The 72089-nt window shown below is 43.0% G+C and overlaps 2 long non-coding RNA genes across 3 annotated transcripts; one reads left to right on the plus strand and one right to left on the minus strand.

Moving 5' to 3' along the window:
* Positions 1-20415: 20415 nt before the first annotated feature.
* Positions 20416-26439, minus strand: LOC144320982 (uncharacterized). Of its 2 annotated transcripts, XR_013386605.1 has the most exons (4): positions 26161-26439; positions 25913-25955; positions 24658-24859; positions 20416-20579 (listed from the first exon to the last, which is right to left on the minus strand). It is a non-coding gene; the product is annotated as an uncharacterized LOC144320982 (long non-coding RNA). The 2 variants fall into 2 exon arrangements; XR_013386604.1 differs by lacking the exon at positions 24658-24859 and having other exon boundaries at positions 26161-26430.
* A 76-nt stretch (positions 26440-26515) lies between these two features.
* Positions 26516-34851, plus strand: LOC144320979 (uncharacterized). The gene is made up of 3 exons (XR_013386595.1): positions 26516-26691; positions 26820-26967; positions 32472-34851. It is a non-coding gene; the product is annotated as an uncharacterized LOC144320979 (long non-coding RNA).
* The last annotated feature ends 37238 nt before the right edge of the window (positions 34852-72089 follow it).

Consider the following 72089-nt stretch of genomic DNA (forward strand, 5'->3'; position numbering starts at 1 on the left):
GGGATCCAGTCCCACATTAGGCTCCCTGCAGGGATCCTGCTTCCCCCTCTGCCTATCTCTCTGCCTCTCTCTGTGTGTCTCTCACAAATAAATAAATAAAATCTTTAAAAAAAGGAGAGAAGAGAACATTTGTAGAAAAATAACACTAACATGAATTATAGACCTAATTTAAAGAAAGAGTCCAAATCATATATCTAAAAGTCTAGGCAAAAATACTTGGCAAACTAGTAAAAAAAATAACTGAACACTTAGGAAATTTTTGGCAGATTTTTTTCAGGAATAAATATAAATACATAAATAAGACAAAAATTCTCTATAAAAAATAGAAATCAGGTTTGTTTTAGATTATTAGTCTATACATGTACAGTATTCAAAAACTGGAACAGAGTACACAGAGATAGGATTTTTTAAAAAAAAAGATAGGTGTACAAGTTGACACCTAAGGCATGTAATGGCCATTAACTATACCACTGATTAATTTAGTTAGTACTTTGCTGGCCAACTAATAAAGCTCATAGAGAAACTAAGAGTGGAGAGATGTACTATAAAAAAACAGATGATAAACAAGAATAATAGTCAATAGATTGTTTTATTTTTTTAGGTTTATAATAGTATACATTATAAAAAGGTTCAAATTAGAAAAAGCCACTAAAAAGAGACTCAAATTTTTTTTAAAAAAATTCCAAAATAAAATAGCTTCATGTTCATAAGAATGAACCAAGAGTCACCATCACCAGAATTTAAGGAAAGAAAGATGATGAATTACAGAGCAAAACAAAACACAACTTTTCCTGCAGGAAATAAGGAATCCAAGAGAAAAGGGAAGAACATTGAACCAATTTGAACATCTTCAGAGACATTTGAAATGTCTCCCTACTGATATCTATAGGGATCAACCAACAGAATTCCTACAAACAAGATTAGAGACCAATTGAGATGTGTCTCCATGTGTGGTGAGAAGAGGGAAATAGGCCTTCCTCCCATGCAGAGGGACAATAGGAATATAGTAAAGTATTTTTTGGAAATATTGCTGGACTGAAAATGTCAGTGAAAGGGTGAATGATTGATTACAAGGAGGCAACCAAAGATAGAATCAATAATCTGGAAGATGCTGAGGAACCACCATGGCTGTGGAATGGAAGGAAGAAACAGGACATAAGACAGAAGAGCTTAGCAGCATGGGTACCAGCTTCTAGAGACGCCAGTGATCATTGTATAGTAATTCTAGGAGAGCCCTCCATCCCCTGCTACCCAAAAAGAAGAAAGTAAGAAAAGTCAGAGAAGAGCAGTTAAGGATGACAACTTTAAATATAATAAAGTATTCACATTGAAATGACCCAGTGGATGTGGAAAAAAATTTAATCACCATAGAAAAGACACCTGCTGGATATTCCTGGAGCAATTTTGTACCTCAAAGCATAAAGAGAGAATCCTAAAAGCTGCCATAGGCAGGGAAAAAAATCAGCAAACAATCATTTGGATTCATGAGCTTTCTAATCAGTAAAAATAGATTTAAAAAATAGCATAAGGATTGCACAAAGTTGAAAGAAAAAATGATTTTCACTTGATATTTATGCCAAACTATTCACAAAACCAGTGGAAAACAAAGACACTTTCTGATGTGTAAAAAGTAGCATCGGTCCACTCGTGAACCTCGTATGAATTAAAAATCATTGAGGCAGTGTTGAAGGAAAAGATTAAGAGACTTTAAACCATAGGCCTGTATAAGACATGAGAGCCAGTGAGGGAAAAAGTAAGAAATTAGAAAGAAATTTTTTAAGAAAAAGAGACAAAGGATTATGTTTTTTTCCATATCCCTCTAAACAGAGGGTTTAGCTCTCCATCAATATTTCCACCAAAATAATACTGTGGTTGCTATGCCTTAATTTTTCACTCTTAGAGCCAATTTATAGACACATCTTTAAGAAAGAAGTATAGTTTAAAAGTAGAATATATGTGTCATAAACCTTAAAACAGAGTAAAAAATAGAACCAACAACAAAAAAAAAGATGGCAAGAAAGAGAAGGGAAAAATCAAGTAGGCTAGATGGGACTGATTTCAGTGCATTATAAAGGTAATGAATCATACCTATACTGATATATATGTGCACACTTTGTGCATATACATATAAATAATTTTTTAAAGTAGGCTCCACATCCAGCATGGAGCTCTACTTGTGGGTATTTATTTTATACTTTGGGATATAATCCAACATCACTTTACTTATTTTTGCTCCAGCTTTGGCTGGAGCTCTTTCCGTTGACTCTGGCACCTCTTTGACATATTCCCATCATTTTGATTTGTTTTTGAGCACTTTATTTTTTGGCTCTACAAGGTACTCCAGGTTCATCTTAAATGTACATCCTGTCCCAGCCCTATCATCAGCCATGTCTCTGAAGAGCCCTGGTTTCTTGTATTGAGAACTCTCTTCAGTTTTCAAAATAATGGCTTGATCTCTTTATATGCCAAAGGTCTTATCCTTCATACTAAAGAGTTTTTAGGTACTTTCCAAAGTGGTTTAATAAAGAAATGGTGGGATATGTGCATTTTATTTTAGGTTGCCACCTATGAAAGTAAAAATTTGTTATTTTACATAAATATAAATAATGGAAAACATGAAATGTTGCCTCTGGGGAATGAGGCTATAGATGGTGGAAAAGAGCTGTTATTCTTCACACACTGGGTCTTTTCTATTGGGTTTTAAAAAATCTTAAAAATCATTTAAAAAATCTTTAAAATATAAAGAAAAACCTTATTCAGATTTCACTTTAATACATTTATCTGGAGTTTTTTAATTATGTGGGGGAAATGTTCACATTATAGCATTTAAGTGAAAAAAGTAAAGGTACGTCAATAAACACACCTACTAGTATTAAAGCTGACAGTGAATTCAGCTCAATGGAGAAAAAAGGCATCTAGAAGGTCATGATAAGGGGCACCTGGGTGGCTCCGTGGTGGAACGTCTGCCTTTGGCCCAGGGCTTGATCTCAGGATCCTGGGATTGAGTCCCGCATTGGGCTTCCAGCAGGGAGCCTGCTTCTCCCTCTGCCCGTGTCTCTCATGAATAAATAAATGAAATCTAAAAAAAAAAACAGGTAATGATAATAAAAATATGGCCATGTGCTATAAGCATAGGATGGAATTCCTATCTTATAAAATCAGTGTGGCTCAGTATCATTAAAATCTTCTCAAGATTTTAAGAATTTCCCCAGTATAACCTAGTCTGGCTCAACCTTTAACCTCTATACACTTGTTGCTTATGTTCAGTGTGGGCCATCAACCTGTGGCATCAGCATCACCATGGGCCATGCCTTAGATTACTGACTCAGATTATTATTCTTAACAGGACCTCCCCTCCCCCTCACTGATTTATAAGCTAACTTGAATTTGAAAACCTGCTTTATACTTTACTTATTGATCCATAGGGGTGAAGCCTGGGAGGAGGTGGGACCCTAATTATCTATTATCTATCTGTCTATCTATCTATCTATCTATCTATCTATCTATCTATCATCTCTCTCTATCATCTATGTATATCCACCTATCTATCCATCCATCATCATATACCCATCCTTTTATTCATCTATTCATCCATACATCCTTCTATCCATCATCTATCCATCCATCCATTCAGTTTTTAATTGTGGGTTATCTCATAAATATAATTCTTTTACAGTTTGTAACTTTGAAATGAGATCCAAATAATGTCTATCTCATCTTCCTCTTCTAGCTTTTTCTTTTAGCTCTTGAAACTTATTGGTGGAAGAAATTTTTTGTTTATCATGCAGGATCTCCCCCAGTGTCTATTTTACTGATTGGTTTAGGTGTCATTTAACGTGTTCCTCTGCCCTGCAGCTAGGTGGTTGAGTATGGGGGCTAGGTAAGATGCAGGTTTGACTTTCTTTGGAAGACTGTTCCCAAGTCAGTCATGTGTCTTCTCTCCTCTCTTTCTCCTTCTGAATGTGGGCATGTATCTTGTTCCAATCTCTACCTATTGAGACACCAGTGCCTAAAATTTCAAAAGATAAATATATAAAAGAAACATTTTCAAATTGTATTTCTAAAACTGAGTGAAATTTGAAAAGTGTTGGTTTACCGCAAGCTGATACAGTAAAGAATCACTTTCAAAGTGGTTACATAAACAACAGAACAGGGCCATATCATGAGAAACTGAAGAAATACAGCCACGAATGGCTCTCCAAGGAAAGCCTCAGCTCACTCCTGACAGCTTCTCCTCCTTTTTCTAGAGGGCAAGAAAGGAAATGGGATACCAGGTAAACCAAAGACCAGCAGAAACCATGACATAAACAAGCAAGAGTCCAGGCTGAGAAACAATGACCCACATCTCAGGGGCCTGAGACCATCTCCCAGAGAAACAAAGACTGGAGCATGAGGGAGGGGAGGTCTGAAACCCAAGGACCCCACAGAACAGTGGGGTTTGCTCAGTGCATGGGGACCCATGTGGGGCTCTGTGAAGACAGGGGACTTCCCACAGGTTGCCTCCCAAGTCCTTTTATGTGTATTTGTGACTGTGTGTGTGTATGTTTCTGGGTTTCAGAGAAGCCAGGGCAAAGTTTAAAAAGCTTTCTAGATTTTAACCAGGGAAAAAATTTCCCTTTAACCTGTCAGGGAGACTCATAAAGTTTCATGTAGCATGACCTCTCTGTTATGAGGCCAAATTCAAATCACAGGCCTCCCTGGGAAGGTGAAGGGTTCCCGTGAAATCCTTTGTAAGCTCAAGTGGCACGAAGGGCAGAGTATCTATCCCCTACTTTCCAAACGTTTGTGGCAAGCCACTCTACTTTTGTGAAAGACTCACAGGAGCACAGTGATGGCTGCTTTCTAAAAGCAGAAATTCTCTCCAGATCTCTCACTTAGAACAGGTCCTGATGTACTAATGTGCTAATGTAGGGCAGTACACCTGTTCCACAGGCCGCACGCGTGGATCCTCTTGGATTCTGTGTTCATTTCCTGTGGCTGCTGAAACAAATCACCCCATGCTTAGCCACTTCAACCAACACAAATGTATTCTCATGTCACTCTGGATGTCAGAAGCCCGAGATGTGTTTCCCTGAGTGAAATTCACAGGGCTCATTCCTTCTGGAGCCTGAGTGGAGAACCAAGTTCTGTGTCTCTTCAAGCTGCAAGAGGTGTCCTGAATCCTTGGCCTGAGACCCCTCCCCTCCTCTCTACCACCTTCTGCTTCCGTTGCCACACTGCCTATTAATTAATCTCCAGCCTCCCTCTCATTTTGTGATTATGCTGGGCTCACCCAGATAATCCAAAATGATCCCCTCATTTTAAGATCTTTAACTTAATTGCATCTGCAAAGTCCCTTCTGCCATCTAAGGTAACATATGCATATTCCAGAAATTAGAATGTGGAAATATTTGGGGATGGGGCATTATTCGGCCTGTCACATTTTATTTGGGAGAGATCTGAGGGGGAGACCAAATCCCTGTGGAGCATAGTCCTGGGCATTCCATCAGCCCGGCCCCTGCTCTCTCTGTTTCAATGGCTGGTCCTGCTACCTATTACCTGTGACTACGAGGAGACAGGCAGGCGTGTCTTCACGGTAAGATTCTTTTACAGCGGTGTGTTTAAAGGTAACTGGAATTTGTTTTAGTCAGTTATGGTGAGACACACAAGCGTGGAAATGACTGCTCTGCAGGAAAAACCTCTTATATTCACAGTTCCCTTGGAGCAGGAGCCAGGCGTGCCACTAAGAGCCATGTGAGGAAGCACTAGGGCCTGTCAGGAAGCAGAGGCTGTGATGTGGGCAAGCCTTACTGTGGTTTCTGCAGGAAAGGCAGGGCCAAGTGGGATGAGCAAGCTGCGGGCTGGCTAGTCTGAATAATTTTAGTGGTTCTGGTGCATAAGGGCTGTCTCTAGTGGTCTGGCACTGGGCTCTGGGGTGATGAGGGCACAGGGACAGTGGCTAAGGGTGAGAGCCCCTGGAGAGCCTCAGAGAGAGAGTGGTTGGGCTTTGATTAGTTGGTTTGCATCTGAAGGGCACCATCCCGGGTGAGATGTTGGCTGTCTCTAGGAATTAGCCAACCCTGGGAGGCATAGTCTCCTAACACAACTGGTCTTGTGATGGTTTGAGATGCTATTAAGGGGTGATGATAGTAGGGACTTTCAGTGAATAAGACACAAATTGCCTTAAACCACATAGAAACTATTTTGTTATGAGAGTAGAAGGAACACAAAAAATATAAGGAATTCTTATTTCCCACTTATGTGGCATTAGCGAGAAAATAGATCTGCAATTTCCAGGTCTCTTACAATATCTTGGCGAAACTATAAAGTATGCTAAAAATATCTTATATATAAAGTAGATGTAAAGGTGATTGCAACCAAGGGGATGGGGTAGTGGTGGTCCTGGTTGGACATGCAGATGGGAGGTTGTGGGGGAAAGCCAGGGCTGGTAGGAGAAAACACTGGGGAGTGGGGGCTCCTCTCTCCAGGAGGCCCAAGAGTTGATTGGGAGGAGGCATGTGTCTCCAGGGGAAGCAATAACGTCCACAAATTTTTAGAATGGTCAGATAGTAGTGACCTCTCCCCAAGTTTTCGTTAAGTGTGGGCACGTAGGTATGTGTTTCAGTGAAAGAAGTAATGCATCAAGATCATGGGCTAAGTGGATAATGAGCTCAGTCAGCAAACGTAATGAAAGACTTCTCAATATGGAAGAGGAATCTTCATTTTCTATGAAGAAAAGCAATACAAGTCCTTTATCCAATTTGTGTTTTAGCAGAGGAAAGCCATGGGTGTCACTGGGGCAGAGGTTTAGTGTAGAGGTGAAGTTGTGTCTGGGACAGAGGTCTTGGGCTGGAGGGATGTTATCTGGGATGCGGGTGCGGGATGACAGTTTCCTTTCCTTTTTTTTTTTTTTGACATTTTCCTTTCCAATGAGACCTCCTTGAGTTGACATGGTCTTGTTCTCTGTGGCATAATGAGCCTGGGGAGGGGCCCCATCATACCCTAGAGGCAGGCCCTCTGATTTGGCCAGTTACCACAAACCTTCATATTCATTGTTGGTTTGGTTGATGGTGGGCAAGCAGGTGAGGTCTTTGAGTTCTAGGGCTTACCTGAGCAAGCTAGATGGCACATGAGCCTCAGTGCTGGTCTTGTCTGGTTGAAACGATGGTTTATCTGGAGGCTTTCTGGCCAGCGAGACCACAGATGGTGGAGGCTCCGCGTGCAGAGAGCACCTGGGAAGTTTGCTGCAAGTGGCCCAGAGGGTGGGCTGAGGAAACAAGAACTAAGAGATTTTTTCCCTCCCTAGTTATTTGTTTACTAAAAATTAGAAAAGATTCTTTCTTTAAAAGCTATTTTGAAGTTCTGCGAAGAACATGTTACAGATGCCAGAGAGAGGAATAATGCTAGTTGACCCCAAGGCAGAAGGTGTCTGGAGAAGATGTGCCTCAGGGGAAGGGTGGCTGAGGCAGGAGCACAGGAGGAGGGGAGGGGTTAATGGGGAGGAGGGTGGGGTTTTGGGGACGGTGCTCTCCCAGGCACTGCCGGCCCCTCATTACCTGTGGTACCACCACTTGGTCCTCAGGGAAAGCACTGGGTTCTCCAAAGGTGGCCTCAAGGCATGGTCGCCAGGATCCCTCCTCCCTGGAAGCCCATCAACCAGGTGGGGTGTCGCCTCATTCTTGGAGATATTTGTCAGCAGAGGGTGATTCACCTGGCAAATGTAGTCTGAGCAGGAATGAGCTTTGATAAAGAATGACAAAAAAAGAATGCTTTGACCAGATATGGCCGGTCTCTGAGAGGTGCTGCAGAGAGAGTTAGGGATGCCGGGTCCCCATGCTCAACAGGGGAGACTTTTAGATCTTTATTCGGAAAGTCATGCCCTGGAGATAGCATTTTGCAAACACTGTCAAAGACTGAGGGGCTGGCTGTGCGTTCCTAAATGTGAAGACAATAAAGAAACAAAGACTCATATGAAAGGGAAGGTCGAGGCCCTAAAATTTGGAAGTGGGAATACTATTAAGGGAAAGTTTTATATATATATATATGGGTGGTGAGTGCAAGGGGACATTCTGGGATGAGCCCACTGACCAGGCTCAGTGACCAGGTGTAGCGCTCATGAAAGTGGGGAACATGGGAAATGTGGCAGGTTTTGCAGAGCTGGGGAAGGTGAAAAGGGCTCATATTTTAGACACGTTGAGAGTGAGGTCTGGGGTCATCCAGAGTAGACACGGCAGTTTGCTGTGTGGACCTGGGCCTCAGAAGGAAGGTCTGGGCCCTGGTTAAGGACTTGGGGTTGGTATAAGGGAAATTGGATGGGTTCGGTTCCCGTTGCTGCTGTCACAAGTCATAGCAAACTTACAGGCTTCACACAATACACATTTATTCTCTTACAATTTTAGAGAATTGCACGTCCCAAATGGGTTTCCCTGGGCTAACATCAACATGTTTACGAGACGGCATTTCTTCTGGACGTTCTGGGGCAGAATCCATTTCCCAGTCCTTTTCAGTTTCTACAGGGCACACACATTCCTTGGCGCATGACCCCACTACTAGGGATCCCCTGGGATCCCTACTTCTATCGGCACATCTCCTTCTCCAGCGACTGTGTCCTTCCAGCCTTCGCGACCACACTGGATTTGCTTGATAACCCAGGAAAAATCAAAAATCGCCTCACAATATCCTTTTTTTTCAACCACATCTGCAGGGTCCCTTTTATCATGTAAACTAATATACTCTCAGGTTTCAGGGATTAGGGCATCTTTGGGGTGAGTCATCTGCCTAACACTTGGGGATCTTTGGGATTCAGCTTAGACAGAGTTTGGTGCCTGGTTTCTCCACTTACTACGTCCTTACCTCGGGTGACACTCCATTTCAGCTAAGCTTCTGATTTCTCCTTTGTCAAATGGAAATGGTATTCATACTTGCTCCGGCTCTCTCTCAACAGGTTGAAAGAACCTAATGAAATGTTTGCAAAGCCGGTGCAGAAAACGCTACACAAAAATGTACATAAATACAGGAAACCCCTGGCGTCCTGACAGGAGTGCGTGAGGAGGTTGATCAATGGTTCTCGTCTCGAGCACCAGCTGTCAAGGCAAACCTGACATTCAAGCAAAACAAAGCACCTGATATAAACATTTTCCTAAAGCCAGCACTTGGTGTGGAGACAGAGCAACGGGTGCCAGGACTCAGGGCCTCTGAGATGCGCAGCTGGTTCGCTGGTTGGTCAGCAGAGGAGCGTGGGCAGCAGAGGAACAAGGGGGACATTGGTCCTGCCCAGGCAGCTACCCCTGGGACAACCGGCACCCTCTTTTTCCTGTTTCCCCACCATCTGAGGGCACATGGCCTCCTGTCCCTAATGAGAAGTGAGGTCAGTGCTGGGCAGGGCCATAGGGAAGAAGTGCTGACCTCGAGGGGCCCCAAGTCTGGACGCATGCAGCCCTACTTCCTTTCTGGGGACACCTGAAGTGTCCCTCTCCTGGCCCTTCTGCAAGGAGTGACTTTTGGTGCAGCCTTTTTTAGATTCTGACCAAAGTCACAATCCTAATAACTAAAGTGTGGTAGGGAGAATAATGGTCCCCAAAGGTATCCATATCCTAGTCCCTGGAAGCTTCCATGGTGCAAGGGACTTCGCAGATGTGATCAAGTTAAAAGCCTTGGGTGGTTGGGGGGAGATGATTCTGGATTATCTGTGGGCCCTAAATGTCACCACAAGGCCCTCAGAGGTGAAAAGCACTGGCTTCCTGGCCATGCAGGGAGACAGGATTGGGGACCAGTGGCGGGGCACTGCGCCATCGGTGGATTTGAAGACCAAGGAAGGACCATTGACTGAGGCATGTGGATGGCCTCTGGCAGGGGGAACTGGGGAACCGGCGGAGAAATGGACTCTTCCCTGGAGCCCCCCACCGTAACCTCAAAAACCATAGGATAATAGGGGTGTGTGGTTTTCACCACCAAGTTTGTGGTAATTTGTTAGAGCACCACGGAACCTAGGTGGAGGAAAGACCTCTGGGCACGCCTCAGCACACAATCCTGACCCTCTTTCCTCTGGGTGGGGCTCTGATGTCCTCCCCTGGACTCTTGTCCCTGGACTCTTGTGTACACCAGGCCTAGCACCGACCTGGAGGAGGTGGAGAAGCGGGGAAGGCCCTGAGGACAGGGTTGTGGAGACCCCTGTGCTGCCAACAGCACCCGGGCATCCCATCCTGAGATGGTGCACAACACCACTCACCCCATGCCAGGGATGATGAGCACTGGCTGGTGTTTTACATCAATGCTCTCCCTCAACAGACCAGTATTTCCAGCCCCGGGCAGTCTTTCTGGAGCAGGTGCCTGGCTCTGAGGCGACTCTGGCAGCCACCCTCCTCATTGTTCCTGGTTACAGACAGCCACCTTCTTGCTGTGTCCTCACATGGCCGAAGGGGAGAGAGGGCTCTCTGACATCTCATGATGGCAGGGATCCCGACCTGGAGGCTCCACCCTCATGACCCATCAGCTCCCAACGGCCCTGCCTCCCGACACCTTCCCCCTTCACGTTGCAGGACAGGACTTCAACACATGAACTTGGGGTGATACTGACATTCAGTCCACCGTAGTCATCTTTTCTAAAGTCCCCCGAATGCCACCAATGTGGTTCTGAGTCTGCAATTTCATCTTTGCCGCCCTGATCTATCTCTTCTGTTGCTGATCTAGGCTGTTCCTGAATCGTCCAAAATTAGTTGGGAAGAAATAGGAATTTTAATGACAGTAAAACAAACTTGGCTAAAATCTTAAACTGAGAAGCTTGGCGCATTGAGCGTATCAGGAAGGAAGAAGCTAAGTTACTCTGGCATCTTGCCAGTTTCTCTCTTCTCTGTCAAAACACTGAAATTATTACCAGGGTGAAATGAAATAAAGCTGAAATTGCACAAGAAAACCCCACAACATACAAAAAAAATACACTTGTGGTGTATATTATTTATGTTACCACTAAAATAAACTCTAACTTATATAAAAAAATGGAATATTGTCTACAACGTATGACAACCCTTTGCCAGAGCCAAATAGCTGTCCGGAATCCACGTAGGGACTGCATTCTGCTCTGGAAAATGAATTGATGTGACAATGTACAGAGTTTATTTCTTTTCCATCTAGTTGTATTGCCAGAAAGTAGTTATATACATCTACATGTATATACACTCACAAAATTGTGGTCTTGTAATAAAGCCAAAGGACACATTATCATTGATAGACGTTGGACTTCCAACCCATAGACCTTTTCCTATAAAAATGGGAGGACATTCTAAGTCGTTGGGAAAAGATGAGACCCAGTTACTGTAAGGGCTTGGGAAGAGTGAATTGGCACAGATGGCCACGGTGATGAGGTCATCTGTGTGTGTATGTCAGCCCTCCTCTGGAAAACACGGATTCTCTCTTCCGTGTAACCAACAGTGGGGAAGGTGTGGACGGATTCCAAAAGTAGCCTTTACTGGACTGTGCCTTGCCCAGTTTCGTTTACTGCGATCAGCCGAGCAAGCTGTTGCTAATGAATAGTCTCGTGACCTGGGGAAAGTTTCACTGACTTCTCTGAACTTAGAATCATCCCTGGTACCTCGCAGACTTTCAGTAAATTCACCAGAGCTGCGTTTCCGCATCCTCGTCATGGGGATGGTGGTTTTCACCACCCTTCAGGGGCCATGGTGGCCTGAGAGGATTTTCCACTCTCATGAACAGAGTGTGAGAGCGCCTCTAGATGGAGGATGGCAAACAGTCCTCATCTCGCGTGTCAGCTTTGCCAAACTGTGAGCCACGGTGGTGGCGATGACTCGCCAGAAACACCTTTTTACCTGCCATCTGTGTCTGTTAGAGGACAGACAGATCGCCAGTTTGAACTCGGTTGTGGTCTACTTAGGTTTAATGGTGCATTTCTTTCCTGTCCCTTTGATGGAGCGCCTGCGATGACAGGGACTCTTCCATATTATATCTAGCATAACTCTCACTGTTATACATAAATTATTTCCATTATTACATAAGAAAAGGACTTTAGGGAAGAGATGCAGAGTAATCCAGGAAGCTTAAACAATTTAACAGTGTTTTTCTTCTACAAAATCTTTTTTTTCTGATTCTATGGTGACTTGCACCCCCTTTTAACCAATACAGATGAAAAGAGGTTTCCCCAATTACTTTGGGCTTTATATTAGTGATGTCCTATGTGTTCATGGTGAAAGTATACTCATTTTTTAATTGAAATATAACTGACATAGAACATGGTATAAGTTTAAGGTATATAATATGTCGATCTGATACATTTACATATTGCGAGATGATTCCCACATTAGCATTAGCTAACACCTCTATTACTTCACAGATAGACTCCTGTTTTAAAATGCTACAAGAGGGGCAGCCCTGGTGCACCAGCGGTTTAGCACCGCCTTCAGCCCAGGGCCTGATCCTGGAGACCTGGGATCGAGTCCCATGTCAGGCTCCCTGCATGGAGCCTGCTTCTCCCTCTGCCTGTGTCTCTGCATCTGTCTCTCTGTGTGTCTCTGTCTCTCTCATGAATAAATAAATAGAATCTTTAAAAAAAATAAAATGCTACAAGAAGGAAAAGCAGAAAGAAGGGTTCAGTCAAAAAGTCCTTATTCGTTACCCAGAATGTGCTGATTAAGGTACTGAGCCCCGGGGCCATGATTCCTGTGCTTTCGTGCCCTTTAAGTCCTGTTAGAAACTCCATGAAGAGGCCAGTGGAGGAATGGCCCCTCTGCCAGGTCGAGGGAGTTTGTCAGCCAAGCACCAGGGTCTTGGAGTACGAAGGAAAACGTCTGAGCTCTCGTAAAGACTAGGCCAAAAGTAGCCAGCTGTCAGAGGGGATTTGGGGCAGGAACTTCAGAAAGAAGGGATTACATCACTCATCACACAGAGATGGGAAACACCATGATTGTTCACAGACCCATGCGTCTATTTTGAACATGCGTCAGTGTGAGGGAGTGAGGACATGGGACAAAACTCTTTCAGGGGCCATGGTGGCAGGTTTTATGCCAGGGTTAAGAGTTGGATTTTGGAGTGGTTATTCCTTAGGCAAACAGGAGAGGCTCTTCATCTGGACGCGACTGGACTCAGAGGCCCAGGTGGGAGCTAGACGAGCGCAGCTGTGGATGGGAAGACCACTTCTAGAAGCCTTTGGAAGAGCAGTTCACAGGGTTTGGTGACTGACGGGTGGGCAGAAAGGAAGAGGCAGGTCCAGGGTTTGGGAGACCACACGCTGCGTTCACTTTGGGACAAGGAGATGGCGAGGTGCCTGGGGTGCAGCCTGGAGCCGGGAACGGGCGGTCTCAGTCGTTCACCTGTGTCGATGCTGTTTCAACTAGGAAGTACACACAGCCGCATATGTGTCAGCAGGTTCACGTTCTCCCGTCCGATCTTAGTTCCCGGTGCTGATGGTTGCTGCTGTGTCAGCTGCCCTGCCCAGATACTTGTCTTGGGTCAAACATGATCCTGGTTGTTTCTGTGGATGCTTTGGGTCAGATTCACATTTAAATCCATAGATGTTGAGCAAAGCAGATTACTCTCCCTAATGTGGTGGGCCTTGTCCAATCACTTGAAGGCCTTAACTGGATGGACTACTATTCTACTATTCACCCCCCAAGCAAGCAGCAATCTGCAGTGGGCAGCCTTTAGACGGGAGCTTTGCCCCTTCCCCGTCTTACAGCCTGCCTCTTCCGATTCTGGACTCACCAAACATCTACCAATGCGTGAACCAATGCCGTATGACAAGTCTCTCTTTCTCTCTCTGTCCCTCCATGTGTGTGTCTCTCTGTCTCCATTTTTCTGTGCCTATCTCTCTCGCTTTGTCTCTGTCTTCATCTCTCTCTGTCTCTCTGTCCCTTTGTGTGTCTCTCTATGTCTGTCTCTGTCTATCTCTTTCTCTGTTTATCTTTGTCTCTGTCTGTCTCTCTCTCTGTCTATCCCTGTCTGTCTGTCTCTCTCTCCTCCCTGCTCAGGATGAGCACACACTCGGTTGCTTCTGTTTTCTCTGGAGAAGTCTGACTTCTCTGTGGCTGGTGTGTGGGTTATAGATTTCCCCTACACACTTGCAATCACACACTCGCTTTCACAAGAGGCCGCAATAGAAGTAAAATCATGGCCCCTCGCAGTGGAGACCACCGGGGGCAGAGAGCGACGTTCCATCGTTTCCCTCACGCTCGCTGCCACTTGTGTTTTTCTGTTTTGGGAGTTGTGTTTCCGGTCTCTGGGATTGTTTTTGTTCGAGGAATATGAACTAAGTATATAAACTTTCCGGTGTATATACTTCAAATCCTTGCCTTTGAACTGCTTTGACTGCCTTTCCTCGTGTGTCTAGGCGCACACAAATTCCACGTCTTCTACTTCATTAATCGTCATTTCCTTCATGGCCTTGTGCTTAGGATGGCTAGCTACCTTTTCCCAAGATTTTTAAAGAAATTTCATCCTTTTATAGTTTGACTTTCATATTTTAATCTTTGAGATACGGTTTAGGTATGAGAAAAGGCAGGAACCCATTTTTTCAAACACGATTGTAGCCGGCACTCTCACCAGAACTTTCCATGGCTCACTAGTTTCTTTTTAAATCTCTGAAGTTGAGTTTATTAAGATAACACCAGCTGAAGCTATTCCTTTCTCTTCTAAACACCAGCTCATCTTTCCCTGGCCTCACCGTTTCCTTTGTTTACATTGTCCTGTTCTTGGAAGGTCAGAGTCATAAAGCTCTTTCTGGCTGGTTTCACAGACAAGCCGGATTAAAGAAGTTTATTTTGCTGAATAAAGAACCATGTACGATTCTCCATAAGAAACAATGATGCTGAGACCTTTGCTGTCAGCCCCTCTGATGAGTGCACCCCAAAGCTGTGGCTGGATGGCCCCATGAGAGAGACCTCTCAGTGCTGACACCCCCACCTGCTTCTCTGCAGCCAAGGACAGCGTGGGGTGCTTGTGAAGAGCTTCCCAGAGCGCTGAGCCACTGTGAACCCCAACGCAGGCACCCCCGTGCCAGCAGCCCTGCATCCGTGGGGCCACTGCCAGGCCTAAGAAAGCCTCCCCCACCCCGACTCTTCAGCGGTGGCTCACTGGTGTAGCAGTGGGCAGCTCACAAAGTAGGTTGGCAAATCTTACGGTAACCCCTAAACCCCCATGAGCCAGAGGAGAGAAACCATCATGTTTCGTGGTGCAGTTGGAGGATGAAGGCACAGAGGGAATGGAGTCAGGCCTGGTCTCCAACTGAGCTCACTAATGATAGGGGTTCCATTCTCAACACTCCTGGAAAAATGAAAGAAAATACTCAAGGTGTGTTTTCTCCCACCATAGCTTGCACATAATGGGCTCACTGGGGACAGTAGGCAGCCTTGCCAGACATGACAGAGGGTCACTTCCTTTAGCACTCATCAATCCCCACTATCAGTGGTTATGATGGAAACAAAGGCCCTGACCTTTCCCGTGTGCTCATCCCAGCAGATCCAACACCCGTGTCCATCAGCATGGCTGTCCCTTGGCCCCAGAGCTCCTCCATGTCCTGCCTCTGGTCGGCTGCCATGGCCTACACCTGATTCCACCCGGACTCCAGCCGCACCCTTCCCCTCGCCAGCAGATAGTCTCTGCACCCCAAACCTAGAGTGCATGTCTTAACGCATCTAGTGTTAAGGACCCAGTATGGAAGGAGACAAAGCCATGGGTGATAACCCTCTATGTGGTTCCAGCCCAATGGGGCTCAGACAGCCAAGGCTGGGCCAGCGTGCACATGTCCAGAATCTAGGAATTGGGATGTTTTCAGACACAAAGACAGCGGTCAGGGAAATCCCAGGTCTGACACAGAAAAGATATAATTTGCATTTCCCTAAGGACTAATGAGTTTGAATATTTTTTGGATATCTTCTTAAAACCTTTTTTTTTTTAATTTTTATTTATTTATGATAGTCACACAGAGAGAAAGTGAGAGGCAGAGACATAGGCAGAGGGAGAAGCAGGCTCCATGCACCGGGAGGCCGACGTGGGACTCGATCCTGGGTCTCCAGGATCGCGTCCTGGGCCAAAGGCAGGCGCTAAACCGCTGCGCCACCCGGGGATCCCCTTAAAACCTTTTTTAACTTTGCAACTGACACATGAAAAATTGACTTTTCTGGTGTTCCGTTGCATGCATTTTAATACACGTACTGCTCTGTGCAACCACCACCACAACCAAGATACAGAAGGTTTCCCAGTGTGCTCAAGTCTCAACCATATTCTCCTTTGTGGTCACACCTGTCCCTCACTGCTAACCCCTGGCCACCCCCCTATCTACCTTCTGTTGATAAAGTTTGCTCTTTTCCTCATGCCATGTGTCTTACTAACGGGTAACATGTTGTTTTTCTCTGACTGCATTCAAGATCTTTCTTGAACATGATCTGAGATACATTTTGTAGAGTGTACCCTCTGACACATTTCCTGAGCTTCTGGATTCCCTAAGTGTATGTCTTTTGACCAAGTTCCCGCAATTGCTTATTTCCTACCCTCTGCTTTGTCTTGACCAAGTTTAGTGAACTTGCTCCCCACCCCCTGCCCGACAGATCCTGACCTCGGCAGGCCCTCATGTCTGAGCAAGAGCACTGTGGTGGAAGTGCTCCTTGTGAGGTTGTCCTGGGAGGCGGTGGACCATGGGCAGACGTCCTCCCTCTAGGCCCACTGCTCACTTCTGCTTTGTCCAGCTGCCCCTCCAAAGACTTTGCTTATTTCTGCCTGCCGCCTCTGTACCCTATAAAAGAAAACCCTTTTTCTGTATGATTTTGAGACATCCCAGATTTCTGAGATCAGAGCATTCTCCCCAGTGCAATAATCTTGCTTTCTAATTAAAGTCTCTCCTTATGTAAGTCCAGACTTATTTTAATTTGACTCTTTTGATAAATCTGGGAATTTTCGGTTACTATTTCTTCAAATATCCCCCCCTCCCCGTGTACTGCACTCTTACTTTTCTGCAACTGGAGCTTGGGGGGTGGCCTGTGCACTGGGTTTCTTGGTGCTGCATGGAGGGCCCTTGAGGCTCTGTTCAGCGCTCCTTTTTAGTCATGTTTCTCTCTTTTGCACAAACTGGCTAATTTCCATCTTGGCACTTCCTGACGTCCCTCTGTCCTTACCAGTCGGCTGCCATTCAGCCCGTCCCATGGATTTTTTTATTTTGGCAGCTGCATTTTTCAACTGTGAACTTTCCATTTGTTTTTTTATATTTGTTTTTCACCCCCTTTGGTTTTCTAGCTTTCTTTTCCCTTCAAAATTGTCTGCACTTTCATCTGGGACTGTGGCTAGCACAGCGGTCTTGAGGTCTTTGGTCTGAAACTACTGGCTGTGCTGTCTGGAGAAGTCTCAGTCTGCACTGTTGCATGCCTCCTCCTCAAGCTCAGAGGTGACAGGATTTTTCTCTGGGCTGGGCTTTGGGGCCACACTCTTGATCCTCCTCCCCTGGTCCTGGGCCACCTTCTGTCCCTGGGCCCTAGGGGCTAGGGCCCTAGTCTCCTCACCTCTATGTGAATGCTGTGGCCTTCTGCACCCTGGTCCAAGCAGTGAGAGGACACGGGGTGGCAGTGGCAGCAGAGACATTGCCCTGCCCTACTCGGGTCTCCCCTCTTCCAGCCACAGAAACAATTTTCCTGGCTCTGAGTTGCTCCCAAGGTGGTACTCTGCATGGAGGCCATCGGGAAGGGACCACAAAGGAACCTGGGGACATCCCTGCTCTCTCGGCCCCATAAGAAGGTACTTTCCACTCCTCTTCCCATGGTGTTCGAGAGGCAGGACCACACACACCTACTGCAGACCTTTTCTTGGATGAAATAAATGCACTGTTGATTCCTATAATCTCTACATTTTCAGGACTCCTGCAACTGTTGACCCTTTTATGTTTTAAACCCTGTTAAATAGCATAAAAGGCACTCATGATCATGACTGGCATTGCTTGAACTCTGATCCAAATGTTCAAAGACAGAAAATTAGTTTTTGCCACTTTAGTGTGGTTTTTAAGCTCCAGATATTCCATCGTGTTATGTATATGGGAACCCCTGCAGCCAGGTGCCTCTTGCTATTTTAGCAGGGTGAGGTGAGCACGGGGAGGGCACAGGGTGTGCATGTGCAGATGCTTAAAAATATATAGAGGTAAAACTGTCCTCTCCACATCACTAAGTGACACTGCATATCTGTGATTATACCACTAATGACAGGCCATGTGAGTCTTTGGCCATTCATGAATAGTAATAAATATACATACACACACACATATAAACTGCTGGCATGGCTAAACATATATATATATATATATATATATATATATATATATACACATTTATATAATATAAATATATATATAATAAATCACTATACACAGACATATATAAACACATATATATGAGAAAGCAGAAAGAGAGGGGTCTCAGGACTCCTCTGTCCCCATCCACTATGGGTTCTAGGCTATTTTTGAACTCCGTCAAGTGGTGCTGGAAGGAACGGAAATTGATAACCGCACTCGTGGTCTGATGGAGCTTGGAGCCTTGCTGTCCTTCCCCAATCGACCCGCAACCATTCACCTTTCCAGATTTCCAGATGGCTGCTTTGTGCTCTCTGCCCAGGATTTATGGTGGAGTTCTGTGGGAGAGACCCAGGGGAGGGGGCCTACTCCATCTTTCTTGGAATCAGCACCAGATTTTATTCCTTGAGGTATCTGCTCAAGTCCTCACTCAATCTCTCCTTTTTACTTAAAAATAAACCGGATGGTTCACTCGAACTGCTAATGGTTCTTTGAACCCCACGCGTCTCGCATCAGATTTACATATGCAGGATTTTCTCAGACTTCTGTCCTTCTGTTCTTGAACATGTTCTACCTTTAGAGGGATTATTTTTAACATCCATCCCATTTTCAAAAAAGAAAGTCAGATGTCCTCTAATATGAAAGCAGACAAGTGAGAGTCCCTTTGGAAGGATACGGAAGACAGTGGTCGCAGGATGCTGGCACTGGCTTCTTATACCTGAGCCTGATTTCTGGGTTCCCCATTGGCTCCATCCAGAGAGCCTGGAACTGCGGACTTCCCTGTCTGCGGCTGTTTACACAACTGTACCCACATACCTAGTATCAAAAAGATTATGAAATTAAAACATGAACTCCCTTATGCACTTTTCTAAACATATATGGATATGTAGGTAGGCAGAAGAAACAAATAGTACGGTTTGAAAAAAATTCACTTAAAATAGCTCAGAGCTCCTACAGGAAGACGTCATAAATTCTAGTGCCCGTTATTGCTATTGATAGAAAAGATGGACCTAGATTTACTTCTTTGATATTTATTTCTGAGTTTCTTGTTTCTTCTTTGCAGATGTTAGACATATTAACAAATGGACATGCTCCTTATCCAATATCTTCTCCAGTAGCTTCCATGATATCTTTTCCATATTATTGTTCCAGGGAAGCTATCTGTAAGCATCCCCCTCTTGCAAAAGATGAAAATTGCTGCAGTTTCTCCTCTTAATGAAGGATATTAGAATTTTAAAAGGATCATTGTTTTTTTTTTAATGTGTGCAACATTCATCACGAAGGGAGGTATAGATAGGAAGTAAGATAGTGAGTATATCTAGTGAGGGGTTTTATTGGTAAGATCCAGAAGTATTATGTCCAAATACCCATGGTTTTTACGGCAATCAGTGTCATGTAATGAGACCTTATTATTGGCTATGATGTCAATAGTCTATGTTATTACTTTAGAGCATTTTAATTCAGGCCAAATTTGTGGATGTTTTCCTTTCTAATCTGCTGACAGTGGACATAGCAATTATGATGTGTGAGAGAATTCTCCACCTGGCAACCGCAGTTGCCATGGTGATGACCGTGTGGGCAAGGAGGGCCCTGACTCACTGTGCTTTCTCTGCTCGGCTTCCCCACCTCCAAAAGGGAGGAATGTGCATCGGGCTGAGGATTGCTGCTCATCTCAGGCTCCTTTGTTATTTCTGAGCTCAGGCGGGTAGGGGAAGTCAGTGTGGACCTGCCTTGTTGAAAACTGCTTCTCCACCAAAGGGGATGGGTGATCTGTTTTGCTAAACTACCATCTGCCATAAAACAAAGAAACACTGATCTTATATCATAAAAACACCAGGATGGCTGTGGTATGGACACTGAGGCACGATTAATACTGTGTTCTCCATGATGGGGTTTATTTATTTATTTTTTAAGATTTTATTTATTTATTCATGAGAGACACACAGAGAGAGGCAGAGACAGGGGAAGCAGTCTCCATGTAAGAAGCCTGATATGGGACTCGATCCTGGGACTCTGGGATCATGCCCTGAGCCGAAGGCAGACGCCCACCCACTGAGCCACCCAGGTGTCCCCGTGATGGGGTTTAAACAAATGTTTATGCTCAGCGTTCTTCACCATATTTCAGCTACCACAGTGGTCTTGAATCAAAGAAAACATACTATTGATAAATTTCAAAACTACTTTTATTCCCCGGCTGTGAGTTCAGTATTTTTAAAAATCCTGTCAGTTCGGAGATGTCCAGGCGATTTGAAGTTGGGACTCCATGCCCCAATCTAGGAGCTCTGAGACCTCAGGAGATGACTTAAGTTCTCTGTGGCTTCATTCTCTCCTATATAAAGAGAAAAAAATAGTAAGGTTGAGATGAGGATTGAATATGAATGTATGTTAATGTATTTAAAACCACTCCCGTAGAGTAATCAGTAAATGAGTGTTTGCTATCATCCTCATTAGCTGTCCCAGTCCTGTGGAAGAGTGCCAGTGTTTTCCTAGGCTCTGTGGGGAGTGACGTCCCTTGGACACCTTGGTCTTCTGTCTCATCTTCTCTTTGGAGTCTGAGATGCAGGCGACAGCCACTGGAAGCCTTGTTCCAAGTTTCTCACTTAGATGGAGCTAATCCTGTCAAAAATACTGAGTTGAGGGCTTTTCTTTTAACGACGGGAGAGAGTAACATGAGTAAGTGTGTCTCTCCTGGTGACTGGGACTTTCTTCCTGGGGGACCATCCCAAGGTCTACCTTGGAGAGTGAATTGACAGGCTCATTGGTCTTCAGCTGAACGGTCCTCCCCAAATTAATCAGAACTAATGTGGAGATCATTTGGTGCTCCATCTAGCTCTCACGAGATGTCGAGCTCAGGTGAGAGGAAATTATTTACTGGGTCTCTCAAAAATCTACCCTTGTTGTTAACAGTTTATATTTAATTCATTTGTCTTATTGACTCCATATATACATTTATCAGAACAAGCCATAGAGATCCAGAGATCTCCATACATAATCGTGCAAAAATTTTTGTGGTGATGGTATGTTGTCTTGTTTTATTTCCTGGACTTATTTTAGAATTTTAGCCATTGGATTTTACTTTTCCTCTCGGAATACAGTTCAAGATTGTCAAGGACTTTCTGAGTCATGGCAGTGTAGTTAGTCATTGAATTGTGTTTTAATGACTCCAGTGAATTCATTATTATGTTGTGATAAAGCTCAGAGAAGATAAAACATCTAGATTGCCTACTGAAAGGACACAGGTATGGGGATGCATCTAGAAAAGGGGACGAAGCAGCTGCCACAAAGTGCTGGAGAAATTTAGGGAGGCACTTCTATAAAGCTGGCAAGGCAGGTCTAAACCCATGATGCTGACTCCCACTGATCCCAGAAAAAGTTGAATTTATCAAAGGTTGACCACTCAAACAGGAAAACAAAAGCTCTGTATTTCCTTATTCCTCATGTTTCTTCATTAGGCTGATGATATACTTGTAGATCTGTGTGTAGCCACCCCAGTAGGACCACAAGTGTTCCATGCTCTTAATTCCTTTTTAATCCCCTTCCCCTGCTCCGGGCTCCAGTGATTTTAATAGCATCCAGTTTCCTAGGCTTGACCTGCCCCACTGAATAAGCATACTCTCTACAAACTAAATTATTTTGATTACCAATGTATTTTAAATTTTGTTCTGTTTGGTGGGTGGCTTCTGTTTTTTTTTCTGCTTTAAATACATAGCCTGTTACTACATATATCTCTAGTTCAAGGAGTCTCAAAGGGTTTGCTCTCCAGACATCTTTACACTCTTAAAAATGAAGATTCCATAGAGCTTCTTTTTACCGTATTACGTCCATATTAGAAACTAAAAGTGAGAGCCTTAAAAGCTATTAATTTATTTGAAATGACAATAAAAACCATTACACATTAACGTATATATTTTGTCATATTTTTATAAAAGATAACTATATTTACAAAAATTAGTGTCAAGAGTGAGTGGAATTATTTTCCACTGTTTTGGTTTTGTTTTTCATTTTTCCTGCTATCTTTAATGTTAAGCTCTAAAGATATTTGGATTCTTGCATATGTTTCTGCAACCAATTTGTTGTAATATGTTGTTTTATTTGAGGTATATGAAGACATTTTGGTCTCAGCTACGAATATGATTGGAAAAGGGAGGAATATTCAAATAGCCTCATCAGCTTGTTGTGGATATTCTTTGTTGGTACTCTAACAAAACTTGACAAGTAGTGGTTTCTTTCTTTCTTTCTTTCTTTCTTTTTTTTTTTTTTTTAAGATTTTATTTGTTCATTCATGAGAGACACACAGAGAGAGGCAGAGACACAGGCCGAGGAAGAAGAAGGCTCCTCGCAGGGAACCCGATTCAGGACTCGATCCCAGGATCCTAGGATCATGCCCTGAGCAGAAGGCAGATGCTCAACCAATGAGCCACCCAGGCATCCCGACAAGTAGTAGTTTCTTAAAGGTGAGTTGCACTGTGGAATCTGAAACCATGCCAATTAACTGTTCATATTCATTTACATAAAATCCACTGGTCTGTCTTACACTGAAAATGAATTGTTTGCCCATGTGTGACAGCGGAACATCATATATCGGTTGCCTCAAAACTCTTGATTCCCTGACTAATGCAGATCTTCCAAATGTTGACACGTTTGATTCTGCACCATCAAAACACACCCATTAGGATCTCACCACACACATCATCAGAGAAGTCTGTTAAGTATTGGGAAGCTGTCAAAAATCCGAGATTCTAATTTTCATTTGAAAGTTCAAAGCTTACTATTGGACACAGATAATGTCGGTTATGTTCCCCAAATTGACAGGTCCATTTTGTTCATTTTGCAGAAAATGTCTCCCAAAATCCAAGTCCAATGACTGTGGCTAATCTCTCAGTGGTTCTATCAAGCAGAAATGGTGCTCCACGAAAAATGTGCTGTTACCGCACAAGTGATTTCCTTGAGACTCTATCCCCAGTGGGCCCTAGTGAGTTCCACGGATGCTTCCCATTTCCCCACACACAATATTACAGAAGCACACCTACAGATTGAGCTTTCATAACATTAATGCCTTTTACTGTTACATTCTTAAGTAGAACTGCACTTACTTCAACGTGCATGATAGTAGTGGGGAATGTAATGTCTGCAATAGAGCTTGAAGCCATTGCTTGGTTTCCACGGAGGCTTTGGCTACTTTATCCCCACATGGCTTTGGAATATCATTGCAATTACCAATACAGTGAAAAAAAAAAAACCCAATGATCACCTTCATTTTCTTATGACAATAGCTTTGGCCTCATGAATTCTCTGTAAGAGGTGGGATCCTTTAGGGTCCTCAGATCACACTGGAGAACTGATGATTTAGCAGATGCCTTTACCTGCTTAGTCTTACAAATGCTTTGACTACTTGGTAAAACCTATCTACTTCTAGAGCAGTGACATTATAAGATAAAAGCACTGAGACTTGAAAGAGGAAATCATCGTAGTGCTGGGATACAGATGAAAAATTTGATTCAATATTTAATGCTTATTTTTTTAAAAAAATAAATTTATTTTTATGTATTTATTTTAATTTTTTAATAAATGAAAATTTTAAATTTCAATAAACAGATACACAAATTAAACCATATGAGTTAACAATAAAACCTTTAGTTTTATTGTTATTTTTATTTTTATTTAAAAAAAAAAAAAACTAGGATGTCACAGAATGACTAGAAAAAATTCCAAGCGTTCTATCTCATTGTAACACAGAATAATTATAAATATGACAAGAAAGGACTTCCACTCACATTTATCTACTAGTGTGTTCTTACTGTAGTTAAGGTAAAGGGCTCTTAAGAATGCTTTAGGGCTCTCTGTTACCTGTGTAACACAGTATAACGTCATGTTTGGTAGATTATATTTTTGAAACATCCATGTCATAAGTCTTCCCATTATTGAAAGATTTTCCATTAAATTCCTAAAGAGAACATATAGCTTTTGATGGCAGCTATAACTTTCATCAAAGTCCAATAGGCAGAATCAGAGAAGTAAGGCTGACTGTCATTATTTGCCCAATGACCTTATCTAGTCACATTGGTAATAAAATTCCTGGGGCAACTGACCCTCCTTTCTCATTCCTGAAACAACTTGTACAAAGAAGAGGAGTCATCCGATTTTTCTTGCTGGGCTTTTGTCTGATCTGTAGGTATTTTCAAAGAAACAGTTGTAGGTTTTGATAATTGTTTCTATCATGTAATTCTTTAACCCTCTGCTCTCTAACTTTTCCTGTTTTCTTATTTTATGGTATTTATACAAATTTACCAAAATATATGTATGTGTCCATCTTTTTGGTTGTTATTAAATTTTTGGTCCTTAAGAATTAAAAAAAAAAAAATATATATATATATATATATATTGTTTAATTCAGGTTGTCTTCTGACCTGACAACCGTGCATTTCTTTCTGCAGATTGCTTCAGCTCTCCCAGTCTTCTTGATCCATCATGCTTTGTTTCATTGAGTCGTTGGCATTTCGTAAAGTTCTTTTTAAATTTCCACCCACGGGGTATGTGATCACATGCTTTAGTTTTTCACATGCACCAGCACGCACACGGAGATTCAGTGCCAGGGGGTTTTGAGCCTTACTGAAGAAAGACATACCTGCCTTGAGGTCATGAAGATAAGCCCTATTCTAAAAGTTCCACAGTGTTAGCTATTTTTTTCGTTCCCTTAATCCACCTGCAATCAATTTTCTATGTACTCGTTCTTTTAAGGTCTGAGTCACTGCATTTTTCCCCCAACAGAGTTGTCCCAGCACCATTTATCAGAAGGGCTATTGCAGTCCCCATTTTATCAATAAGAATAGTGGAAAATAACATTATAGAGGAGCCTCTATTTCTGTGAAGCTTACGTGGTTGGTCTATTGGACTCTCCAGGTGCAAGGACTGCACCCCCCCCCCAATTACTCTAGCATTATGATAAACTTCAGTATCTGTTAGAACATGCCTCCCAGCATGTTTTCATTAAGCATAGCTTGACTGTTCTTGGCCATTTGTATTTCCATTTATAAATTTTAAAATTAGCTCACCAAATTCTGAACAAGAATCAGGGATTTTCATTGTTGATACGCTTTGGTGGAAAGTGATTTATTTAAAATAACGAGTATTCCAGTCTTTGAACTAATGATATCAAGTGTTTAATCTCTTACTATTTTTCTTAGTATGGGTTTGAATATTCTCCATGAAGTTTTGTCTATGCTTTCCTTAGATAAATTCCTGGATACTTGTCTTTGTCACACTATTATGCAATATATAGTCTCTTTAATACCACTATTTTTTAGTTCTGTATGGTTGGCATATAAAAATACAGTTGAGTTTTGTACATTGAGTTTGTATCTAGTAACATTAAGAAGCTTCTTTTTTTCCTGTTACTTGCCATGGTTTGCCTATAGATTACTTTAGAGTAACAGCATGTAAAATGATGTCATCTGGTAATAAACATTGGTTGTTCCTTCCACACCCATCTTTGCATCTTTTGTTTATTTATTTGTGACTGAACAGGCCAGTATCTTCACTATAATACAATTTAATAATCAAAAGCTATACTTTTTTTTTCAAGTTCTGGATCTCAAAGGAAAGTTTAGCTGAATTTTTTTAAATTTAGCCCATCTTCTTGAATTCCAAACCAGAAATTTTTACCTTTCAATGTCTTCTGTTGATGAATTTTCTAAGATATAATGCCCTGTAAAATAAGATCAAGTACAGATGTTACCCTAGCAGTCTGCCGTGGGCAATTCTCTTGGCATTGCACCACTCAAGCGAAGGTATGGGCAGCTGTGAGATGCCCACTCCCAGAAAGTGTGGAACTCAAGCCCTCCTAGAACCAATTATTTTCTACCACATTGTTTGTTTCACAAAATCAACCAGTGGGAAACCCCATCAGTAACCATTGGAAAGAAGCATTCTCCGTAGTTCAAGTTTTCAGCATACTCAGCTGCTGTAGGCCTGGAGCTCTCAATCAAAAAAGCCAACATCCCTGAGCCGAGTGTTGTTCATTGCTCCAATGAAACATTTTCTACAGATGAGCACAGTTCATAAATTGGCCAAGAAATCCTGATGATTATGGCATGACTCACAGAGTTCCACTGCTGCCATCCTGGTGATGCTTTGACTGTTTACAAAAATGCCATTCACTCAGAATGATGCCTCTATATATGCCCTGCTTGAGACTTTTGACTTGTTTATGATGTAAGCTCAGAGGAACAATTGGACCCTTTGGCTCTGAGCTATAAATCCCAGAAGAGGGGGTACTCGAGTACATAATGTGGTACTGGCAGTCAGCTGAGACATGGCTTGAAACCTTCAAACTCTTCTCAAGCTCCTCGTATGAGGTATCAACTGGTAAAGGGTACCTTTGATTGCAACAAAAGCCCATATTATTGTTGTGGATCACTGTCGTGATACACAGAATATTCAAGGTGAGTTCATCTGAGAGATGGTTAGAATTAGGAGATTGAGTTCTCTATTTAGAACAAAATATAGAGGACAATTATATTTATCAGGGTCTAACTGGACTTTGGGATTTCTTACATGCAAAATGTTGAAGGCAAGTGGACTGAGGTGGTATCATCACATTGGTCAACGTTTTCCCCCAGAGTGACTCAGCCATGAGAAATATATTTTTTAATGCCATCAGATGATGAACGTTTTGGCAACATTTTCCTGAACATTCATTCAACAAGGTCACTGTGAAGGTGAGCAACATTCCTTGGTTTCCAGTCACATTGTTGAAAACCTGCTATTTACAAGTTCTGGTGTTCCTACTTCCACTTTTCTTTAATCAATGGGTTTTTAAAAGGGAACTTGCTCTCTGTTTAAATGTTTTGGCTCAGGGGTCATGTGAAAAGTTATACTGGCAGGCTACTGTTTTGTGAGATAGCTTCTGGGATTTAATGATTTGATTTCATTTTTTCATGCGTTAAATTTTCCACCATGATGAAGACCTGAGAGTTTGAAGACATGTGTATTCTTTGAAGAGATAATATTATTATTTATTTTTTCTGTTATCCAGGACAACAAAAGCTATACTTGGAGCATAAATTATTTTAAAAAAAGCATAGTCCCATTGCTGGGAAAGATGGTAGAAAGGGAACGGATGACAAAGAAAAAGAAGAGACTCTTAAACTCATTTTTCTTTCACAGAAGAGCAAATGCACATTTTCTTTGGATGTTGTAAACACACCTTTTTTTTTTGATGTTATAAGCAAGAAATATTTCCCTAATATATGCATAGACTTTGTACATGACAGATATATTTAAATGAGCCAGAGCCTCAGGTCAAGATCACTTTACTTTGGAAAAGCCATAGACATTCAAAGCTCTTGAAATCAACAGGAGATTCAGCAAGATCACACTGCAGAGCAAAAATAAATTTTCCTGGCTGAGCTGACATTTACAGAAGATTTCCCTCACGGCTGCAACAGAAATTGGCTGAGCCCAGTGCCAGAATCCAGAGCTAGTGCCTCGGGCCCTTTCCTGTTTTCTAGTCTGAAATTCTCTCTAAAAACTCCACTCGTTTTCACCCCTCAGTTACGCAGGTGTCTGTAAAAGAAAAATCAGGAATAAAAATAATAGGGTAATGGTAGAGACTTCCTGAACATTTAATATATGTATTTGAGGATGAAATCAGATCATTCATGTGAACGTCTTAACATAGTGTGTAGCATATAGCTAATGATGACTAAGCCCTCATTCTTTCCCTGCTTCTTATCTCTTGTTAAAAAACATTGAGTAGGTTGTGGGTGTTTTTTTTTTTTTTAAGATTTTATTTATTTATTCATGAGAGACACAGAAGAGAGAGAGAGAGGCAGAGACACAGGCAGAGGGAGAAGCAGATTCCATGCAGGGAGCCCGATGTGGGACTCGATCCCAGGACCCCAGGATGGTAGGAGGCTCAGTCATGGTCCACATGTGACACATCTGGCTCTCTGTCTAGCTTTATGGGTGACACAGATCCACTCGCTGAACTGGACTTATTCTGGATCCTTCTCTGAATTCGTTTGCATCAGCAGCTTGACCTGGTGATTCCTGTCGTCACTGCTCCGTCTCCCAGCCTTGCTGACCCCTGGCCCCCGTGCCTTTGGTGAGGGGCCTGCCTTTCCCAAGCACGTTTCTCATGCACACACTCACCAGGATGGGGTCCCTTGAGGAGACACCGTTTGTGCTCCTTGAGTGCACGTCTCTCTAGAAGCCCAGCACATAATTTATAAGCAAAATGGCAGAGTCATCTATTGAGGCTAATTTTTTTAAGGGCTTCTCTCGTAGATCATGATTATGTACTTGACAAGTGTTCGTAGGCCGATGGCCGTACGATGCTGGTATCTTACTGCACAGAATCTTTTGGTGCAGAAACCTCTGCTGTCCTCTACGGACTACGTGTTCTTTCTTTTGTTCATGTGGCCAGCTGTCCCGAACTTCACAGTCTAATCGCTGTGAAGTATACAATTTACATTTTGGAGATAAAGATAAACAGGCCAGAGATTCATCTTGGAGCCTTCAACTAAGAGTACAGACCCATCCAGCTCATCGTGTGCTCCGAGTCTTCTGTTGGGAAGAACCAGGTAGATTCATGAGAAACTGAGCACCGCTGGCTGTGTTCTCAGGTAATTTGTCAGACGCTTCATATTTTAATTATTATCTGCTTCATTTGCCAATACAGCAAGCAACTATCACGGGCTAGACCCCAAAAAGATGCCAGCACATCCAGGAAGATGCTATTTGTCACTGGATTCAATATGATAGCTACATTCACAGTTCCTAGAGCGACTAGAATCTTACTGCAATATCCTGAAACCTCCAGTTTCTCAGTAAAGCCTGGAGAGCTGCTGACCAGGCAGCTTCTGGGATGGTCTTCATCTCTGGAATTTCTTACTCTCCCTGCATTAAATTCCTGCGAATTCTGGAGCCAGCTGGAAGTTGCATGAATGTCAGAGCTACATGGAAGAGAGAATTTGTAGAGTAATAGTTTGATAACTAGGCAGATGTCAGATGTTCCATCTAATTTTTGTGGGGTCCTGTACAGCTTCAGATCTTCATGTATAAGCAGGAAATGAAAATCATGATTTATAAGATACTTGAATACTTGGGGCTTTTAAAAAACCTGCCAAAGAGGATGAGACAGGCAGACTGAAATCTTTCCCAAGGCCAAGAGAATATAAAAGTATAGATTCATAGCTGCTTCTTTCTATTATACCTTAACATTCAGCACTGAAAATACGCCTTTTTCTGCTGCTTATACGTGAAGGCAGGAATCTGGAAAGCCACATTGTAGTATGTGCAAATTGTACTAAACAGCTGTTTTTGTCACCCTCTATAAATTGAAAACAGAAACACAAAAAGGGTGTAAAAAATCGGCATTATAAAAAAAATAACTAACATTTACAGAGAACAAGTATATGTCAGGCACCCTGCATATGCTCAGAGTGAGCTCAGGAGGTAAGTGTACCTTTCATTCCCATTTTTGTAGGAGCAAAATCACTGCTCACTGGGGCTAGGTAAAGGCCTCCAAGTCATGAAGCTGAAAGTAGCTGAGCTAGAGAGACTATTCTCTCACCTCTAGAATAGTGACAAAATGGCGAAGCAAGAGTCACATCTTTTGACCCTTCTCTCGGCCTCTCTATCTTTCCTGGTGCCCCTCAGACCTCAAGATGAGTTTAGCCAACAGAGCTCAACAAAGGATGAGGGCAGGGGGAAGAGTAAGCTTGGGGTATTTACTTCTTCCCTGCAGGGACACTGAGTCAATTAGCATCTTGAGGGAGGTAACACCTCCTGCCAAGCCAGCCTCCCACCAGGCTTCCTCTTTATTTATTTATTTTTATTTTTATTTATTTATTTATTTTTATAATAAATTTATTTTTTATTGGTGTTCAATTTGTCAACATACAGAATAACACCCAGTGCTCATCCCGTCAAGTGCCCCCCTCAGTGCCCGTCACCCATTCACCCCGACCCCCCCCTGCCCTCCTCCCCTTCCACCACCCCTAGTTCATTTCCCAGAGTTAGGAGTCTTCATGTTCTGTCTCCCTTTCTGATATTTCCCACACATTTCTTCTCCTTTCCCTTATATTCCCTTTCACTATTATTTATATTCCCCAAATGAATGAGAACATACAATGTTTGTCCTTCTCCGATTGGCTTACTTCACTCAGCATAATACCCTCCAGTTCCATCCACGTTGAAGCAAATGGTGGGTATTTGTCGTTTCTAATGGCTGAGTAATATTCCTCTTTAGGTGCTACTACAGGGCTCCCCACCTGACCCCTTCAGGCTTGGCTGTGGCGACAACACCTGGCAGTTGCTAGCAATGGGGTACAGCCCTGCCCACTCAATTTAAGTGTCATTTCTTTCTTGCCAGCAGATCCACAGAGTTTCTCAGAATCATTTTAACAAAATTGAGAGGCAGGTACAGAGACTTCCCATGCACCCACTACCTCACACCTATCTGGCGGCCCCATTATCAACACACTGAACCAAAATGGTACAATATTTTTTTTTAACCAAGGATGAATCTATACTAACATGTCATCAGCTCCCCAAGCCCTACTTTGCACTAGGATTCTTTTGATGTTGCACATTCTGGGGGTTTGGACATGTGTATGACAAGTATCCATCATGATAATGTATGCCATATTTTCACTGCTTTAAAAATCATCCATGCCTGACCACTTGCCTTTCCCACTTTCACTGCTACTTACTGTCATTGTCTCCTGGGTTTTGTCATTTGCAGAATGTAATGGAGTTGGAATCACACAGTAGGACTGGCTTCTTTCACTGCATGATATGCATTGAGTTTTCTCCTCATCTTCCTAGAACTCAGTAGCACATTAATAATATTTTAGTGCTAAATAATACTCCATTGTCTGAAGGTACTGCAGCTTATCTATCTACTGAAATACTATTTATTTATGTACTGAAGGACATCTCGTTTGTTTCCAAATGTTGGCAATTATGAATAAAACCATTGGAAAAAAAAAAAAACCATTGGAGACATCCAAGTTAGGTTTGTGTGGACATAAAAATTTTCAACTCCTTTGGGTGAATCCCAAGGAGTGTGATGGTTGGACCCTCTAGTAAGGATACATTTAATTTTATAAAAAACCACCAAACAGTTTTCTGGGGTGGTTGTAACCACAAGCAATGTATGACACTCCTTCTTTCTCCATTTCCTCACCAGCATTTGGTGTTGTCACTGTTCTGGATGTTGGCCTTTCTGATGAGTGTGTAGTAATATCTCATTGCTGTTTTAATTTGCATTCCCTGCTGACATAAAATGTGGAGCATCTTTTCCTATGCTTATTTGTCACCTGCATATCTTCTTTGGTGAGGAGTCTGTTGAGGTCTTTGGCCCATGATAAAATGAGGTTGTCTGTTTTCTTACTGTTGAGTTTTAAGACTTCTTTTATATTGTGGATAACAGTTCTTTGTTGATGTCTTTTGCAAATATTTATTCCCAGACTTTAGACAAGTTATCTGAATATTTTTAAGGTTAAAAAAAACGAAGCAAATAAAATGACAATTGACTTCTCAGTAGTAGTTTAGATGACTCAGTCCATGACGGCCTGTTAGTACTAAAAATAAACAAATTCATCTGGGGAAATGTGCTTTTCACTCATCTCCTGATACATTTCCTAAGCTGTTGACAAATGCTAAACAGGCATCTTAAAATTCACATCTATACACCTCATAGAATTAGGAACCTAATAGCATATTCTACCAAATCACAGTGTTTGAGACAGTGTTCTATCCTGCTTCCCAATTAAATGTTGTCACAATGGGAATAGAACCTGGGGGAGAGGGAGGTGTGGGGTGGCACTGGGAAGCCATGCATTTAAAAAAAATGGCAGGAGAGAAAGGACATCTGCTTTCAGTCAAGAAGGGGTAAACATGAAACTAGGCCAAATGCTTTTCAAGCATGCTCCACTTCACATGGAAGATATACTACTGGTACTTAGACAATGTGTGAGTTTGGCCTGGAATATGCACAGAAAGTTAGGTTCTACTCTCCATTTCTTGGTCCATCTCACAGAATCTTAAGGACCCTCGATTCACCACTGGTTAAGGGTAATTCAACATTTATAACATAGTGCATTAGTCAAGGTCACAATCACAAAAGATTCAAAACATATAGTGGCTTAGCTGTTTAGCTGTTATAAAAACCTACTTAGTCAATTTCTAAGTCAGTGCTCTTGATCCCCTCTAGGTGGTCCTGCAGGGACCCGGGCTCTGTCCACCAACGGTGCTGCCATTTTCAGGGGGATGTGGCTCTCAAGCTCATACACCATGCTGTGTCCATGCCAGCCAGCTGGAAGGAAAAACAGCTTGGAAAATCATGCCTGGCTAGCATTAGGGTGCTGGACCTGCAAGGAGAAAGCACCACGCTACTTCCATTCTCTAGAATAGCCACATGGCCACATCTAATTCCCAAAGAAAAATGAAACTGCGATGTGGCTATGTGCTTGGTGAGAAAGGAGTCTTCTGAATGGCCAGCCCATCTCTCACATGTCTAAAGTGCATTAGCACCTTACAAGGAGCTCAGGTGCAAGAAGAGATTTCTGTTTCTTTTTATCTCATTTTCTCCTTTCCTTGTCAGCTTCCATCGAGGAAAACATGTAAATTGTACAAAAATGGAATGCCCAATACTTATCATTTATTCTTAAATATGCTGCAAGCCAAATTGCTAGGTATATGCATGAAACCACCATATTTGATTTTATCTGCTGAGAAAACCTACCCAAAAGACTCCCTGTGTGTGATCCAGAGATCCCTGGGAGTCCTCAGAAAAATTATCAAAATGTCCATTAACTCACATGAAATCTAAGCATTGTCTGATGATTATATAAATAACATTTTCACATATTCATGTCTTATTTTTTCCCAGAAACGGTAGCACAATCTAGTTAATGTCTTACTGAATTTATAGAGTTTTTTTTTTTTTGTCACCATACAATTACTTTTTTCTTTCAATTTAAAATGAAGTCTTATAATGCTTGGGAATCACATTATTCTGGATGATTACCAGCTGTCACCATTACTGAGGCTAAAACGACAGACTGTTTTAAGACATGAGTTAATTCAGATTTTTAAAAAGTCAATCAAATTCTTTCTTAGCCTTAAAAATCTCACAAATTCTTAAGTTCTCAAGACAATGTTTTTTTTTTTTTTTTTTTTCTCCAATATTTTTTCATCCTAAGTACTGAAAGGCATCAAAGCAAATTTCCTGTTAGGAGACATTCATTTATCTGAGCAAGAAATATCAAGACCATCGATTCCAACACAGATTTGCCCTCAGGTCAGGTCTCTTCAAGGAATACTCCCCTCTGTTCATCACTTACCACTCCTGTTAGTACTTTGATAAGTTTTGAGATGTATAATACTGTGTCGTGCACCCAGCTGCTGAAGACCCTCTCCACGGACTTCAAACCAACAAAATCACATTGTTAGCTGATACCCAAGAGTCCACCTGCTATTTACATGGCACCAAGTCCACCAACTGGTGGGTCTTCATGATGTGCGTGTAGCAGTATATCCTCCATGTCATTAAATGAGTATAAAAATACAACTTCACTGAAGTCACAGTTATACCAGTACCAGGAGCAAACATCTCTGAGGGTGAGTAGTGTGCAGAGCCAGGAGTCCAGAAAGTTACAGGGCCTTTGACTTTCCGTCTGGCATCTGGTTTCCATGAAGCTGAGAAATCAGAATCTGGCCATGAAGAGAGCAGACATGGAAGAGATTCCCTAAATGCTAGGATTTTTCAAAAATGTCTTTTTGCCATCATCCCCAAGGCAGATAAAGACAACTTACTGTGTCCCATCAATGAGCATTAGCACTTTACATCTTTATCAGTCAATGACCAGGCAATGAAGGCAGATTGCAAGAAATTATGATGCAGTGAAGGGAATTACGAAGGAACACTCCAAAGATGCTCCACGTCAGGGACTGGCCCCTGATTCTCTCTGGAAGCATAGACCCCTCTTGCCACAAAGGTACAATGCTCAGAGCAGGTGACAGCTTTCAAACAAGAAAGAGAATTGTAAGTAACCAATGAACTATGAGCTTGTCTTCTTGAACATTCCATCATTGTGTGGCAACCTCGATTCCTCCTGCAGAACCTAACCCAAACAGATATTTGTGAACAACTCCTGTCTAACATTAGACAGTACGATGAGCATTATAAAGCCACTCTTTAAATAAAATTCAGAGAACAGTATATTCCAAAAATCACAAAACATGTTTCATGATCATGGGACATGAGCTTCCTTAAGGGGGTTTAAGATCTTAAAAGCCTTCCAAATCTACTCATTGGGCAGTCAACAGCTATTGATACTATGGAATTATCTGCCTGAGTCTAAGTGAATGACTCCAACCTGAGAACTGTTCTCTTCCCCAAGTGGGAATGGGAAATACAAAATCATCAAGGATAATTTTTAACAACCAAATGCGAAGAAGCAATATCTCATAACACTCTCATTGAATTGCCTCTTAAAAGGCATTATGATATTTTTCTCTACTGAGTCCTGGGTTCCTTTTTGTGTCTGCAAATAGATTTTGAAAAAAAAAAAAAAAAAGGCCACCCTCATGGTTGTCACTGTTAATTAGCATCTCCCAAGTGCTGCTTCCTGCCTGGGGCGCTTGCCATTCCCTGCCAGGCCCTATGGGGACCTGCGGAGGAGCCTCGTTTACCCAGCGTGGCTCTTGTGCTTGTGCTATTTCATGGCATTCTGGAGAGGGACTCATCAGCGTCTCTCCGTAGGAGCGAAAGTCAATTTTATATGCAGTGAGCGCTTTAGTTAGTCTGACCTTGGAGTGATGAATCCTCAGCTGGACATAGCATCTTACCAAAAATAAAACAAAACAAAACAAAACAAAAACCCAAAACAAACAAACAAACAAAAAAAACCCAACTGTGAGGTGAGCTATTGAGCAGCTTCTAAACTACAAGCCGTGGAAACACTTCTATTGAGTTATGTTTAAGAATCTGTTTTTATTTAATGTCATTGTAGGCATTCCTCATTATTATTTCTTTTCCCTTTCTCAAATATTGTGTTGTATGTCATGAGAAAATGACTTTCTGAGGAACTGACATGCAAGTCTTTTCCAGACCCGGCAGAGAGTTTTTTCAAATTTATGGTTATAATTATTGGAATTCTTTCTGAGGGTTTGTAGACTCAGACGCATGCTGATGTGCCAAATGGAGCTATATTTTTTTTGTGAGAGGGATCTACTGTTTTGTTCCCCTCTATTCCATTTTTCCTTCTCCTGGTAAATAGGATTCACCCCAGAGGTGGGTGTGGGCTGTGTGAGGCCAGCTGTGACCTTCCTGGGACTTTACCAGCTTTCCTGGGGAGGGAGGAGACTGGTTTCTCTCTGGGTTCAAGTCTAAGATGAGGGAGCAGGGGGCCGCGGTCCTTCCTGAGGGTGAAATCCTTCTGGAAACAGTGGATTTGGGGAGATACAGAGGCTTCAGTGAAAGCCTGGGACTCTGGACCTTTCCACTTGCTGGCATGCACGAGTCGTCCTTGCTTATGGTACTACTGGGTGATAATACCCTCCTTTAATTTCAGAACATTTGCATTGGATGTCTGTCCTCCAGATGCCCTCATCAGCTTGGAAACCCAGTGACTGTCGGGGAAGACCCCACCCAGATCTTTGGGGTGCATATTCCTTCTAGTTTCCCTATTCCCACCCAATGAGGGATTATTATTAGGAACAGATCATGGGTCCCAGACACAGGGTACCTGCTGAATGCTGGGTGCTGGGTGCATGCTCACACCAATATCCCAAGGCCATCCTATGGGAAAACGTCATCATTCCCCACTTTCTGGAGGTACAGGTGTAGGCAAGCAGCACTTCTAGGAGGTTCCCTGCCTCCAACCCAGGTGGCGGAGTGCCACAGCCTGCACTCTCATTCTCCTCTCTGGCCCAGCCATACTTGGGCTGGCACAACCTCCTGGGGGGCTGCACAGGAGAGGGGTACAGCACAGAGATCATGAGCAATCCTCACTCGTCTTCACTGGACGTGTCCTCCTGTGTGGTGGAGACCAAACCACTGTTGGCACTGGGGCACCTGGTTTGTTTCTACAGCTTGCTTCTTCACGAGATAGAATTTGAAATCTCTTCCTACGTTACACCTGGAAAATGAATAAAATTAGATTTTTGGAACCTCAGACCAACCAAACGTGCTTTTTGTGGTAAACTATTGAATAGTTACTGCTGCCTTACAGAATGAAAGACTTATAATTTTCTGTATGCTCAGTATCACCAGGAACTGACAGAAAGAAGTGATTTCCCCCAATGGTCTCATAGCATCAGAAAGGCTGATATGCCCTGTGATGCTCACCACATAACCTTCACTTTCCCTACACTCCTGATATAGAGGAACGAGAAGCTTTAGAAAAGATAGCTATTCATTTATAAATCTGATTTTTTTCTTTTTAATTTCTGGGTTCTTTGTTTTCAGTCCCAAAGATAAAAATTCATTTTGCCAAATGGTCAGACTACTGGCTCTGCTTTTCATTAGCTGTGTGACCTTAACAAAATTCTTGAACCACTCTGAGCTTGTGTTTCTTCAGCCATAAATATGGAGATAAGAGAGCATCACACTGTATGGTTGTTGTGGAATTAAAGGGTGATGTCAACACAGAATAACCAGCGCTGGTGTATTAGTGATAGATAGAAACTGCTGTCACTATTTGTGTTATTAGCTCTGCGGGTTTATGCCGGAAGACCCTCACCTCTGGGCTCAAGCATGCTCCTCTGAACCCTCCATCATTTCTTTGTGGATCACAGCTGACCACAGTGCTGATCACAGCTGTGTGTGAAGTAGGGGAGAGCCTGGGAGTGATAGATGGTTTGCTTTGCCCTCTGAGCTGTCAGGGTGACAGTGAGATAGAAAGGGACACACAGAGGATAGATAGGATAGGTCTGCAAGCTAGTCCTGAAGATAGAGGAGTGCTCCTGGAGGGTGTGTAGGGGCTCAGTTGCTCCTGGTGGGGCTGTGAAGTTGTATTTTTATACTCATTTAATGACATGAAGGATATACTGCTACACGAACATCATGAATACCCACCAGTTGGTGGACTTGGTGCCATGTAAATAGCAGGTGGACTTTTGGGTATCAGCTAACAAGGTGATTTTGTTGGTTTGAAGTCCGTGGAGAGGGTCTTCAGCAGCTGGGTGCACAACACAGTATTACACATCTCAAAACTTATCAAAGTACTAAGAGGAGTGGTAAGTGATGAACAGAGGGGAGTCATCTGAGACATTCCCACTGCAAACTCCTTCTGTATGGCCGACTTATCATTTTCAGCTCCTACTACTGGGGACTCAGAAGCCATACCACATCCACGAGAATGGACGGGCAGCTTATGGACTGCAGAAGTTGGCTAGGAGAAAGCCACAGCGTCTCAGAAAGAATGAGGAGACCATGTGAAAGACTTGAAGCCAATGAATTCAAAGATCTGGGTGATAAAATGATGAAAACTAGCTCAAGCAATAAAATATCTTAAGAGAAATTGTAGACATAGTCCAGGAACTCTCCCCAAAATGCATCACACCCCATTTAAAGAGTGAGATCCATGACCTCCGAAGGAAAGAGCTGTGTCCCGATCAACTCAGTTGAGTAAATTTGCTGAATGACAATAATTAATCTGTGCCACATGAGAAAATGGTACCACCTCACCTGAGCATGTCAAAAAGACATAAATACATGACGATCAGAGTGGCGTTCTGAAGGGTCCACTCGATCCAGCACTTCTCCCCAACCTGATGAGTTTAATGTAATCCTAATAAAAATTACATCAATATTTTTACGGAACCTGACAAGCTCATTTCAAGGTTCACATGAAGGAGAAAATATAGAGGACCAGCTAAATAAATGACAGGGAAAAAATGGGGTACTTGCTCAGCAGCTATCATAACACACCATGAAATGTATAAAGAAATAAAAGTGTAAAAATATGGATAAGAATCAATGAATAATTCAGGGAACCAAATAGAGAACTCATACACATGTGCGCGCACACACACATGCAGACACACACGCAGCACATGCATGTATATATGCACATATGGTTGTCACGGTGTCTCAGCGTAGTGATGAACATACCGAAGGGGATGGAGGTGTACACCTGTCACCCCCTCACTTATTCTTAATGGAGACTATGATACTGGGGGACGGCAGTGGCACATCCTCATGTACTTCTAAGTTTTTGAATCTTTCGTACTTTCCACATTGAGCAAGGTAAACATAATTATATTTAAGGAAAAAGTGAGTTTATTTAGGAATAGCAGAGGAAGCACAATTCGGGACCTGCAAGGTATGGTGAACCACGGGCAGGTCTGAAGAGACAAGGGGAAGGTCGGCTGTTCCTAAGGTCAGGGTTTTGAACAAAAGTTCATGGGAGAAGAACAGGTGTTGGAGGTTGTGGTGGTGAAAGGTGGTGAACGTGTTGTTGCTGGGGCAGGGAGGGATCATCATTCCTTTTCCTAAAATCAGGACATAAATTTCCTGTATGAGTAAGGTCCTCCCTTGTGGAAGTAACTCTTCCCTCTTCCTGATGTTTGTCCAGGGACAGCCAAAGGTATGAGCATGAGAACGTCCCCTTCAGGGCTTCCTGACCCTATTTTCAATGAATTGTCTTTATTTTCATAATCTTGAGAAATATTTTTAATGAATGATATAATTTTAAATGATTTATTTTTATTTTTAATTTTTTTAAAGGTTGTATTTATTTATGCATGAGAGACACAGAGAGAGAGGCAGAGACACAGGCAGAAGGAGAAGCAGGCTCCCTTTGGGACTCTATCCCAGGTCCCCGGGGTCACACCCTGAGTTGAAGGCAGATGCTCAACCACTGAGCCACCCAGGGGTCCCTAATTTTTTTTTTAAGCTTTCTGAGGTTTTCTGTTTTATTTTGTTTGTTTGACTGTTCCATTCATTGCATAAAATGGAAGAAAGAATTTCAAGAGCAAAGGCTTTCCCTAGCCTGGACTGTGTTGGAATCCTGTGTAGCCCAGTTTCTAGCCTGGGGTGCTGTGTGATTTCATCTCTCGTGGTCTCAGGCTCCTCTTCTGTAAAACAGGACTAAGAATCCTGTAGGGTCTGTGAGGAAGGTTACTGGAAGTGAGATGCATGATGCACTCAGCCTAGATGATTAATGAAGCCCTGTGAGTTGCTGGTATGATCCACGCAAGGGGGAGAAAGACACGTGTGGCCAGAAGGTCCGAGAGTTTGTGGGGTAGTGTTCAAAGAAGTCTGGGAAATGAATCATTTGTAAAATGATTCTTGGAGGCAATGGGAAGCTTTGGACTATTTCTATGCGGTGAAAGCCTGCCATCAGATCTGTCCTTTTCGTAGATTCCCCCAGCACATTCCAGTCCAGCAATATTATTTATGCCATTGTACAGTTCAATTCTGTGCTCCATAATTAAAACTATTGTGTGCTGTCTGCTGGAAACCTTAGTTAACGGGTGACACGGGCATATATCATGCACTGCATCGTGTGTAAAATAATAAACATTTTTGAAAGCCTGTTAAGTATCACCGTGGCCATCTTCGCTCCCAAGAATGCACTTTGTGACTCAGTGAGTCTGTTCAGAGGAGCTGGGTTTTGCAGCCCATCCGAGTGCTGCACGTGGTCGCTGGTCTTAGGCAGGTGCAGGCCACACACCCTACATGTCAGCTGTGGGGAAAGAACCAGGCAGCCTGGAAAAATCCCAGGAATTCAAGTTTGTGATCCTGAGTCTTTAAGTTGTATATTTGCTTCGCACTTTGTTATTCTACTTTTTGTTTTGATACTCTTATTATCCTGTTGATTATCTTGAGAAGAATTTTATACCAACATGCCAAATAAGGATGAATAAATATTTAATTTAGATACACAAGCACAGACATAGGTTTCTGAATAGACATTATAATCAAGGGTAATGAAATTGCTTTGCATTATCGGAAAGTTTTAAAGAATGTTACGTTCAGGGCTTTTGACAGTAAATAATTTTAAATTATGTGTGTCTTTGGCCCCTGAAGGCAGCATCAAGGCTTTAAAGAGGCAACATTACCAACCTGTCTCATTTTCATTTAACTCTAAATAAACACGTAGAAGTCTTATGACATGGAGGGTATTATTATACAAGGCTGTTTGTTCTAAGTGACTTTTGTTCCCTCGGCCTTTGACATTTTAATCTTTCCAAAACATTTATGGAATAGGCATAGGAAAACAACTCCCTTTTATAATCCTAGGGAGAGAGAAAAATGTTCTGAACAAAATCTTGATGTAATGGGTATTTGCCCACAGAAGGTAAATAAACTTAGAGATATTAATGTTACTATCGAACAAAGAGAACAGATACAGGGAAGCAGGAGTGCTTTGCTCATAGTTTTGATGCTAAGATAAGAGAAAGGAAAAAAAAAAAACTAAAAAAGAAAAACACCAAAAAAAAAAAAAAAAGGCAAAACAACCAATTGTTTTTAAGAGAAGTGAGGGATGGTAAGGCGTATAATTCATACACTGATGTTGGATGACTCAATATTTAATCTTGACTCAGTATTAGAAATGTTTTTTCAAGATTCGAAGCTCTGCTTTTCTGAGATAAATCATGGTTTTATGTCTGAAATCATCACATAGGTGGCTGGTTACATAGAGTCCTGGAAAAAAGAGATTGCTTTTGCCCAGGCAAGAATGAGGATGCAGCCTTAGTTTAAATTTGGGGAAATTTAATGAAATCAAATGATATGCAAAATAGTCTACTGAGTTCAATCAATGGTCCCTTTCTGCGAAGTACTGGTCCATTGTGTGCAGCAAACGTTAATGGTCATTGGTCGTATGATTTTTAAAGTGTTTATTACAATTCCTGATGATTTGTTTTCTTAGTCTTATTATTAATGCACCCTAATCAGAGATGTTTAAATATCTCATGGGACGCTTGTTAGTTTATATGTAATATGCAGCATTTTGAAGAAAAACCTGGAGCATGACCACCCCACTGGTCCTCACTCCCCACTTCTGCTCCTGTCACTAACCCCCAGGAGAGGAGCCACCTCCACCCCCATGGAGCAGGTGTGCACTGGTTTTAGACTTTTTCTCACTTGGTGATTATGGCCTCTGCTTTAGGAAGGAGAATACACAGGCCGAGTGCTGGAAGAAGAGGCCATACAGTCTGTCACTCTGGACTCAGGCCCAGGGTCAGATGGGAGACCATGTGTGTGTGTGATAGTAAGTCATTGCTGTGTCCCCGCCCCCACCTCTTTCTCAACCTAGAGAATCCTCGGGGTGCCCAACTTTCCCTGCATCAATGGGGAGGGTCTCTTGGCCAGCCTCCCGGCAGTCGTGAGGTGAGGGGACTTTGGTGAGGGGCCCTGTGCTCTGTCCTGATGAAGGTGGAGGCCAGGAGCAGAGGAGCAGACTGCTCTGGACATTCTCAGATCACGTCTATTCCACCACTCTCTCCATCCAGCTCTGTGTCCCAGAGCCAAAGGCACAAACCCCATCATCAGGGTCCCTGGGCTCTGGCTCCCACTATGTGTTCACCTGGTTGGAAAGGGGCCAGAGGGACACTGGGGCAGAGGAGAGAGACCAGAGATGTGATTCCTCTGGAAATTTCTCTGAAGAGATGCTGCTAAAGAGAAAAGGATTCGGGCACTTGTGATCATGGGAAGGGAGACTTTATTGAGGACTATTGTCCTGAACAGGTGCCAGGAGCACTGCCCAGAGAGGGGCAGGGAGGGACTGGACTCAACTCCTAATGCAGCCAGAAGGAGCGGGATTTATGGCCACAGAGCAGATGTGGGGTCAGTGGACTGAAATGGACCCCTGGAGGGGACACCTGGGCTGGGGGCATTCTTGCTAACCTGGCCTGCCTGTCCACCTCTTGGCCAAACACAGAGTCTTGGGCAGTGACCGCTGGGGCCTCTCTTCCCGCTGCTTCCTGCTCTCCACACTTGCTCCTGAGGCCTGCGATTGGGGAGGCTCCCCACCACCGCACAACCCTTCACTTTGATGCATCTGTGCGAATAGCTGTACTGTACACGTGCAGTAAGGTATTTGTGGAATAAATCAATTTAAAAAATAGATTTGATTTTCATTTACATGGAAGGGTCATACTGTATGTTCTGCGCTTTTTTCTTCCTTTGAGAATATAGCTTAGAAAAGTTTCCTTATATGGACAAAGCTAACTTATATTATTTTTAATGGGATACAGTAATCATATAATTTTATCAGAATTTAAAAGAATTTTACTATAACTTTAAAAATTATATAGTTCTCTATTATCAATTTGTCTTCAATTTCATTTTAATGTTGGATTAACGACTTAATGAAAAAAACTTGAATTTAGACCTTGTCAAATCTACCCAATAAGGTGAATTTCTATCTGTGAAATTGGTGTCTGAAAGTATGCGTATACATAAAAATGTGATAGCATTGCTTCATTTCTTTTTAGAAAATTAAGGTCTCATTGAAAGTACTTCAAAGAGCCTGGTTTCCCCAATATTTTTTTTAAATAAAGATATAATTTATTCATAAGAGAGAGAGAGCCCACAAGTGGGGTGAAGGACAGAGGGAGATGGAGAAGCAGACTCCACTTTCCCCCGAGTAGGGAGCCCGACACGGGGCTCAATCCCAGGACCCTGGGATCATGACCTGAGCTGAAGGCGGACACTTCACCCACTGAGCCACCCAGGAGCCCCTATTTCTTTTAATTTAAAAATCAGTAATATTAAGTATGTTTGCAATGTGCAAACATCACCACTACTAATTTGAGAACATTTTATTGCCCCATGGAAACCCCATGCCCAATAGGCACTCATGCCTCATTTTCCCTCCCTCTGCCTCTGGCTCTGGGTATCCTCTTCTGGATATTTTGTATAAATTCACTTAGCATGATGCTTCCAAGTTTCATCCATGGTTTCTCCACATATCAGTACTTTGTTTCTTTTATGGCTGAATAACATTCCATTATTTGACTATTCCACATGGTGTTTATCTGTTCATCAGTGGATGGGCATCCAGTGGCTTCCATCTCTTGGCTGTTGGGAACAGAGCTTCTGTGAACAGGGATGTGCCAGTTTTTGTTGGAACACCCGTTTTCAATCATGGTGGGGATATACCCGGGAGTAGAATCCCTTGGTCCTATGATAACCCTGTGTTTATCTTACTGAGAAACCATCACACTTGCCAATTGAGGACTTGCTTCTACCTTCTTTCCTTTGACAGATAGCAAGGGTCTGGGCAGATGGTCCTGTGAGCCTGCTGGAACAGAGGAGCCTGGGAGCCTGGGAGTGTGGCTCCTACAAACCTGCTTCCCCTGTGTTTCTTGGTCTACCAGGAGGCTGGCCAGGAGCACTTCCTTACCGCTGAGGTCAGGCAGGCTGCCTTGCCATCCTTAGGTTATCACTGCAGGCCATTTGTCATTATATGACCACTCTTGCTCCCATGTGACCCTGTGCAAGGGCTGGAGTGCTGGCACCTTAGACACCCTGGCTTTCCGTGCCTGTGGACAGAAGCTGAGGAGGGCTTGTTTCCTATCAGATGAATCTGGTAAGCATGGTGCAGCCTTGGATGTGACATGTTTTACCCTTTATCTTATTTTTTAACTTTTGTTCTCATTATTTGCTTATTTTTGTTTCTTTCTTTGTAAACAAACAAATAAACAATTTAGAAGTTTTGAATTGTAGGGCACCTGGGTGGCTCAGCAGTTGAGCTTCTGCCTTCGGCTCAGGTCATGATCCTAGGGTCCCTGTATTGAGTCCCGAATTGGGCTCCCCGCAGGGAGCCAGCTTCTCCCTCTGCCTGTGTCTCTGCCCCTCACTGTGACTCTCATGAATAAATAAATAAAATCTTTTTAAAGAAAGAAGTTTTGAATTGTATTGAAGGGTTAATGTTTTCTTTTCACTCAACTAATGAGGAAGCTGTAAGCCACCTACATGTTTTGAGAACGTTCTCCGGAGCAGTTTTAGCACATCTTGCAAAACTTTATGGGCTTTATTTTCTTTATAATTGTTTTCTAGACTTTGATCTCTTCCTCGACTCACCAGCTATTTATATATTTGAAACATTTCCAGACATTTTTTATTCGCTCTTTTTGGGACGGCTTTCCACTTACCTCACACGATGATCAGAGAATGTACTTTGCAAGTTTGACATTTCCTTCCTTTGACTCTATTGGAATCTCTGTGGTCTGGAGGGTTCCATTTTGTCATGTTTCATGGCGCTGGAGTCATGCTCACTATTTTATTCAGAACACCTGTCTTCTCACTCACATCTGTCAATCCGACACATGGGCTGACCATCAAGGCTTCCCAACCTGATCACTGTTGTTTTCCCATCAATCTCCCCTTTGCTCTTGACCCCGAAGAGTAGTGTGTGGCTTTTTTTTTTTCTTTAACCGAATGCAACGTTTGCCATGATTCCCTGCCCATCTTGTCTTGTTTCACAAGCCTTGCCGTGACTCCAAGCTCGTCAGACATGAATATCGACAGCCTACTTCTTCTTTGTTGGGACTTTTCTATGATGTATTTGTGCATCCTTTTACTTATGATGAGAACTAGCAGCGAGGAACAATGTAGAGCTGGCTATCAGTTTTTTCCACCTGTTGTATCAACTGGGTTCATTCTACTCGCATCCATGTACATGTACATTGTACACCAGGAAAAAGCTTCATGAACAGCTGTGACTTGTTAGCACCACTTGCTCCTTATTGATCTGGTATCTTCCTGGCATCCTGGATCTTTCCCTTCTGTCCCAATAAGTCCCCTTTCTCATGCAGAAAACCTCGATGACTTCCAGATTTTCCCCATGTCGCACACATATGGATATGGGCATTCACCCCGTCTGCCTCTGGGTCTGGATGTGTGAGAATCTGAGTCTGAGTCTGTGTCTGAGCTTGGGTCTGTATTTACATCCCTGGTCCCCACCCCACATCCCTTGACATCACTATATGGCTGGTCCCCTGTATGCCTCCTGGATCTGTGGGTTGGAAACTCCATGTTCCCCTAGCTTTTCCTCTTTAATTTATTGAGTTCTTAGGAGATTTAAATGGCTTTTAAAATTTGTAAAAATCATATTCACATTTTCCCAATGGTTTTGAACTGGGGGGTTGATCTGAATAATCTATTCTACCTCCATTGCAAACTAGAAGCTCTGCTGTAGAGCTTATCTTCATTCTATATTAATTTTTGTAAGACTGGCATGTTTATGAAAACAAATATTTTCATCCTTTTCACTTGTTCATTTCTTATTTTGTGTCCTCTGTAACATGAGGTAGCTTCTTTTATATATAGGCCTCGTGGCATTCTTGTTAAGTGTATTCTTATATAAAGATTTTGTTGTTCTTGTGAACATAATGTGCATATTCATTTCTTTTTCTAGTTGTTTATTGGGAGATTTAAAAAAGCCTTATTGATTTTCATATATGCCTAGCCAGTGCACTACATTTGTAACTTTTGCCTAGAGTGTGTCTTGGCTTATCTCGGAGGCTCTTGTGTCATCAGCAAAGAGAAATAAGTTGAGTTCTTATACTCCAATGTTTGCATCGGCTGTAAAATGTTCTTACATTCAGAACTGATCAGACCATGTTGAACACAAATGGGCACAGAGTGTGTATAAGTCAGTTGTCCTGTTTTTATTTAATTTGGGGATAAAATCTATGTCATTGTGATATTGATGGTTTGCTTCTCTTCTCGGTGCTAGTATTGTGGTTAGGATTTTTAGATGTACTTTCATATTTATTTTCTGCATCTGAGACTAGAGTCATGCCAGCCACAGAGAATAGACCTGAAACCTTCCCTTGCCTGTGTCTCGTCTGTGAAAGCATCCACAGGGTGAGCAAACACAGTGCGGTCCCCTTGGCCCATCCTTTGGTTAAGCATTGCTCTTTCCTCTTTCTTCTGTGAAAACTGGTCTTTGTCTTCAGTCAATTTAGGTGTTTTATGTTTCGCTAAAAAAATCACTTCTTTCCTCAAAGTACTTAAATGTGTGGCATCACTTTGCCTGTAGAATTCACCACTGGCTCCATTGATCACCTTCATTCAAGGTAAGGCCTCCTGCATCACCCCTAACCTTGCATGTCCTCTGGTAACTTTCCTTTGTCTTAATCGAGACAGTAGAGTTCATCTTTCCTGTTTGACTTTATCATTTATCTTCTTTTTATAGAAGAGATTTTCCCATTTTACAATATTGACGTGCCCTGTCTTTGGTCTCTAATATATCCTGTGGTCTTAAGCTTCCTCCTCATCTATCTTTTGTTATTTGCCCTCCCGTTGCTATTTTAGAGTTGTTTTATGTAGGAACATGTATACGTGTGGGTCTCTCTGTTAGTAATGTGGAAGTCATAGATTCTGTTTTTGGGTTTTGTAGTGGTTCTTTTTATAATTCTCTCTATCACACGTAGCCCTCCGTTTCTGGATTTAGAACTCTTGCGGAGCATCTGTCGGCTATTATGACTAAGAGAAAATCACCACTCTCCCACTTCCTCTCTCTTCCTTCCACCTCCAGACTTTTTCTTGGTTTTATTCTTATTTTAGTCCCTCTGGTGGTTCCCCTCACAGCTCCCAGCACAACACAGAGGCTCGTCGTCTTGGCTTGCCCACCCCGTGCTGTGACAGAGGAGGAAAGTAGAGCCTTCCATTCCTGCCCTGATTCTTATTGGTTTTAGAGCGGATTTTACTTTCTTGAGGTTCATAAACTGTGCCTGCTAGAACCAGGTTGCCGTGGGAAACTTTACATTTTCTGTCCTGTGTCTTTCTTCTTGCTATCACTCCCACTCCCAGCACTTCCATCCTCCCTTGAACATCCAGACTGGAGCATCTTTTTGCAAACAACAGGCAGTGATAATATACTCCTGAATTGCTTCCTGTTTGAGGAATCCTACCTCATGACTTATCCCAAAGTCACAGCTTGCCTGCATCTGATGGCCTTGGTCCCCATTTCTTCCCTACACCTGGACCGTGCAACATGGGAGCTGGGGGGAGGGTTCTCAGGGTAGGTAGATGTCTTGTCTCTACCTTTGTCAGGCACCTCATTTGCCCTAAGGGGACATCTGAGGAATGACGGTTTTACAAGGGTACTTGGAAACTTAACCAGTCCCTGTGTCTTTGTAGATCCTTCTGGGCCAGTTGTTGAGGATCACGCCTTTGCAGATTGTTCTTCCTCGGATTCAGATCAATGCTGGTCTGTTCCATCTTGGCATGCATGACCTCTTGTGTCTACATAGCCACAGCACATGAACGCCCATGGTCTTAGTTTGAGATGTGCCTGCCGTCCATTGGCGTCATCCCCCTCAATTGCATTTGTCTTCTTGCCTTTTCCCGTCTACGTTCATGCATAAGGACTTGAACATTTTCTCTTCACAGGTAACTTGGCTTTACAGCAAATCTATCATATCCCTTGCTGTTCCATTTTTGAAATTTATATCCAGGATGTTTTGAAACAAAATTCTGATTTGAGTTGCTCCTTTTCTTCTGGAATAGAGCTTTACATGTACAATTTTATATTAGAATTCTATCTTCTGTGCTCGCTTCGGCAGCACATATACTAAAAAAAAAAAGAGAATTCTATCTTCTTTCTTACCTCTGTTCTTTTTTTTTTCTTCTAAAAAATCATTGAACCATTCATTTCTTTAGTTTGTACTATATTTGTATAAATACCTAATTATTTTTTTCTTATTGTATTGCTTGTGCTTTAAGTGGGCAGTTTTCTGGATCATCTTTCTGCCTTGATGCAATGTGAATGGATTCTCTTTGATACCTTCCCTACCTCTCTGAGACCTGGCTCTGCATCTAGGCTAGGGCTAGGGCTTCTCTGAGGCATTACTGGGCTCCTGTGGGTTTCCTGCATTAGGAGGGAGGTATGGACGGCCTAGGCTGTGTTGTTTTTTCCAGCTTCTTTCAGCCTGTCAGGGTGCAGGATAACCTTGAGTGCTCTCTCCCGATCTGGGTACCTCTGCCTGCTGACAGTTCCTCTTCCTCAGTTTTGGCTGTCTTTGGGGCAGAGAGGCCACTGGCTTGTTTATCTACTCAGTTCTTCTGCCTCTGTACAACACATGCTCAGACACCTGGAACAGAAGACTGAGAAGCCACAGGAAAGCAGGTTTGGGGCCCCAACAGAAAGCCCACAAGGTAGAGGGGCTTTCCTTGGTTCTTTCCCAGCCCACTCTCCCTTTTTCTACTAACTGAGATATTTTCCTATATATTCTCTCTTTGACCAATTGCTCCTTAATTTTTGGAGTGAACTACCATTGCTTCGTGACCTTTCTGCTTTTATTCCTTTGCTCTGGGGGAAAATGGAAATGTTTGGGGGAAGTTCTCCCTTGCAGACATTTTCTAGTGGTTTCTCAGCCCTACTCAAACTGTGCTTGCTTGGCCTCTCTCAAGATGACTCCCCTAGTTATGGTCATAAGCTCCCTCCGTCCCATTCTCTCCAAACATGGGGCCCAGACCCTGTGGTAAGTCATCATGCCAACCTGACAGGGTTCCTGGGAATTTCTTTTTTTTTTTTTAATTTTTTTAATTTATTTATGATAGTCACAGAGGGAGAAAGAGAGAGAGGCAGAGACATAGGCAGAGGGAGAAGCAGGCTCCATGCACCGGAGAAGCAGGCTCCATGCACTGGGAGCCTGATGTGGGATTCGATCCCGGGTCTCCAGGATTGCGCCCTGGGCCAAAGGCAGGCGCCAAACCGCTGCGCCACCCAGGGATCCCCATATTTCTATTGTTCTGTGATGGGGCAGCTGCCCTTTCCTTGTGCCACATGGTGGTTGTTGGCATCAACTTTATTTTTGCTTACTTGCCATTCTACACTTCAGGTTTCCTGGTATTGAGTACCTCACTTCATTATGTCATCTTCAACTGGAAGTCCCCAAATTTGACTCTCAGAATGTCATAAGAAGATGGACTCTTGGCACCATGAATGGAGGCATCTGGATACTGTGCCATCCACCAGTTTCCATCGCTGGAGTTTATCTGCGAGGACTCGCAAAACACACAAATGGATATCACTGCACACAGCACACCTGTCAGAAGTATGCATGATTTGGGAAAGACTATTAAATTGGGGTATTAGTCACACATTATTGTTTTCTTATTTGAACCTGAAATAATCAAGGTTGTTAGGTGTCAAAAGATAAAAATGCTTACATGATGCATTTTAAGAGAAAATTAATAAAATTGGAGAACTCTTTAAATGGGTAAGCATGGCAGTGCATGTTCTGGAAACCATGCTTTAGAAGACACAGAAGTCACCAGCGCAGATGCCCAGAAAGGTCATTAGATGAATTGACATTTGTAAAGTGGCCAAAGCAGTAGGCCCAGGGGCTGTGATGAGCTGTGGTGCATGTGGCACCCTTAGAAAATGCACGGGAAGATCAATTGTAGTCATTGGCGTGGGTGGCTGTTGGCAAAGACACCCTTTATGCCCTGGGCTAGAGAAGATGCTCAGGCTCCCGCAATCCTTTGCCTGGTGGTTTTGATAATGCTTGTAACACAATGTTGTGTGACCAGCTATATTACGGTATCATATGCAATGCATGCACATTTAATATAATCTATAATGTTATATATACAATGCACATAAACACAAATGTATTCCTTCCTCCCCATAAATCATTCCTTTAGGCTTTGTATGTGTTCATTCATTTACAATCAATAGCTAGTTTTCCAGCTGCTCCTGTGAAGAAGTTTTGTTTTTCCCCTTTGTTTTAAAGACACAATTGGGGATAGTTTATGGTTTGGGGAATGACACATAAAGAAGCTCCTGGCTCTAGCTGCTGCTCTGCCACAGTCACTAATGAGATTGCTATTAGCCATTCCCTGTCCACCGAGATCCCCAGGTAGACTTTCACCAAAGGCTGTATTAACTGATGCACAAATAGATCTTAAACTACAAAATAATAATATTAATAATAATAAGAAGAAGAAGAAGAAGTCTGGAGGGAAAGAAGAAAGGGTTTCCTTCTGGGATATTTGTTAAAATCTGGAAACCACTGAATTGCCATGTTGGCTTTTCCTTCTGCAGGCAAAATACAATGAAGCAGCTGTAGTTTATGGGGCATGCACAGTGAGCCTCGACTCTTCACACCAATCACTTTATTTAGTGCTTTGTTCATGCCAGATAGTGTGGCACTGGGGTCCTCCTTGCACATCAGGCCATGGAGATAAGTTCACACATCACTCTGAATCTGAGACTGGTGCGTCTCCAATCCCCAACTGTTTCTACCACTTCTTGGATCATTTCGATTAACAATGTGGGCTGATGAAGAATATAGCTAATATGTAGCAAAGCCAAGATTCGAATCCAGGAGTTGGACTCCAAATACTGTGATCGTGTGATACTGCCTAGCAATTTCTCATGAATTCCTTACCTAGTAGTGCCAGGCATCTTTCTTCAAGCCCAATCTCTGATGATGACAGTAATCACAATCACATAGATGGCAGTGGGTCTGGGCCTCTGGTTCCAAGCAACTTATTAGGTTATTTCTTGAAAATGTCTGCAGATGAAATGTGTCATTTTATTTTATTTTATTTTATTTTATTTTATTTTATTTTATTTATTTTTTGAGAGAAAGAGAGAGTATGTGAGTGGGGGTAGGTGAGTGGGGGAAGCGGCAGAGTGAGAAGGAAAGAGAGGATCTCAAGCAGCACAAAACCTGACACTGGGCTCAATGTCACAACCTGAAATCATGACCTGAGCCAAAATCAAGAGTTGGTCCTTTAACCAAATGAGCCACCCAGGCACCCCTGTGTTCATTTCTAATAAAATATATTTACATGGAAGATCTATCTACAAAGGATTTTGTTGAATGCCTGAACATGCAAAAGTTTCAGAAAAACTCTGAAACGTCCATTTGCTGTATTGTTTGAAAATATTCACATCTACGACACAAGGCACATACCCAGTGACTTCACACACCCTAAGTCTAGGTGGGTGAGTTGGAATCCATTAGGTCCATGGGACAGAGCGAGGACAGAACATATACACGTATGAACACAGACAGGAAGAGGTGGCTGGGCCACAGAACAGAACCCACTTGCCATGCACTGAATATTCGAGGTACATGGGACACTGACTATGCTTGGGAATGGGTGTCACCAACCAGCCACTCATTGGTGACACTTATTCTGTCCCCAGATGTCCTTTGCAAAGAATATAAATAGCATCTAGAGCTGCTCACTGGCCTATGTGGCAGTGCTGCTCTGGCCAGGTGATCTTGTCCTTGCGTTTCACCAGGGGGGCGAGTCTGTGCATTGGCTCCAGGAACCTTCCATCTGTTGGGTCGCTGGCTCAAACCTCAACTCTGGTCCCTGCTACCACACCATGTGGCCAGGAAGGCTGATGCTGGAGACAGACGAGGAGGGAGAAGGGAGAAGGGAAATGGTTCTTACAAACCCAGGAGGCAGTGAGGGGGGCCCCCTCCTGACTTGTACCCCACCCTCCGTGTTTGCCTGCCCCTTCTCACTCTCCTCGTACCTCACTGAATGATTTCCGGCGATCCGATAATCACGGACTTTGAACACTGTGATCTGGTCTATGAGACTTCTGTTCTGTGACTTCAGGAGAGGCTGTCCCTTGATATACTGAGAGGCTGCCATGGGAATTCCCGTCCCTGGAATTTCTTGCCCAGCAAACAGCATTATCTCTATATTCTTCAAATACCCCAAAATAGTTCTATTTCTAGCAAGCCTCCATGAATATTGGAGTCGGACTGTTGAATATAACCTCTCTCTCCCTGTACACAGACATTTATTGTTTTAGTTCAAAAAATATTTATTGAGCTTGCCATATGTATGAGGCACCATGCTGGATTCTGAAAACAAACATGACAGATTTCCCAGAGCTTAGGGTCAAATGGTGGAGAAAAATAAGACCTTCCCATAGTGCTCCAGAGAAACTCTAAATGCCCTTGTGAGAGTGTGGCCAGGCCCTCCCAGGCTCTGGCTCCCCTCTGCTCTTTACACACCTGCTGCCTCCCTGCCCCTACTTCCTGAGGCCCCCACCTGCTACCTGCCTGGTGTCCTGCTCCACGGACCTGGGCCTGGGATGCTTGCATGGCCTGCATTTGGATCCCTTGGGTCATGGGGGGCACAGGGTGGTGATCAAATGCCTCCACTCCAGAGGTCACTTCCTGACCACTGCAGACGAGACAACCTAGTTGAGTGTTTCCTATATCCATTTGCCTGCTTGTCATTCTTCATGGAAACTTGATTCTCAGAAATGTTGGTGTTGTTCCACCTGGTAATTGGTTTCTGTCTGTCTTCTCTACAATGCACAGTACCTGTCATCGGGCAGGTGCTTTGTATTGCTTCCTGGGTGCTCCAGCCCTGGCTGGCCCAGTGACCGCCGTAACCAGGGCACATGGTGTGTGCTGGAGAAGTGAGTGCATGAATGAGGGCGTCAAGGTGTCACTTAGAAATGCACGTGGCTGCAAGCTCCAGAAAACAGTCCCAGAGACAGCAACAAATATGAGTTTATTCCTCCTGGTAATAGCTCAGAGAGGGGTTTCTGCAGCGTGCGATGGCCCAACCATGTGATTTCATTCAGCTTTTCTCTTTGACTCAGTGTGCATCCTGTTTTTTCTGGATGATAGAGCACTGCAGAGGTCGTGCCCATGACCTTCTGGTGTCTTCGAGCTGAACTCAGCTTGCCCACCCCCCTCAGGGATGCTGGGGCCCTTGTGGCCCAAAGAGGAGATCTCTTTGAATAGAAGAGGACAGGATGAAGGGAATGAGAAAGATTTGTTCCCAACCTTTGATAGGTTGAAACAGCATAATTTATGGGATGCAATTATGAAATACCTAGTCTTTTTACATCTATTTTCCAGAACCAGCTCTTCTCCTGCTTTTGATGAAAACTTGAGCAGGCCCATGAATTTGTTCTTTCTTGTGCACCACAAGGTCCTCTGATCAATAATTAAGCTGTCAGTAACATGGTACCCAAACACTCACCCCCTGCTGCTCACCAGACGGTCCAGGTTCTGGGAAAAGAGGCTGGGCTCCTTCTCTCTCTGCTAATTCAGAGCCTCTGCCTCTTTTGGAGATGGGGAGGAGTGAGGAGTGTGGGGGAAGCTTTACTTAATTGGTCCTGTCCTGATCTGGCCTCAGGCTCCCTGTGTCTGCAGAGCTTTTAAACTCACTTCTTCTCTAAAGAAGGTTTTGAATGGTTCTTCAAAGTGGCCTGTTTGCTGCATAACAAAACATCCCAAAGTAGAATGGCCTAAGCTCGCCACAATTTTATGCTATCTCGATGATTTTATGGGCCAGAAATTTGGGCCATTCTCAGCTTAGTGGTGTGGACTGGGGTCCTCCATCCCAGGTGACCTCGCCCCTGCTGCTCCTCCTGTGAGAGCTGCACCCACCAAAGCTCGGGTTCACTCCTCCCCAGTCCTGAGGCAGCAACGAGCTCTCTGCTGAGATCTGCCTGCCTTCCAGCTGCCCTCAAGGCAACCCGAGGACCACCACTGGCTCTCTCTTCCACCATATAGAGCACCTGGTCCAGAGGTAACACTCATGCTCCCATTGCATGCAGACACTTCCCACACTCTCGAGACCTTCTCTGACGATACCCCCGGGCTACAGGCAGACACGCACTGCCGGACATCCTTATGCTAGATGGAGAGTCATACCCTAGCTGTAGCTGGGGCGGGAGAAGGGGAGACTTCAACTCGGATCTGAATTCCTCCATTCCCTCCTTTCCCCCTCCACTCCCTGGCCACCTTCACAGGTGCAAGTGGTCAGCTCAGGATGGAAAATGTTGCTTGGACACTTTTACAGACCTTTCATGTGGATCCCTCAATAAAATATTGCCTTTTCTGCCTTCAACCCTCAACAAAACAGATAGGAAGATTCTTGTTCAGCTTCTATTTGTGTTTTTTAAATTGTGTGCATGATTGCTTCAGTAAAATTAGAACTATTAGGAAAAAGATATGGCTTTGGGGCGCAGTGATGATTTGGTTGACACAAGGACATTTAGGCTACAGGATATATCATGCTCCTTATAATGTCCTCAGCTGGCCCTTAGCACACAGGCCCGGTGGCACACCATGCATATGCCATAAACACTCCATTTGAGTTTACGTCTTAGCCTTTGCAGCAAGCTGTGCCTGATTTCATCATGATGCCTTAGCTTCGTGACCTGAGATCCCACCAATGACTTCATGCCTGGTCTCACCTTCATCACGTGCAAAACTGAAAAAATGATGTATGTTTCATATGGATTTAGTAAGACATACATGCGATATGATGTACTTGACACCTTCTCCTAACGGTGGCAATGCTAATGAGCAGTGATAGTGTTGGATCAACTTTTCACACACTGTCAATGAGACACCGCTATTAAAATCTCTCTCTGACAGTTGTCTTGCTTCCAGAGCTGCCATCCGTCATTCCACCGTGTTTCACGTGAGACCTCGTTGTCAACGCGATCACTTTGGAGAATTAATTGGTGTTCTTTGGAGAATTAATAGGTTGAGTTGCCCAATCTGTCCATCAAACTCCTTTCATTTATGTTTAGACTTTGTCATTTCAGAGAGAAGAGCTTGAGTAGAAACCGGTGTTGAGGGAGAGGACGCTGTTTCTGAATATTAAGGTAGCAAAATATAGTCCAATCTGCTTACTTTTCCAAACCTCCCAGCTGAAGACACCTCAAAAACATAATTCTGCAATATTGAGGTAACTTATCATTGCTGGATGTGATACAAGGATACCAAGAAGCATTTGATACTCATGCAATTAAAACAGCACTGATTTTGCCTCCAGTGGCGTTCAGTCCATCCAAGAGAACATGCTGGGTTCATGAAATGTGAAATCACATTGTAGTACGGACAATAAGCTCCCCAAGTCAAGAGTAAAATAGCCAGTCCCGTGTCAGTCTAGAGCCCTTCCCTGCAAGGGGAGATTGGGTGGCAAAAGTTCTGTGAGATCAGGTTATGAGCCATTCATTCATTTACCATTTTTCATTCACCTATCTGCTCATTCAGCTAAAAGTGATGGACACCAGCATGGCCTTCTGGCCAAGTCTTGGCTTTGAGCTAGACACACATGACCTTTATGCATGCTCCTGCAAGCTCCTGTAGTTGTGTAGCTGTAGCAGGGGACAATTTACATTCTGAGCCTCAGTTTTCCTTTCTGTAAAGTAGGGGCACTAATTATCTGTGGTGTTGTTAAGAGGCTTGCATAATATTAGTGATTCTCATCTGAGGCAATGCTACCTCTGATGTGAAATTTGGAAATTTACTCTGCACCTGGAGAACAAGAAGTGGGTTTCTAGATACCCCACATCTGGAATCTTCAATGTCTACAATAAACATTCTTGTACCCCAGAAAACCATGCTATGCCTCAGCTTACTCTTGAATGTCCCAGCAAAAACAATGGAGCAGGAAAATTTGAATGAGGCAGAAAGCCTTGTTTTGTGCGTAGGTACAAGGGAAGAGTACACACTACTTTACTTGGTTCTTTACTAAGAGTTGTTCCTGGTTTTGGAAAAGCATGCTGCCATCAAGAATTTTCTCCTGGTTTGAGTCACCAGTGAAGCACCCCTTGTCAGTTGTGGCTGTGGTATTTACAGCAATTATACAGATACATATAAATTCACAACTTCAGCCCTTATCTAAAAATGTTAACTTGAAAGATACAATGCCAAAGAACAATCAGTTAGATGTTTAGTACTGATTTTATTCCAAAATTTACTCTGCAAAAGTAGAGTGAAACCCTAAGTTAGGCAAATATTAAAAACAAAACAAAACAAAACACCAGTAGAGTTGTCAAAAATACATCACACTTTCAAGATGTAGAGGGATGATTTGAAAAATTTAATTATGTAACTGAAGCATGGAAGGTATTTTTTGAACAGAAGGGAAAATATTTCATCAGTCCCTAGTTTAACTGCAAATTAAAATATGGCAAACTACACAATTTTGGCCAAAACTTATGAGCAGTATGAATGATTATTAATACAAAAGTAGAAAGAAACTCAAAACAAGTAATTTTTCACTGAGCAGCTATCAGCAAATGAACATATTCCATGTGGTAAGGAAGTTATGCCTTTGCATTAGTTAACTTTATAAGGAATGAAGAGTTTGAAGAGGTAACGTTACTTTCAAAATTGCTAACAATGGATATAAGGAAATTTCTGATACCTGAGACTCTTAGAATTTACAAAAATAGCCCATTAGTCACTGTCATGGCTTCAGCCGCAGAAGGAGCGGCGGCCACGACAAGTGGGGTGGAGGTGGCTGGAGGGCTTTAACGTGCTGCACCAGGCATGGTAGGGGCTACTATGGATGTGAGCAGTGCTCTGTGCACGAAACCTCAGATTGTCCCATGACCCATGGGTGATGTTGCAAGTATGTGTGGATGCTTCATTCTTTACAGCAAAGGAAGTACCCCCCAAGGAGGTGGCTTTTTAAAAACAAAGATCCTGTTCACTTTCGGATGTCATTGAATAACATTTAAATTTCATTTTTGAAAAATCACACATCAAAATTGAAGTATTGAAAAAATAGGCAATGTGTTTCAGACATGTTTAAAAATGTTAGATGAGATCTTCCTTAGCTGTAAGGAAATGAGATCAATTTTATTAAGGTGGAGGGGATTATCCTGGTATTTATTAGTAAGTGTAAATTGTTTAAGCATAATCTTACTCATTGAGAATTACAGACGGATACATGTAAAGGCCCTATTGTGGAAACATATTGCTCATAGTTAGATATTATTTAAAGTGTATAAAGAATGGATTTAAAGATCTTTATCAACTTGCGGTACCAGACCAGTTTACTAATCCGTTTAAAATGAACATGTTAGACATTTGCTGGAAGTTAAAAATACAAGTGACTTTGAGCCCAAAATATCTCTTAATTGGTATAGTTAGAAAAGATTTTGTATTTAAGGTTTTCCCACCCACCCATTTGGAACGAAACAAAATTACTTACTTAGCCCCATTTCCAACTCTGTCTTTTGCTAAAATTGGTTTTAGTGCAGCAGAGTGGCTGCTAAAAAAAGCAGGGGGAGCCAAGTGCAATGTCTCTAAGAAGGCTTTTGAGACTCCTTCTGACAGCCAGGGAACCAGCCATCGTAGAGTGGAGGGGAGCGCACGAAGCCCAGGGATGCCAGGGGGCTCATTAGTACAGCTGGCCTCTTAAATGGGTGTCCTCTGTGGCCTGTCTCATCCGTACAACATGCACACACACACTTTCCTGTAGCGCAGTGATAGGACACCCATCTTATGAAAAGCATTTAGTAGATCGATTTGGGGGCTCCATGTCATCGGTCTGTAACCCCTTGGCTTATCACCCCCACTTCAGTTACAGCACTCCCCCTTTACTCCACACAAGCCATCCTTTAATCACTTCTCCTAGCATCGGACTTTATTTTAAACTCTAGCTTTCCGTCCGCATTTTCATGACCCCATGCCTCTTGTTAGAATGGCCTCCGAGTGCCTTTCTTCCCTTAAATCCAGATTCATTCATTAAAAATAAGTGCAGGCATTTGTCTACTTAATTATGTCCTCCAGACACAGGGCTGATGTATCTGAACATGCGCCTTTTGAAATATGTGCTGTGTAATTATAACTTAGGTTCCATTTATATCTCCCTACTATCTCCACTCAGAGTGATCACAGGAACTTGACATTTTATTGGTTTAACACTGTTAGATGTTAGCAAGTTCATGCAGTTCAACCGAACACCATTATGGCATTCTATTGATCTTTGTTTTGGCTATTGTGTGGGTGCAGAGTTAGAGAGTCCTAGGGCCACCCTCATTTCTGATACCACCTGTAGAATTCAGAGGTCCCCAAGAACTCACAGAACTCACTGTAAGTTATTATACTCCCCATTATAGGTTCTTTGTTTTTATGGTTTTTTGTTTTTTTTTTGTTTTTTGTTTTTTGTTTTTTTTACAACAAAAGCATATAGACTAACATCAGCCAGTGGGAGAGCCACGTGGGGCAGGGTCCAGGGGGATCTACATATGCAGCTTCTGGTAATCCTCTCCGTGGAGTGGGGGACAGCACGAACCGTCCCTGTCATGGTGTGCGGTGAGGCACATGAGTACTGCCAACCAGGGAAGCTTGCCTGCTTCCAGGGTTCTTACCCCGTGGGACTCAGGCACTGAGACAAGCCTGACTACCCACATGGCTTTTTCACCATAAAGCATTTTACTAACATCTGGTGCGGCGCCAAGCCTCTAGGTAAATAGAGATACTCTTATCAAGCGGGACATTCCAGGGGCTCAGAGCGTATATCCCAGAAGCTGAGGGCAAAGTCCAGACCAGTGTTTAGGCAAGTTATTTCTTTATCACACAATAGGATGTGGACATTTCATTTCAGGATGATAGTAAAGGGAACATCATGCATACTTGTTATGCAAGGAGAGCAGTGGTCTGATGGGTCTGAGGAGCACCAGATGCAGGGCTGAGTTGGCCAAGTGCCAGGAGAGACACACTGCAATGACAGTCCCCTTAGGGTCACCATTAGCATGCAAGTCCTCGCTTACTGGATGATTGTATCTTTTCCACTCCCATCATAGCCTCCCAACTGCTTTCTCAAAATCAAGAAAGGAAGATGAGATGTTTTCTTCCATGCTAGCCTTATGCAGCAGTGGAGCTCACACCCTGAAGCTGTCACAGCATCAGGGAGGCGCCAAACTGTCTGAGGAGACATGGGATGCACTCTGGCTGGTACGTGGGTACTCGCTAGGTTCACAGGCTACTCTTTCTCTAAACCTAGGGAAATAACAATCATTGTGTTGAAGACTTCCTTTTGTGGAGTCAGGTGCAAATGTTTTCTGTGCAGATGTCCAAAGTTTTAGATTGACCGCAGGAACAAGATTTTTTTTTTAGTAGATGATCCTTAGGTGAGCAACTTCAGTCTCACTTAATTAATTTATTTCTTTAAATAAGTTTTACACCCAATGTGGGGCTCGATCTCACGACCTGGAAATCAAGAGCCGTGTGCTCCATCAACTGAGCCAGCCAGGCACTGCCAGCAGAAACAACTTTTAAGACAATTAGTGGTATCACTTAGACTCGTTAGAATACATTGGATCCTATGAGCTATTCACCCGAACCTAATGAACCTGTAACAACTTGTTTCTGCTACTTCAGAAAACATGAAATTAGTCTAACACCATCCAATCTTGACAATTACAACAATAATACAATATCCTAAGTGATTTTAAAAATGGTAGCTTTTTAGGCAACAAAAATCTAGCAACAAGAAAGTGTCCAGGGATGAGGTCAGAGAGTCCTGTTCCAGTGGCACATAAATGCAACCCTGGGCTTTCCTCTGTGATGCTGGCTTGAATGCACATTTCTCATGTGCCCTGAACCCAATCTGAACACCAAACAGTAAGCAAACACCATCAGATTGCTTTATTCAGGTATCCTGCCTTCCCCATTGAAAACATTGTTATATGGGTTTTATTTTGCATTATTTGTCAAATTAATATTGTACATCTTGCGATGGAATATTATGCAATAATTAGAGGTGAAGCAAAACTATGGAGACAAGAAGATGGTTAGTGGCTGCCAGGGGGTGGAGAGAGGGAAGGATGAACAGGGGGACCACACAGGATGTTTAGCACAGAGAAACTATTCTGTGTGACACTGTAATAGTGCATACACACATGTCATTCTACATTTGTTCAAATCCACACAGTATGCACCCAAGAATGGACCCTAGTGTAAGGTATAGCCTTTACATGGGACGATGTGTCCGAGTAGGTTCATTGATTGTCACAGAAATACCACATGGAGGGATGCTGATGGTGGGGGAGGCTGTTATTAGAAATCTCTGTGTTTTCTGCTCAATTTTGCTGTGAACCTAAAACTGCTTTCAAAAAATAAGGCCCATTAAAAAATTAAAATTAAAACAAAAACAAAAAAATGGGAAGAGTGTTACACAACACGTCCTGGAATAAAAGTGACTCATGATAGATTGAATGTACCTTTTTTTTCAATAAACTCATTGGTAGGCTTTTATATTTTTTTTAAGAATAAGATAGACTCTCTCTCTCTGTCTCTCTCTGTCTCTCTCTCATAAATAAATAAAATCTTAAAAAAAAAAAGGTATCCCTGGGTGGCTCAGTGGTTTAGTGCCTGCCTTCAGCCCAGGGCGTGATCCTGGAGTCTGGGGATCAAGTCCCACATCAGGCTCCCCACAGGGAGCCTCCTTCTCCCTCTGCCTGTGTCTCTGCCTCTCTCTGTGTGTCTCTCAACAAGTAAATAAAATCTTAAAAAAAAAAGAAAAAAGAAAAATAATAAGGTAGACCCATATTTATAGATATGAAAAAAAAAATGCCTGTGCTATGTTCGAAGAGCCAAAGCCCTATTTCTTGTGAGAGTTTCTTCTTATTTCCCCCTTTCTAAAGAACTTCATTATTTTCCAATAAAATTTTAGTAATACATTTTTACACTATTTGAAATTTGAAAAAAATTAATTTGGTCTTTTTTTATTGCATTGATGTACTTGTATAAATCAAATAAGCGATCAGACTAATGTTCTAACAAACAGTATAATTATATTTTCCATGTGGAAGGTAAGAGCTCCCAGAGGAAAATCAAAATAGTTAAGTAAAAATCTCATGACCTCAACTTTAAATTAGTATATATGGAAGACTAGAGTTTACTTTTCTTGTTTTAAGAACTTAGGTACGTATTTTCTGAATCTATCCTCTGAGAAGTGCTGGAAACTGTGAAAATCCAGCAGCAAAAGCATGCTTGATGTCCAAAGTGGAATCACCAAATATCAGTTAGCTCCGAAACCAGCCAGGGATCCTGGGAGAAAAGGCTGATCCCAGGACTGGGCCAGAGAACGTGGATGGCGATCGTGGGTCTGAACATGATGTCAGAAAGACATGAAAGTGGATTCCTGGCAAAAGCAACAGAACTCAGTTTGAAGGATTTCTGAAATTAAAATTAGACAATCTGAGAATCCTAAAGGATATATTGTTAAGGGATTGACAAATGTTGAAACTATTATACTTCATAAGTGCATTTGACACTAAAACTGCTGGTCGCCCTCAAGCAGGCTGCAGGACAGCCCTGTCCGCCTGAACACTAGAGATGACCAGGAAAGCACCAGGAATTACTCGGCTTCTCTGATATGAAATGCAGCTCAAGGGAAACAAATATTATTTAATTTTGTGCTTACAGAAACATTTTATAGTCTTGCATTTGACTTTTAATTTTTCTGAATTCATTTGGTTTTTCAAAATGTAAATTTCACAGGCTTGTACACTGGAATATTTGAGAAGACAAGTCAAGCCAGTAGCAAAATGTGTGGGTTTCCCCCTTACAAAGAACCAGATTTCTTGGAGAACTGGCAGGAAATGTACAAATGTATAAAACTGTCCATTCAGGGCTTGGGCAGGAAAGGTTCAACATGAACGTGAGATATAATTTGCCAGAAAACAAGGCGGTTCCCAAAGACAGGTTGGCGACCCGTATAGGTGCTAGCGTGGTCGGATTCTTGCTGCTAAATATTAGTGCACCTTGCTCAAGAGAATGAAGTGGATGAGAAAGTTGGTCTATAAAATCTAGGATGACTTCTGGTTTCAGCTCCAAAATTTAAGGAGCTTGGACATTGTGATTCTCACTGTAGATGTTCACAACAAAAGAGGAACATAGACAAAAAATTAAAATAGCTCTTATATGTTGATCACTCTCAATTTATGTAAAATGCAACAGCTTCTTGAAAGCAAGAGCAGTGGTGGCGTCCAGGTGGTTATCACACAGGGTAACACAGTAAGGGAATCAGTGACCATGTGTTACAACAGGTGGGAGGGAGGAATTTCAAACCCAGTGGTGAGTTACTGTCACCCCATGGGAAGAGTAATTCTGCAGTCTGAAGGTGGACCTAAATGACCTAATAGCACATATTGCAAACTTTATTAAAAAAAAAGTAGCATTTTTTTAAAAGAAGAATGCATGATACAATAAGAGTGCTGATCTATTAGAATAGAATCACATAAAATGCTCACTTAGAACCAGACAAGGCAGGAAAAATGGAGAAACATAAGGGAACAGAGCAGGTGCAGTGAACAGAACACAGTTATAGTAACAGGAGATCTTTGTCTACCTGGATTTGAGATCCCTTGAAACGTGAGTTCAGCCTAGCTGCAGGAGACAAGTTCAAGGTACAAAAGTTAATGGCTTTCCTGTATTTCTGTAGTGAACAACTGGAATTTAAAATTCACGAAGAGCACTACTTAAAATAGCACCAAAAGATCCCAAGGTGTATATTTCATAAAATAGGTACAGGCTCTCTATGTGAAACTCCATAAAAACATTAATGAAGGGAATCAAAGAAAATATAAATAAATGGGAATATAATCCATGTCCATGCACCAGGAGACTTGATTTTGTGAGGATGTAATTTCTTCTTTACTTATTATAAGCATTCAACAGAATCACATTCAAAAAAAGCTATTTTGCATAAATCGATAAACAGATTTAAAAATCTATATGAAATCGTGAAGGACCTATTACAGCCAACACAATACAGAAGCAGAAGATCAAAATTAGAGACCCCTAATACCTAGTTTTAAGATTTATTAAAGCTGTAGAACTCAAGATAGTGCAGGTGGTGGTGAAAGAATAGACACATAGATCAATAGAACAAAATAGAGGAGGTAGAAACAGACCTACATGAAGGTGTCAACAGATCTTTGACAAAGATGGAAAAAAGACTGGTCCTTTCAGCAAATTGGTGTAGGAAAAATTAGACACTCATATGTTCAAAAGAATGAATTAGACACAGATCTTACATTTTTCACAAAAAAGTAGTTTAATATGGATCAAAGGGGAGCACCTGGGGGGCTTTGTGGTTGAACGCCTGCCTTCGGCTCAGGGCATGATCCCAGGGTCCTGGGATCAAGTCCTGCATCGGGCTCCCTGCAGGGAGCCTGCTTATCCCTCTGCCTGTGTCTCTACCTCTCTCTGTGTGTCTCTCATGAATAAATAAATAAAATTTAAAAAAATAAAAAATAAAAATAAAAAACTAATTGAGAGACATTTTACAAAATATGTGACCAGCACTCAAAACTGTCCTCAAAACCTGGGAAAGGCTGAGAAATTATCACAGCCAAGAGAGGTCTGAGGAGACATGACAACTGCATGTAGCACAGCATTCCAGGTGGGGTCCTGGGACAGAAAAAGAGCATTAAATTAAAAAGTAAGGAAATCTGAATAAGTAGAGCATTCAGTTAATAAGGATGCAGCACTATGGTTTCATTAGTAGTGACAGCTTTATCATCCTGACGGAGGACTGGTAAAGGAGACTAGATGTGGGGTATGGACATTCTCTTTGCCGTCTGTGATGCCTCTTTTTATGTCAACTTGGCGAGGCTGGGTTATTCAAACACTAGCCCAGGTGTGGCTGTGAAGGTGTTTTGTAGATGTGGTCAACACCTAAGGTCAGTTAGGTGTTGAGATCATTCCCCACATGTAGGAGGGCTTCATCTAGTGGGTTGAAAGGACTTCAGAGCAAAAGTGTACCCCTCCTGGCAAACCACCTGGGAGTGGCATAATTTTGTCCCCAACTTATCTAATATTTTTCCCGAACTCAAGTGAATTAAAAAAAATAATAAAGCAGGAAATTCTACCTCAAGACTGCAGCATCAACTATTCCTTCAGAGTTTTGAGTTTGCTGGTCAGACTTACCAATTGTGGACTCGCCAGCCTCCAAAATCACGTGAGGTATTCTTTGAAGAAGATCTCTCTGTCTCTCTCTCTCTTTAAAAAGATTTTATTTATTTATTCACGAGAGACACAGGCAGAGGGAGACATACAGAGAGATGCAGAGACACAGGCAGGGGAGGGAGCCTGATGCAGAACTCGATCCCAGGACCCCAGGATCATGCCCTGAGCCCAAGGCAGACGCTCAACCATTGAGTCACCCAGGCAACCCTGAAGTAGATCTCTTGATGATAGATGATGATGATGAAGATAGATGATAGATAGATAGATAGATAGATAGATAATCATACAGTTCTAAGATGGTCTAGGTCCTGCTGGTTGTTTTTCTGGAGAACATTGATATACTATATTCACAACTTTTCCATAAGTCTCAATACACTGTAAAAATTTTAAAAAAATACCTTATTTAAAAAACCAATCATCACAAAATGATATTTGAAAAAAAAAAGGCTCTTACTAGTCCCCATCAATAATTGCTAAGTCATCACCTCACTGCTCTAGAAATGTGCAAGTAAGTGAAAAGAATGAAACATTTATCTGTTTTTCTGAGTAGACGACTGCTATATAATAAAAGTCTCTCTCCACATGAAATTCCAACTAATGAATGCAGAAGAAGTGATGGAATTATAAAATCATTTTGTGACCTCCTGTGGACTAAAACCACTCGAGGTCTGGTGGACATGAGATGTTATATTGGAAAGATCGCACTGACACAGACACAACCCGAATGCTCTTGTGAACCTTAGAATTCCTGCGAGTGACACACTGAGAAATCAAATTCCTCATCATGTAATGTGATAAGATGTTCTTGATACCATCTGGGAGGTATTGTTGAAAAAATTAATTTGAATTTAATCAGCACTCTGTGTCTCGCTACCCCGTGTATAGGACACACACTGAGAAAGAGAGAAGCATGCGTAGTGATGCCACAAAGGAGCCATTTACCAAAGTCAGAATGTGAGGAATCTACAGGATAAGTGATTCAGATCCTACCCGCCTCCCTGAAATAGCCAATGGGAAAATCTAAGGATGATAGAAGAACCAAATACAATTTATGGATATTGTCTGGATTCTAATTCCAACAACTCCACTGTGAAAAGATATTATTAAGATAATCAAGACACCTTGAATATGGACTGTATATTGGATACTGCGAAGAAATATTTTAATTTTAGGTAGGTTAATGGCATGATAAAGACGTAAAGAGAGAATAGGTGTTAGCAGTGCACAATAAAATACGTCTAGGTAAAATGGCATGATGTCTGAAATTTACTCTGGAATAGTCCAGAAATCACAGCATGGGAGGGGAAATGAGTGACCCAAACCTGTCCATGGGTTGATAATTGCTGAAGACGTTTGGTGGGGCAGGGAGGGCCATCACCCCGCAACATCAGCTTTGGATATGATTGAAATTTTCCATGGTATGAAAATTTTAGAATTACCTCTAAACTATGTTGAATTATGATAATGCTGTGTTCTCCAGAAAAAAAAAACAAAGATGTAAAAACATTCTCAGTATTTATCAAGTGAATAGTGTAGTAGATTACTTTTTTTTAAATTTTATTTATTTATTCATGAGATCATGAGAGACACAGAGAGAGAGAGAGAGAGAGAGAGAGGCAGAGACACAGGCAGAGGGAGAAGCAGGCTCCATGCAGGGAGCCTGATGTGGGACTCGATCCCAGGTCTCTATGATCAGGCCCTGGGCTGAAGGCGGTGCTAAACCGCTGAGCCACCTGGGCTACCTAGATTACTTTTCTAAAGCAGCAACTTTTTCCTAAAAACACCTGGGCTCCAGAAATACCAGCCCCCCCACCCCCACCCAATCCCAACACAGATACTGTAAACCCAAGAGGAAAACAAAGAATGAAGAGAATGAAGGAAAAGCAGAGAGGAATGAACAAGAGGATGGACACAGAATTACTGGTGGGGACGTTTCCATCTCGTGAAAACGGATGCTCCAGCAAAACAAACAAACAAACAAAAACGATATCTATTTTTAAATCTTTCAAAGTCATTATTTTGCCTAGCAGTATCCTAGCAAGGGAGTCTCACAAAACTACGACTTTGATTATTTTCTTGATAATATGTATTCTGCAGAAGGAGCATGTGGCTGATGCTAAGAATAACCACCCCGGGTGCCCCATGTCAGCCATTTATTTGTGTCCACGTGGCACAAATGATCTTCAAATGAGGCATCAAATTGTGGCCCCGATCTGATGGGAAGGATGGATTTTGGAATTTCATACAAGGTGTAAAATGAACATGATTCTTCATCCTTCTTGGAAGAGAAGAAAGCCAGTCCCGTCCCTGCAAAGGGCCGGCACCCCTTTGTGTTCTGGGAAACCATCACTAGCAAGCATGCTGGCCCTACTGGGGTCCTCCGCTGGGTAGGGTCACAAGGTCACAGACAGACAGAGTAAAACTTGACCAGGAGGCGCTGGCAAATTTGTTGCCACTATGGATTCATTAAGAGTGTTTCATTTGCCAAAGTAATTTAGTTCTAGTTGTGCTTCGAGTGTTAGTATTGGTGCCTGAATATATTTCTGTATAAAATATGGTCATTCATCTTTCTGTTCTTTACATGTATTGCAATTTTCTTTGCTGCTTTTCTTTTTTTCCCCCTTAGACGTAACATTAAACATCATACTTTTACTCCGTTTTTGTTGTGTGTGATTTATTATCTTTCTACTCGACAGAGAACTAGTTCCTTGACCACACTTGAGACAGGCTGCCCTGAGGCCTCTTTCGTGAGGCTCCCCCATGGTCCCCAGTCTTGGGCTGCTGAGCCCCGTTTTCACAGACTCTTGCTGAAGCAGTTTATCAAGAATTCTCCCACAGGATGCACCTGTGGGGCTCAGCTGGTTAAGTGTCTGCCGTTGGTTCAGGTCACGATCTTGAGACCCACATTGGGCTCCCTGCTCGGTGGGGGGTCTGCTTCTCCCTCTCCCTCCCCCTGCTCTTGCTCACTCTCATGCACACCAAATAAATAGTCTTTTAAAAAAAAGGAATCCTCTCACCCATGATATCCACACAAGCTCCTCTTCTCCAACTCTCATATCTAGTTAGGTTCCCTCTCTCTCACTTTCCTTGGTGAGAAGGTGAGTTTAATGCTTGAACTCTTGAATGGCCACATTGCACGTTGCCTGGTCCTTTTATTTATTTATTTATTTATTTATTTATTTATTTATTTATTTATTTATTTATTTATTTATGATAGTCACACAGAGAGAGAGAGAGAGAGAGGCAGAGACATAGGCAGAGGGAGAAGCAGGCTCCATGCACCGGAGCCTGAGGTGGGACTCGATCCCGGGTCTCCAGGATCGTGCCCTGGGCCAAAGGCAGGCGCTAAACCGCTGCGCCATCCAGGGATCCCCTTGCCTGGTCCTTTTTCAAGGAGTGCTCCGGGTGCCAGGAGTTTCTTTGTGGTTGAGAAGTCTATCTGCCCTCCCACCCTTGGGTGACAAAGTCCTGAACTTCAGGGCATCCTGAGCTCCACCCTTTTTCTCTCAGGACTTTGTTCTACTGCATTGCGTGTTGCTCTGAGGAAATCTGAGGTCATTTTGGTTTTCCTCCTGTTAAGGAACTTGCTTTGTCTGTTGGTGGTTGGAGGAAATTTCTCTTGTCTTTCAGGAGAATTCACTCACATGGATAACATCTATGTCAGTGTTGGGTATTTTTTTAAATTTTTTTTCTTTATTTATTTATGATAGTCACAGAGAGAGAGAGAGAGAGAGAGAGAGAGAGGCAGAGACATACGCAGAGGGAGAAGCAGGCTCCATGCACCGGGAGCCCAACGTGGGATTCGATCCCGGGTCTCCAGGATCACGCCCTGGGCCAAAGGCAGGCGCCAAACCACTGAGCCACCCAGGGATCCCAGTGTTGGGTATTTTATAGCAAATTTCCTTGGACCAATTGTGTCTTTGTGATCTGTAAAAGCAAGTTTTCCTTTATTTCTGTAAAAATCACTTCATCCCATCTCCCAACAAAATTTTGCCTCCCTTTGGGAGATTCTTGACTACAAAGACATTAATTACCTTAGTTTTAGATGATATATTTGTTCGTCATAATACATTCTCTTTCCTTTAATTGCTTTAGTCAACTTGTTCCTTATTCTGCAAAGTGTTTTTTTTTAATCCTCTTTTTCTACAGCAGTAAGTTAATTCTGCTCTGTTCTCGTTTCTCTTTGCTTTTCCTATTTTCTTCTTGTGTTCAGAAGTATGTTGATTTTATTCATAACTTTCTAATCTCTATGATCTGTAATTGTAGCTGCTTTTATTTTAATACCCCATGCTTGAAGTCCTTTAAAAATAAACTCATTATTTATAAATTGTTCCTTGCGGAGCAAAGTATCAGTGCGTTTCTTATTTCGTTGAATTTAGTTTTTTTTTTTTCCTAACAAGATGCCTCATCTTTCTTTTACCTCTTTCCTTCTTTCCTTCCCACCCTCCTCCCCCTCCCCTCCCCTCTCTTTCCTTCTTCCCCTCCTTCCCTCCATTCCCTGCCTACTTCCCACTGTCCCATCCTTCCCCATCTCCCTCTTCTCCTCGATGTATCCATGCTGCATAAATATCATGAATGGAAAGTGGCCCATCTGTCCAGAGCTTCTATTTGTCCTAATGTGGTGAATTCTCCTCGATCATCTCCTCAGGCTCCATAGATGTGCTTCATGCTCCCAGTGGAGCAATACGACGACTACATGTTCAGAACTCGAGATTCCAGGTAGGGGCTTCTGGGCTCCGAGAGGACTGTACACAGTGATGGTTGGTGTCCCTGTGCTCCTTGGAGTTAACTCCAGTATCTAAAATTCATGGTAGCCCATCCTATTCTGAGTTGTTCTGGAGTTGACATTAATCCCACCTGACCTCCCACCTTTTCTGGGTTGCTTTCTACTTTGGGGTAGGAGTACCTGTAGCCACCTGCACCTGTAGCCTCCATCCCATGGGGTGGCCCCTCCCCTCACCTGGCCATCTCCTGTTGCTGCTGCTCCCGCTGCAGGCAGAACAGGTTGGCTGGGAAGTGGCTGGGTCCCCCTTATGTTCCACTTACCTGCATTTCTATTTATTGCTCAAGATAATTCAGCCCTTCCTTCGTTTTTTCCCCTATTTTTCTCCCTTGAGAAAGTGACCAGGGTGGAATCCTGTGGTTGTTCTGGTGTCCTGCTGTAACTACTGTGGAACAGGGACAGGGTAAAAGGCCACAACACTCTCTTTCCACCTGCACCCAGTCTGGGGCTCGAGGTGAGCTCCGTCCATACCCTCCTCAGTGCCTCTCTTCCCTCCCCTGTAGTTCCCACCCCCCCCCCCGTAGTTGTAGTTCCCTACAACTGACCCTTTGTTCCCATGGCAAGTTTCTAGAATAGGTTCCCATGACCAACCCTGCATTACAGATTTAAGTCCCAGATCACGCGACACTTTCATGAGTTCCTCCGGCCACAGAGCCATGTGGCAACTCAAGACATCTGCAGAGGCTGACATGCACTCGACAGCTGGGTGCCTTCTGTGAGGCCCAGAGACACTTGTAAGAAGCAGATTGTGAGTGCGTTTCTCTCCAACCATCCCTGGAGCAGCAGTGATAGCTTTGAAGTGTCACTCTTAGGGTTCCAGAATGCACTTTTTAAACAAGCAAATACTGTTGCCTCTCTTCAGCATCACCTGAACACTAAAGAGTTGAGTTTGAGCAACAACTGGGTTGACCAGAGAATTTGAGGCCCAATAATAACACACTCTGAAAATCACCTCTGCCCCTTCTTTGACCTGTTGGCCATGAGCAAATGAATGTCCATTGAAGGAGGCACAAGGGCATGGGGGCAGTTCGTTGGGAGGCTCTCGGCTGCTGGAGCAGGAGGATGGCCTTCCTGCCTTCGGCACAGTGGAGATAATCCATGGGCACAGCCTCACCTTCAAATAAGCAGTGGCTTCTCTTTCTTTTAGCTCTTTGCCTTTCTCCTGCATTGAGTTATAAAATGTTATTTTCCAGTGCATCATTTTGTTATTCTTCTAATACATCCAATGATAGCACCATGAGTGGCATGCTTCCTAAGGGGGGGGGGGGACTGATTTAGATACTTTATCAGCACACCTTCCAGTCACTGCTGCAACAACTCCACAAGCAGTCCTGTGTGCTTGGTGGGGAGAAGGTCGGGCAGCAAGCAATCAGGTCACTGGTATAGGTTCACACAGCTCCGGTGGAAGCTGAGTGCAAATGTGGGCTGACTTCAGAGACCACAGTCCCCTTGCTCTGGGTTCTGTTCCTGGAAGTCACGGCCCTCAGGATAGTGCTACACAGTACAGTGCAGTGACCACTCAGGGAACATGGTGGGATCCTCATGACAGGAGAGTCCTGGTCCTGCAGCACCGACTCCCCAAGCCAGCCTCCCTGGATTGTAAAAGGCCATGGTGTGTCCCACTTGGCAGGGTTGTACCACCAACTCCAGATCAGCATGAGCCTCCACTGCTGCAATCAGCCCATCGGCACTGCAGGCCCATCCCCTACCTTCTGCTCTGTGTCTCCCTCTGAAACTTTCCCAAACTTCCCACATCTTCTGCGATTCAGAGTCTAGCACAGCATTTTAGTGCCTCTGGGTGAGGTGCTGCATGAGGTGCTGGGTGAGGCGAGCCAGAGGGAAAATCCAGCTCATTGTGCAGGACCACGTGTCAGCGTTAATGAGGGGGACAAGCCATCTGAGGGCTCTGGGTCCCAGGGCTCAGTCAGCAGTGCTGGATCTTCCTGAGGCCTCAGGACAGAACCTGCTGCAGCCGCTCTCCCAGCTCCTGCTCAGCAGCCCCAGTGTCCTCGCTCTGCAGATGCATCACCCGTCTTCTCCGCGCCGTCACCTTCACGTCGTATCTCCCTATGTGCGCGTCTGCCTCTGGGTCCAAGCTTCTCCTTCTTCTAAGGACAGCTGCCCTACTGGATCAGGGCACTCCTTGAGGACCTTATCTAAACTTGATCATTTGTAGGAAAGAAGCTTTGCAGACAAAGCCACGTCCGCAGGCAGGTACTGGGGTTAAGATGTCAAATCTTTTTGGGTGACAGTCCCTGACAGACCACCTCATCTTTGTTCCTTGGGGCCCAGATGGCTGTGCCTTCCTTTCCAATTTACCAAGGAGCCTGTTGGCAGGTGAGGCCCGTTGCAGCAGTGAAGGCTTGTGCTGACCTGCTGTCAGAGGGGGGAGATACGGGGGGTGGATGGGGGAGCAATGGGGGGGCAGCCAGGGCATAGCAGACACCCCCCACCTCAGGCCTCAGGCTTCCTGCACAATAACTGGACTGGATGGATTCACTCCTCGTGTGCGGGAGCATCAGAGACCTGCAGGGATGAGGATCCCCAGTTAGAACATCCTTTGAACAGGACAAGGTCATGCTCTAAGGTGGACTCGGAGACAATTGTGGCAGGGGCGGTGTGGGGAGGTGACTTTTTCCATGGTCATGACGGATTATTCATAGCCTTTGGCACATTCTGCTGAAACTAAATGTGACTTTTCAGAACAGCCAGCAGAATTTTTTCTTCACACTTTTTTTTCAAGACTTTATTTATTAGGACACCTGGGTAGCTTCGTCGGTGAAGCGTCTGCCCTGGGCTCAGGTCATGATCCCGGGGTCCTGGGATCGAGGCCTGTATCAGGCTGTCTGCTCAGTGGGGACCCTGCTTCTCCCTCTCCGTCAGCCCCTTCCCTGCTCGTGCTCTCTCTGTCTCTATCTCTAATAAGTAAAATCTTAAAAAAAAAAAAAAGGCTTCATTTATTTATTGATTTAGAGAGTGTGGCAGGGAGGGGCAGAGGGAGGGAGACAGGATCCCAATCAGACTCCTTGCTGAGCGTGGAGCCCAACAAGGACTCAATCTCACGACCCTGGCACGATGACCCGAGCTGAACCCAAGAGTGGACATTTAACTGACTGAGCCACTCAGATGCCCTCACCTTCACATTTTATCAAAAAATCTGTTGCAAGAATAATAAGAGAACGAGTATAAGATACCTTGCTGATGGGAAAGAAACCTTCAGAGAGTCCTGATGATTCTGAGGACATGGGTAAGACATTGAAAGTAATTTCCCGCAGGGAAAGGAGGAAGAAAACTAACATTTATTGCTAATAGCCAGGCTCATAAATAGAATTATTCCTTTAATTTTCATAA

Source organism: Canis aureus, chromosome 1 (assembly GCF_053574225.1).
Source record: "Canis aureus isolate CA01 chromosome 1, VMU_Caureus_v.1.0, whole genome shotgun sequence".
Taxonomy (NCBI): Eukaryota; Metazoa; Chordata; class Mammalia; order Carnivora; family Canidae; genus Canis; species Canis aureus.